The 72,089-nt window shown below is 34.1% G+C and overlaps 6 protein-coding genes and 2 non-coding genes across 8 annotated transcripts; 4 read left to right on the top strand and 4 right to left on the bottom strand.

Moving 5' to 3' along the window:
• The first annotated feature begins 1,604 nt into the window (after positions 1 to 1,604).
• Positions 1,605 to 13,694, top strand: LOC111204575 (DNA damage-binding protein 1b-like). Its single transcript, XM_022699651.2, has 17 exons — positions 1,605 to 1,644; positions 1,719 to 1,767; positions 8,010 to 8,069; positions 8,144 to 8,235; positions 8,296 to 8,350; positions 8,401 to 8,463; positions 8,535 to 8,605; positions 8,671 to 8,746; positions 8,858 to 9,064; positions 9,144 to 9,244; positions 9,338 to 9,446; positions 9,529 to 9,717; positions 9,804 to 11,677; positions 12,059 to 12,096; positions 12,177 to 12,613; positions 12,723 to 13,415; positions 13,483 to 13,694. The coding sequence occupies exons 3-13, from the start codon at positions 8,013 to 8,015 to the stop codon at positions 10,074 to 10,076; spliced, it is 1,293 nt and encodes a 430-aa protein (XP_022555372.2). The 5' UTR covers positions 1,605 to 1,644; positions 1,719 to 1,767; positions 8,010 to 8,012; the 3' UTR covers positions 10,077 to 11,677; positions 12,059 to 12,096; positions 12,177 to 12,613; positions 12,723 to 13,415; positions 13,483 to 13,694.
• A 3,889-nt stretch (positions 13,695 to 17,583) lies between these two features.
• LOC106445966 (heat stress transcription factor C-1) lies at positions 17,584 to 18,989 on the top strand. Its single transcript, XM_013887630.3, has one exon. It carries the CDS (start codon positions 17,793 to 17,795, stop codon positions 18,738 to 18,740), a length of 948 nt encoding a protein of 315 aa, XP_013743084.1. The 5' UTR covers positions 17,584 to 17,792; the 3' UTR covers positions 18,741 to 18,989.
• Positions 18,990 to 36,535: 17,546 nt separating this feature from the next.
• On the top strand, positions 36,536 to 38,824 carry LOC111203710 (proline-rich receptor-like protein kinase PERK1). Its single transcript, XM_048749558.1, has 5 exons — positions 36,536 to 36,559; positions 37,981 to 38,101; positions 38,149 to 38,366; positions 38,448 to 38,741; positions 38,807 to 38,824. The coding sequence occupies exons 1-5, from the start codon at positions 36,536 to 36,538 to the stop codon at positions 38,822 to 38,824; spliced, it is 675 nt and encodes a 224-aa protein (XP_048605515.1).
• Positions 38,825 to 45,677: 6,853 nt separating this feature from the next.
• LOC111203711 (putative F-box only protein 15) lies at positions 45,678 to 46,877 on the bottom strand. Its single transcript, XM_022697704.2, has 2 exons — positions 46,181 to 46,877; positions 45,678 to 46,136 (listed from the first exon to the last, which is right to left on the bottom strand). The coding sequence occupies exons 1-2, from the start codon at positions 46,840 to 46,842 to the stop codon at positions 45,707 to 45,709; spliced, it is 1,092 nt and encodes a 363-aa protein (XP_022553425.1). The 5' UTR covers positions 46,843 to 46,877; the 3' UTR covers positions 45,678 to 45,706.
• A 6,527-nt stretch (positions 46,878 to 53,404) lies between these two features.
• LOC111204586 (PXMP2/4 family protein 2) lies at positions 53,405 to 55,274 on the bottom strand. The gene is made up of 3 exons (XM_022699666.2): positions 54,968 to 55,274; positions 54,014 to 54,129; positions 53,405 to 53,919 (listed from the first exon to the last, which is right to left on the bottom strand). The coding sequence occupies exons 1-3, from the start codon at positions 55,124 to 55,126 to the stop codon at positions 53,505 to 53,507; spliced, it is 690 nt and encodes a 229-aa protein (XP_022555387.1). The 5' UTR covers positions 55,127 to 55,274; the 3' UTR covers positions 53,405 to 53,504.
• Positions 55,275 to 66,624: 11,350 nt separating this feature from the next.
• Positions 66,625 to 67,661, top strand: LOC111203713. The gene is made up of 2 exons (XM_022697706.1): positions 66,625 to 67,070; positions 67,181 to 67,661. Exons 1-2 carry the CDS (start codon positions 66,625 to 66,627, stop codon positions 67,659 to 67,661), a joined length of 927 nt encoding a protein of 308 aa, XP_022553427.1.
• A 1,551-nt stretch (positions 67,662 to 69,212) lies between these two features.
• LOC125584908 lies at positions 69,213 to 69,306 on the bottom strand. The gene has a single exon (XR_007321812.1). It is a non-coding gene; the product is annotated as a small nucleolar RNA snR60/Z15/Z230/Z193/J17 (small nucleolar RNA).
• Positions 69,307 to 69,505: 199 nt separating this feature from the next.
• Positions 69,506 to 69,607, bottom strand: LOC125584910. The gene has a single exon (XR_007321814.1). It is a non-coding gene; the product is annotated as a small nucleolar RNA Z43 (small nucleolar RNA).
• Between the last annotated feature and the right edge of the window lie 2,482 nt (positions 69,608 to 72,089).

The raw sequence follows: 72,089 nt of genomic DNA on the forward strand, positions 1-72,089 counted from the left end.
TGATCATCTATATTATTAAAAGAGAAGTGCCAATTTGAAAATGTTCTTACTTCATTAATTAAATTCTCTTTTTTTCTTGCTTGTCTTTTTCAGTTGCATTTATGAAATATCCTAAAACGAATAAAACTGCCTAATTTATTACTTGTCTTTTCAGTTACATTAATGAAATATGCTTAAATGAATTTAAACTTCATATTTTATTGTTTGTCTATTTCAGTTACCTTAATGAAATTTCCTTAAATAAATTTGGACATAATGTCATTTAATCAACCAAAAAAACCCATGAGTTATCCTTACGTGCATAATTTTAATAATGGAGATTTTTAAAAACGTGCATCATTAAAATGTTACCTAAAACATGCAGCACTAATATATAACATGCATCAATAAAACTAGAATTTGATTCACACAATTGTACGGATATTATTTTCAGTTGATTAAATTTAAAAATAATTATTTATTCAAACAATATTTAAGAATGGCTATGTTTTTAAAAATTATATGGTATTATTTGCTCATAACTCATTTGTCATTTGATAAATTGTTAGAAAGAAAATTTTAACATAATATAACCCAGTTGTCATTTGCTAAATTTATGGTTTTTATTTATATTTTTTATTATTTAATTATAATATTTTTCATTTTATATTTGAAAGATAAATGAATTTTCTTTCAAACAATATTTTTGTAAATGTATTTTTTTAAAAATAATCAATTAAAATTGTTATTATCATTGAATACCATTATTTTTGACATAATTTAAGTTTTCGTTTACATCAAAACTTATCATATTTTAGGATAATTTTAATTTAAAATGTAATTTTCATATTTTTCAAACAAATTCTAAAAATATTTTTTAAATATTTTGTTATAATTGTTAAAAAAAAATATTGAGTTGCATTTCAAATAAAAAGGTAAAGATATTAAAAATATTCTAATTAAAATATGTTAAATTTAATATAGTTTTAAGGAAATGGTCAAAATAAAAAAATTACACATAAAATAATCATGGTTTTTGTTAACTGGGCGGATCATTATTTATATGATATCGCACACGAAAGAAAAATTTCTGTTTTTAAAATTATCTAATTAACTCTATACTCATTTTTTTAAATTTTTTATATGATATCACACATTCGTAAAAAAATAGATAGTTTAAGATGCAAAAAAAAAAATTTACTTAATGAATATAATATGAACGAATATTACAAATACATCATTTAATAAAATAAATTATTAAAAACTGAAAATTCATATCCGCGCTGGTGCGCGGGTCAGGGTCTAGTTATGTACAAAATAGAAGCTTTAAACAATGCAAATATGCAAGATATCATTAACATGTTTTACTTAAGAGTTAACTTGTTGGTATATCAAAAGCTTGAGAATTAACGAATTATTAAACGGAATAATTCAATTTTTTAACATTTTAACACCTTTTTGTAATTTTTTTTTGCAATTATTTCATGTATAGTTACAATATACACAATTTATGTGGTTATAATAATAAAAAATATATAACATTTTCTTGAAAAAAAACCCGGGCTTTGTCCGGGGCAAGCCCTAGTTTTATTTAATCTGATAATGTGGTACTCAATTTTACTCATGTGTGGGTAACTTTACCAGCCTCAGGAACCTGGTTATTGCGTAAGTCTTGTCACTTTTTTATTATTCTTCTTTTCTTTTCTTCAGGTATATCACATGTTTATCCTTGTTTTCCGTAAGTGCAATAGGATTGAAATTCACAAGATCACCCCTCAGGGAATTGAGGTACTACGTACAACACACTAGCGATTTGAAATTGTCTTTTTGTTACAGTCCTGTTGTAAACGAAGGGTTTGAGACTGAATATTTCGTGTGTATTATTAATCATCAAAAGAGGTTCCTTATATAATGATTACAAGATAGAGATAAATGGAAAAAAATATTTATCCTAATCCTACATGAAATAGGAAATCTACTAAATACATAAAAGAAAGATAACATCTAATGGGAAAAGGAAAGATGGTTTCCTCTTCTCTCTAAGCCGCTTCTCTCTCTCCTGTAGTCGGATCTCTCTCTCTCCTCTTGGACACGGCTGTGGTTGGGCCTGGTCGTGGCCTGATAGGCTATCTCTTCTTGTCTTGGTTAATGGCAATCCACATTGTTCATAACACTCTCCCTTGGATGCCATAACCATATAGGATTTGTAGTACGCTTAATGTTGCCTCATTAAAACCTTATCAGGAAAACCCAGTGGGACAAAACCATGATGAAGGAAAAAGAGTACAACACGCACTACTCCCCCTGATGTGAACCTCGGTGTAGGTTCTACATACTACGCATCTTGATGCGTGATCTATCCTGTCTGTGTAGGAAGGGAGTAATCGGCCAGTTTCATTACTGCACTGTAATTAAGACCACTTAGACCTCTTAGATCGTTTCTCATGTCCTTTGACATTGAGTGTCCCGTTTAAAGCATGTGTGCTAAGCAATGTGAACCACATTGTCCTCGGGAATCACATGTTGGTCTTTGCAAAACGTGTTTGCATGTATTCATGATTCAGACGTGATCATCTACTTCTATACTTTTGGTTAACTATGATAACCATTCTGCCATGTTTCAATCTGGTCGATCAATGTCCAGTCCATAGACCACGTCCATACATGTCCACTTATTAATCTTATGAGTGTTAAATGATTATTGCTTTGAGGTTTTATAATCTCTTATCATGGCTCTTCGGCCGAACACACTCTCATGTATCTCTCATGTGGACATCAATTTCTTTGCTTTATGTAATGTCTTATTCCTTGCGTTCATATCTTAATGACGCCTAATGACCTTAGGTCATAGATCTCATAAGCTTTATGGGCTACAATACTTCTTTGGTATCCGTCAGATTAGATGTCTCCTTTTTAATCTTATGACAAAGCTTTATGGAGTTCATACAGCAGCAGACCATTCTGCTATGCTGGATCCTTAAGGGATCTAATGTCGGATTGCAACCTGATGGTTGATCTTTAGTTTCTATTAGCCCGTGACCAAGAAGAAGGGTCAGACGCCTTTTAGGTCTAAAAGCCGGACGTGTCTAGAAAATCTGGACGCTCTTTGCTGAAGAGCTGAACGTCCTTGGACGGACAGAGTCGGACGTCTCTAGTTTGAAGGACCGGACGCTCTCAGCCAATGTGCTGGACGCCTACAGATATGTTTTGTATCATTCTTCTAACCTCTTTTAGGTTTAGTATAAGCACAAGGAATTTCTTTATAAATTCTCATATGTATATGGACTGTTATTGGATTGTCTTTAAAGATCAATGATCATGTGTGATCAATTTCTTTTATATACTTTATGCAGCTGCTTTTGCTTCAGTCCATGAATCAGCTTAGGAACAGAGCTGTTCTCTTATCTTATCTTATCCAGTGATCCATATGCTGCTTACTACATTTAGTGTATCTATTTTCTTTCTTATGACCAGACTTGGTTTAATATCGAAAATCTGTAGCAGCAATCACCACATAGGGGTTCATCTCCTTATAATTTGTTCCTTTGATCTCTGTGAGTACCTTGTGTAAACAAGCTATGATCTAATGCTGTTAATATGAAGACATAGACACTCTAGGCCACGTGATCATGTGTCCTCTCTCACGGTTTCTTTATCTCACAAGATCCATCTATTTCACTGGTTTATCAGATGGCGTTTCTGTATATGTACATGGCCAATACGCTCATCTCTCTTTAGATACTTTGAACCTCCACGTTTATCTTTCTATTCTTTATAATCTTTATGATTCTATGATTGTATGATGAGTACTCATTCGTGGGTACATGATCCTCGCTTATGTTCAAGTGCTATTCTCTTATGTATCTTTATACAAATGTGTGTGTCGACACTTTCATGTGATCCCACTATGTTCCAGACATGATCTGATCACTTTGAGATTTCGTTATCCAGGACCTTTTTTACCTAGCAGCTTGGCGTCCCAAGACTACTTGGCTTGGTACCTTAGATGTGTAGCTGGCCAGCCTTTATCTCTATGTCTGGTATGGTTTCTCTTATCATGACTTCGGATCTGTCTATGCACCTTTTCTTTCTATCCGAGTTTCTTTACTCTTATGGAACACTTGGTCTATCTTGCATAGACTCTATAGCAACTTGATTATGTCTCTTCTAGGACTTTAAATTTCGTTTGGTGCTAAGCTGGTTAGTCATTCTTTTTCGGGTCAGTGTCTGGCATTTCGATTAGCTTCTCAATTGGCTATCTTTATATTATCTTTCTTTTGACGTCTTATATCATAATGTATAGTCCGAGGATTTTGCCAAGACAATGATGGTTAAAACCATTCTTATCATTCCTTTACTCTTTCTTTATCCAGCTTATAATCTTTCTCCTTTAATGTTTGGATAGTCGGATCCATTTGATCATGCAATCCGTACTTGGCCACTATTTTAATCACCCATGTTTTGGCTCAAGCTTTCTTTGAATTCGGGGAGAAAGTAATACTTCTATCCAACATATATTCCCAATCCTCTTCGAAGGTTCCATCTTAGACGGCACATATATGTATGTGGTGGTTTTATCTCAGAATCTCTTAAGATGGTTTGTCTGGTTTTAATGACCCATATTCATTCTTTAGATGGGAATATCTATGCTCACTTATATGGCCTGATGCTTATTATCATTCTGTACATGTATATTCATAATGTCCCCAAGCATATAGGTAATGGCCTTTCCGGCCGGTTATGGCCTTTGCGGCCAGACCGTTTGTATCATGGCCTCTCTTTGGCCGGGTAATGGCCCTTTATGGTCTAGTAATGGCGAGCCATATATCATGGTGTTTAGACCATAGTACACGAACTTGTAGTATTGATCATGGGTTTATCCTCCCCCCCCCCCTCATGACCATACTATAAGGTCATGGTGCTTTGGGATAATTAAGCCTAATGAGTTTCCCTATGTGTACATGTTTCACAACGTGAGATCTTTACGGGATAACTCTGTGCCTTTTCAATATTAATCTTTTGCATCAAGTTCTATACTAGGATGGCTAATCCTATCATGCCATATAGTGTAAAATTTCGTGGTATTTCTCAATATGGTCACCACATCTCTTGCCTCTTATCATACTGATCCTTAGCATAGTTAAATCAGTAGAGATCATCGGTATAGTCTCGACCACTTTCTTTCAAAGGTCTTAGGCGTTTTTATTCTTAAAGATCTGAAGGAACTTTGTTACCTTTCTTGCCCATTGTTTCTTATTTGGAAACCATTCATTATAACTTCAATGGACCACATTTCTTTGGGTGTATATAATGCCTTATAGGCAAATGCCTTAGCCATAGTTTTCCTACTAGGCTTTCTATACCATTCATGATTTCTTACTTGGTTTTATGCCCTTTAGGCAACTCTTTAAAACATTCATATGTTTAAGTAAGATCAGACAAGATTTAATAAACTTAAAACCAATTCCATATAAATCGTGAATGATCCTTAGGTTAAAGTAAACACGAATGCAATCATAAAGCAATAAGACTAGTCGTATCGAAATTTGGTCCTTTTGAAAATCAGATCAGTATAAGTGGCGAAGCCTTTTATTCTATACTGTTGTTACAGTATGACTTTCGACACATGGAATGTGGAATAGGACTTCTCTAGTAACTCTTCCTTGGTTACTACTTCACCACAAAGTCTCAGCATCGAGACTGTCTTAAACAAGACTGAGTTGTACTCATCCATGAATTTGTAATCCAAGAATCTTAGATTCTTCTAGTCATTTCTAGCCTTTGGAAGCAACACCGTTTTCTGGTGGTAATTTCTATGCTGTAAAGCATCCCAAAAGTCTAGTGGATTTTCTATAGTGATGTACTGATCTTTTAGACCTTCAATGAGATGATGGAATATAATGCTTATAGCCCTGTACCAATTCATTCTCATTGTTGTCCTTGGTGATTGTATCACCAAGTCCCTTTTCGATATCTGAGTCACATTGTCATTTAAAATTTAGGTTCACAATGTGATCATGTGGCCGCATGATATTTATCAAGCTCGGCCACAAACAAGTCTTACGCATCTATGAAAACAATCGATCATGGTGCCAATTAGGTCACACGGCCATGTTAGTGTGATACAACAATCCTAGAGATTGGTTCATGATACAATCCGGTTTATATATCAATCCAGATATAAGGCCATACGGCTTTGCCTTAGACTTTCATGTTTATTATGTGATACAACGATCTTAAGGATCGGATCATGATGCAGTCCGGGTCATATGACTATCCGGATGCTAGGCCACACGGCCTCTTAGATGTACACTAAGCCACACGGCTTTTAATCAATCAAGGGCACAAGGCCGCAAGTGTGTACAATGTATTAGGCCATACGGCTATATACAATAGGAGATTATTAATCTAAATGTATTTAATCCTATTGCATAGTTGCATCTCTATTAGGTTTACTAATTTCAAGGTTTGGTAATATTCAACTAGATTTTAGTATCAAGTAATCTAGCAACCGAACTCTCATTTATGCAAGCAACCTTAATCAATTGGATTTCTACTTTATAAAATATAGGGTTTTAATTTAAACTTTAGTAGAAATCTATTTAGCAAAATAAGATTAAGGTTTCAAGGCCTTTAGAATTTTAAAATCGAGATTAGGGTTTTAAAACATTCAAGTGACCGATTAAGGGTTTCAAGGCCTTAGGATCTTTAACTTCGAAATTATGGTTTTAGTTTAAACAAGATTCAGATTCAAGTTTTGAAACAATCCTAATTACAGCTCTAGGTGATCAATCAAAAACACTCAAGTTTCAAATCAAATTTTAAAACCGATTTTCTAATTAGAGTTTTAGGGGATTTCGAAAACTTTGATCTTTGATCAAGGGGATTTGAATTGAGATTCAAAAACCTTTAAGGCTCTGATTTTAATTGATCAATGGATCAATCTCTTTCTTAGGTTTAGATCGAACTTATAGAGCTTCGATTTACTCATAGAGTATTGATCTATTATCCTATGGCGTTTAGTTTTAGAGATTATCTTTTAGGGTTTCAATCTTTACAAGACAACCAGGTTCAATTCATGTTCTCAGAATTAGGATTACCTTTGTTTTGCAGATTGTAGAAACTGGACCACCAAGATGAACCTCGAACGGACGCGAGCTGGCTGCTTCGGGATCGCGAGCTGAGAGGATGCGATCGGGTTAGGTTTGTTAGGTCGCGATCGCCTTGGTTGTCTCTCGCGAACGGGTTGAGGCTGATCGTCAGATCGAGCTGAGGCAGAGACGGGAACGCGAGACGGGATTGAGTTCAAGGGTTCGTCTGAGCTGAGATCGGGATGAAGCTGAGACGGTAATGCTTGCTGGAACGGAATCAAGAACGAATTAGGGTTCTTCGGGATTAGGGTTCCAAAAGACCAAGGCGGCGCCGTCTATTGTTTCTGCGAGTGTGGGCGCGTCTGAGATCGGATTGACGAACGGTTTTCGCCGATAGATTTACCTCGTCCAGAGCTTCAATTTGATATATAGCTCGTCATCTGGTTCCTCGGGGTTTGAGAGATAGATCGATTTTAAGTTACATCTGGATTAGGGTTTATGTGTGACGGATTTTAGGTTAGGTTTTGTCTCAGGGTTTTGGAGTCTATCGTACTGATAACGTGTTGTAAACGAAGGGTTTGAGACTGAATATTTCGTGTGTATTATTAATCATTAAAAGGGGTTCCTTATATAAGGATTACAAGATATAGATAAATGGAAAGAGTACTTATCCTAATCTTACATGAAATAGGAAATCTACTAAATACATAAAATTAAAGATAACATCTAATAGGAAAAGGAAATATGGTTTTCTCTTCTCTCTAAGCTGCCTCTCTCTCTCCTGTAGTCGACTCTCTCTCTCTCTCCTCTTGGACACGGCTGTGGTTTGGCCTGGTAGTGGCCTGATAGGCCATCTCTTCTTGTCTTGGTTAATAGCAATCCACATTGTTCATAACAAATTCCTGTTTATTCAAAATGACATCCAATTTTCCTGTGCAGCTCATGAGAAATGTACCTATCAACGGGCGCATAGTTTCTCTGCATCCGTTTCGTCCTCTTGTGAGTATATCTTCTGATCACTTATTTATTTTTTAGCTAGTTTAAAATATTAAATATTTCTCCATCTTTTGCAGGACGGACTGCTGGATGTTCTGATCATCGTAACGGAAAGACACAAAGTTTGTGTCCTTCAATGGGATGTGAGCTCAAATGAGCTGATTACACGGTAATAATATAATATCTAACGATGTGTAATTGAATATATTTCACATAGTCTGATTTTCAGAAATGCTTCTATGGATATTGACGCTTGTACATCTAAACATCCGTGGGCTGATCAGGTATGGAATCTAGTATTCTTTGGTGAGTTAAGTCTTAACTGCTTGTGTAGATTTGCACAATTGATCCGGACTATAGAGTAATTGGTGTCTATATGGTTACGAGCTGGCATAAGGTATTTTTTTTTTCTGCTATAAGAAATTTCACTTATGTGATGTCACAGAACTTGTTATTTGTATGAATTAGGTGGCTAAACGGGGCTTATGTGCTTTTCCACTTGACAACTTTGGGGAGCTTGAGAAACCTTTTGTCCCAAGGTAGTGTCTTTTTCACAGTGAAAATTTTTTAGAACAGGTGTTTACATTTGGTGTCGAAATTTCAGGATGTGTAACTTGCTGGTCAAGGACGTCAAATTTCTTTATGGGTGTGACGTGCCCACAGTAGCCGTCCTTTGTCAGGTTCAACAAGTTTCTTGTCTTTTTTTTTGGGCATGTCATGCTTAACTCATCATGCTTAACTCAATTTATTTCTCTGTCGGGTCGGGGGCTAATTAATGTTTGATATCATAGGACGCCGAAGGTGCTCATGCCAAAACGTATTACGTCTCCCAAACTGGTAGTGTTCCTGTTACGGGTCCATGGACACGTGACAATATCGACCAAAGTGCTGGCCTACTGATTGCTCTACCCACACCCCTCTGTGGCGTCCTTATAGTTGGAGAAGAACTAATCGTTTACTGTAGTGCGAACACATATAAAGAAAGACCAAAACCATGTGTAAGTTAATTATTTCAGTTTTAAGATTTCTGTTAATTATTTCAGTTTTATATTAACATTTGAATAAAATTGTTTCCAGTTCACAGCAAAATCATTTGGAAGACTGGATGGGTTTAGGTTTCTTCTAGGTGATGATGAAGGACGGCTTCATCTGGTTGCTGTCTCACATGAGAATCAAAGGTTTCTTTCTATATCCTTTTAAATTCTGAAAAGTTGATGTATTTGCTGTAATGAATGATTATGTGTGTGCCCTGACTTTATTTGAATCTGAAGGGTCACTGATCTCAGAGTTGAGCTTCTGGGTGAAACATCAATTGCTTCGACCATTTCGTACCTTGGAAATTCTCTAGTTTTTGTAGGCTCAAGCTGTAGTGACTCTCAGGTATAATAACAAAATGTCTTTTTTTTCTGTGACTTTTAGTAGAAACAGAACCAATTCTAACTGTTTTCATATTAAATTGCAGCTGATAAAAATAGATCTTGATGCACAAGGATCAAGAATACAAGTGTTAAAAAAATTTGTCAACCTGGGGCCTATTCACGACTTGTGTCTAGTCGACCCCGAGAAACATGGGCAAAGTCAGGTTGTAACTTGTTCTGGAGGGTCAAAGTATGGCTCTCTACGCATAGTTAGCAAAGGGATCAACGAAAAGGTTTGAATTATGTCATGAACTCTACATGTCTTGTACAAGCATTTTTTCTAATCTGCTTTATAATGGTAAATTCGGCTGGATTGCAGGCGTCGTTAGAACTTGAAGGTATCGCAGGATTGTGGTCCTTGAAATCTTCAGTTGATGAAGCATTGGACACATTCTTCGTAGTTAGCTTCATCGGTGAAACTCGTATCTTTGCCATGAATCGTGTGGATGAACTGGAAGAAACAGAGATCAAGGGCTTCTTGTCTGAAGTGCGGACATTATTTTGCCATGATGCTGTGCACAATCAAATTGTACAGGTATTTGATAGCTGTTACTTATGTCTTTTTCATTATCCTTTTTTTGTGGAATATTAACTCACTTTTGTATAACTTTCCGATTTAGTATTTTAAATATACTCCATTTGCTTTAATATCTTAGACATTTTCCGATTTATTGATTTTAAATTATGTATAACTTTCAAAAGTTTGTAAATAAAATAATTTAAAAAATTATAAACAAACAACCCGGGCGTAGCCCGGACAAATCCCCTAGTACAACTAATTATGTAAAACACATATTTATGGATAAAAAATGAAAATAAACATTTGTAGAGGATCAAAATCTCAGTATATATATATATTCTATTAAAATCGAAGTACAAAATAATACTTACCTATTTTTAAATGATTTCTTACAATTTTTAACTAATTTTAGTTATTTCAATTATTGTTTTTATAATTAATTCGACATTATTTATTATAAGTATAAAACATAAATTTTATATTTTAAGTATTTGATTACATTTTCAGTTTTTTCTAACTATTTTATTAATTATATTTATTATATATAATTCGATATCGTCTATTTACGTGCTAACCTTAATAATTTCACAGATTTGTATAGAATTGTTTCATTCGTGACAAAATTCAAATTAGTTAACAATTTTATTTTTAATTTGTTTACGTAATTAGTTAGATATAAATATTCAAGTACCCATTCAAGTACGAATCGATTTTTTTTTGGATATCAGTTTGATTTTGGAAAATTAAACTCTATTTATATATTCAGGGTCGGCCCTAAACCATGCTAAGGGAAACATTTTCTGTAAGCCTTCGAATTTTTTGAAAAAATATATATATACAAGTCTAGAAAACAAAATTTTAAGCCTCCCAAATTTTAAAGAAAAAAAATTTACATAGACCTTGCTACAAGACTCCAAAATCTCAGGGCCGATTCTACCTATACTACAAATCTCTGGACAGAGTTTAAGTCGAATTCTTCTGGATTGGAGTCGATTCATAAGATTCTAAAAATATCCAAATAAGTATATATTAAAAGTGTTATTAAGCAATCTTATACTATAAAGAAGAGACTCTCTCCTTCTAAGGAGTGCCACGTCAGAAATTAGGTTCATTAGGCGTCGACACGTGTCTAAACACACATCCAAGCCGCGTTTCATTTAGATGTTGTTTCGTGGGTTTTATTATTTGTTGGGTCATCTTATATTTAGCTAAAGAGCTCATTATCAAAACTATGAAGCCCATCATAATTAATAATCGGTGATCATCTGAAACGCTGCAATCACTTTCTTTTCCATTTAACTTTCGGTTTACCCTGTCTCCTCATCTCCTTCTCTTTCTCAGCCTCTGATAAACGTTCATCTCTCAACCATTGCAATGAGTGATCCCTTCACATTAAACTCGCTTTACTATCAAAGCCTGAAGCATTGTATAACCGAAAAACACATGAAAACCTATAAATATATGAGGGTTGAGATTGGAATATATCATCTAATACACAGGCTTTGAGATTCTCTTACGTCTAACCCTAGATCACTCCTTTGAAAATTTCTTCCTCAGTTCTTCCGATGCAATTGTTTCTCAATCTGATACTCCCCCCCACGCCCCCCCCCCCACCGGCCACCAATTTTTACTTTGACCTGAGAATTGCTGCCATCAAAGCTTTCACAACCCAGGTACGTCGCAAGTCTCACGTTTTACAAAACTGCCAGAAAAATTAGCAATAGTTTATATCATATTAAACATATGCTTTGGTAACTATTTGTAGGAATTTTAACATTAAATCAATGTGTTCGTGTAAGTTTTTGATTCCGTTATTAGCTTTGCCTTTAGTGTTATGAGTGCCTTTAGCAGTGCACATAGTACAAAACTGGCGTTTATTAGCAATTTGGAGGGTCAATCGAAACCAATGAAGAGACGTAGCAAAATATGCTTCTCTTCTAAAGAATATACTGAGAAGCTTGAAAAGGCATTGCCTTTTGCACTTTTATTTTTGGTGCGTTTATGGTGGCAGACTGTTATTTTACTGATTTTTGGTTGCTTTATTGGTTTTGCAGGAAAACATGACACTGATAAAAGCTCTAGCACACAGAAAGTAACCATCTTTCTCTTTTATGAGTTTGATGAGCGTGGTTTTTGGTGGTGAATGTTTTTTTTTTTTTTTTGTGGTTGCAGTAAAAGTTTTGATCTTAGCGGGGTTGAGTTTCAGAAACTGAGGATCAACTTAAGGAATGTGCAGGAAAAGAATTTGCAACTTGCACAGGCAAACAGTCATACGTTGGATGTGTGTTCTCCATCTTTTTATTGTTCAGTTTTGAGATGATTAAGAGATTATTTGAAATACTATGGTCAAAGTATGGCGTCTTCGTCTTTTATTTTTCCTGGCAGGAGCTCAGTACAAACAGAGACAGGGCATGCTTTTCTGGAATTGAAGTCGCTCAAAACGAGGCTTTCCTATTTCATTATATTGCAGCTTCCATGACCAACTGACATTGTGTGTACGTTTTCAGCTCAAGCTGCAAGAATGTATTACTCGAATCCAAGAAAATGCATACTGAGGGCAATAGTGTATATCAAATCCTTCCTTGATAAATTCTGATCTTTAACTCTATGTATGTCCTTCTTGCGAATCATATTATATGCTTTCGTAACCATTTGTAGGGATTTTAACACTAAATCCATGTGTTCGTATCCATTTTAAAATAATTATACTGTTTACAGATTGAGAGGTGCGGCTACAAAGCTCTTCCCACGTGTAGAACTTGTGACACCTGGGGATTTTCATACAAACCTCTGCAAGTCAACCGATCAGATAACTTTTACTCTATTATCTTCTAAAAAATATCGTATCTTTTTTGGTCAAAGATATATTGTATCATTTTCAATTGCCTTTGTGAAGATCAAGAAGCTAACTTCCTGTTCAGAGCTCAGATCGTCAGTGGGGTCCAGCAAAATGGATGGTCTTATGTTTTTTGCACCAGTTGCAGCACGAAGTTGGAGAAATCACTGACTTCACTCCATTTCAACAAACGTGTGTCACCAAACCGGTTTTAACAGATTTTGATAATTCATACTTAATCTCAGCTATACAATATCCATATTTGATTAACAAATCCAACTTAGCACACTGCATCTCGGGTAACGTGTCGTGTTTGACACACAAGACGAAACTCACCAAGATAGAAGCAGCCTCACTGGCTCTTGAGGAGGTTTGCCTCCACAAACACACTCCATTTATCTGACGTTTCTGCTACCATTATCGCTATTGTCATTAACAAGCAAAGCTTATATGAACTTGCTGGCAAGCAATACGTCTTTTAGATTTTGGTGATGCCCTACAATTTTACTACCAACCACCGCACCTTCACAGTGTCTACATTTACTGAAGATGTGGCTGTGAAGACTCATCCAGGGGTATGCTAAGCTTTCGTCAAATACCATCTTGACCCAAAATAATAACCCACATACTTATTAGTTTCAGGTTGAAAGCATCAGCACAGTCCCACAAGCCAGAGTGACAACCACTTGCTTCTGGCAGCCAACCGTGACTGAATGTTGGAACTGTATCAGTTAAATGTTTTGTATGAAACTAAGTTTACTGAGATAGGTACATAATTCAACACAACCAAATCCTTAAACAACCATCACCTTATAAATATTTTAATTAATATCATAATATTTTTTTGGTTCCAATTTTTAAATGACGTTTTCAGATTTATATGCAGAACTTTAATGTAGTTTAATATTTTTGACTAATTTTACTCTATCCAAATTTTTGTATTGGGTGGATTAGCTTTAATTAATAATAAAATTAACAATTTATTAATGAGTGTGCAACATCAACTAAATTGAAGCAAAGGGAGTAATATGTTATTACTAAAAACCACCTTTAGCCTGTCATCAATTTAAGATAAACTCCTTTTTTCGAAAAGCATGATGAAATTTTTTATTTTGTTTAAAGGTGTCCGCCAATTGTTATTGATGATATAACGTCTCTTTGATAAAATTAATTTTTGTTAAAAAATATTTGTTTGATTTTAATTATAGATTTGCAAATAGACTTTCATGGTTTATAACTACCACGAAATTATCTCCATTAAACACATTTCAATTAGTTCGATCCTTAAAAAACATATCTGCTGAGCTATATTATCATATATTAACAACTGTAATAGTTATCAACATAAAACAGCCTTAATACCCTTAAAGCTTCGGCTAATATCCAGACATTGAAATGTTAATGAGCTATATAACCTCCTTATAAGTGTGAAAATGATTATTATTAACTTGCGTCTGACTTAACTCCGACGAACAATAAGTAGAAGAGTCCAACCTCATCCGTTGTTGCTAATATAAATGAACCCTTACAACACAGTCGAGAAAAAACAAGAAACCTAGAAAAGCAGAGCCTACTTTATCACTCACGCTATACGGAGCCAAACAAAACGGTAATGAGCAGGCTCAAACAACATCAAAAGACACACACAAGTCAAGTGGTCGTCATTTACAAGTCCTCATCGACTAAACCAAGTATAAACCTACACCTCCCTACTAATGTCCCCATCCACAACCCTCTGCATATACAAATATCTGCAACACAACAACACACGTTTAAGAACAACCTCAAATACTGGATATTCTCCTTAAATTAAGCAACAACATCTACAACCCCGCGTTAAGCAATTTATATATAAAAAAAACTAAAGAATCAAAACCAGCACGGACACATTTAGATATCGGCCCAATGATCTCAAGAAGGGAGTTCGGTCCACCGGAATCCAAATAAAAGTTTGTACTGATACATCACGAATCGGATTTTTATTCTGGTGGTGGGTGTGTGAGTGATTCGCAGTTTGGTAGACACTTACCACCACATGTACTAAACAATTAGACCACAAAGCAGACTTGTCGAATAAAAGCATTCGCACAAAACCTCCAAAGGAACCAAAAAAAAAAAGAACAAGGGAGAGAGAAGAAGAGAGAGACGCGAAAATGGCTTCGACTCCGAAGCTAACCACTACAATCTCATCTTTCCCATCTCTTCAAATCCTCTGCAGAAAACTCCCGATCGCAATCAACCTCCCATCTTCTTCAACCTCTCGTTCCCTCCCTAAAACCTTATCCCATCTCTCCTCCCTCCACCGTCCCCACATCGCCTCGGTCTCAAACCATCGTGTTAGATTCGAGTTTATTATGAGTTTCCAACTTAAAACCAAATGGTGATTAGTGGATTGGCCCTAACCCTTTATATATTACTTAATGTTCCTTAGAATTCTCGATTTGGGAATCTCGGAACTTTAAGACAGTAATAATCGACCGAGCGAGTTAATTACGACCTTTATACCCGGTCGGAAAGGGTTAAATATGACCTATAAACCCGGTCGAAAGGGTCATATTAATTAGAGGTTTAGGATATTTTAGGATCTGGGCTCTAATACCATGTTAGATTCGGGTTTATTATAGGCTTCCAACTTAAAACCAATTGGTGATTAGTGGATTGGCCTTAACCATTTATATATTAGTTAATATCCCTTAGAATTCCCGATGTGGGATATAATATCCTTAATACCCCTCCTCGAGATGATGGCTCTTATCGGCCAGAAATCTCGGAACTTTAGGACAGTTATACTTGGAGTTAATTACGACTTTTATACCCGGTCGGGAAGGATTAAGTACAACCTATAAACCCGGTCGGAAGGGTCATATTAATTAGGGGTTTAGGATATTTAGGATCTGGACTCTAATACCAGGATAAGTTAAATGTGCTTCCAACTTAAAACCAATTGGCGATTAGTGGATTGGCTCTAACCATTTATATATTAGTTAATGTCCTTAGAATTCTCGATGTAGGATATAATATCCCTACTACACCGCTACTACCACTCCTCCTCTCGCTGCTGCTTCTCCATTCGCGCGCAGAACGCTGACAATGGAGCAGACTCGGACCGCCGCTACGATTTCGATCTCTTCACCATCAGCACCGGTAGCAGCGGCGACTAGCTACGGAGCATCCGCCGCCGTCTGCGAGCTCCCCTTTTCCACCATCTCTTCTGATACCGCCGGAGGCGTTGGAGGAACGTAAGCAAGCGTCTTTTCCCCCACGTAACTTACATCTGTGTTACTATTTGATTTAGTAACTTGAATTACATATGGACACAATACATATTCTGTTAGTTGATAAATCCTTTTTTTTTGGTTTAATCGACAGGTGTGTGCTTAGACGATAGGTCCCTTGCCAAGAGATAACAACGTTGATCTAGAAACATGAACACAAGAGAACACACAACAATACACTTTTTCTTTTGGGTAGTTAAGACTACCTCTTTTTAGGCTTCATTCATATAAATAGCAAAGAGTACATGAAGCAAAGAAATAGAAAGTGGAGCATCAACTCCAAACAAACATGAATGGGAAACGTGACATGAGGATTGGCTCATATTAATCAAGGAAGACCACTTCTCTTATTAATGAAACTAGAAAATAAATAAGTCGTGAGACTCTTTCATGCGAGATACTTGCGGTTTGGTTACCGTCGTCTAGATGATCTCCTACTTTTTTTTTGAAAAAAAAAAAAAAAAAAGGATGGCTTCTAGTATCCTATCATTAGAGGATGCGTCCCAAAGAAGCTACTCGTGTATGCATCCAAATACACTCACGAGTTCGAAGACAGTCACAGCTTTGGTTGGAAGTATGACACCGAGCCTTCTCATGATTGGAGTACACTGATCGCCAACAAGAACGCTGAGCTGCAGCGCCTGACTGCTATCTATAAATGTCCATAGATGTTCCGTTGATGTCCAAAGATGGTTTGCATCCCTTTGTAAGATCAGGGGCGGCTTAGATGGGTGGGCGGGGAGTGCGACCTCCCCAGGTCCAAGGGTCCAATTTTTTTCTTACAACTTTAATAAATAAAAATGTAAAAATAAATATATTTTAACTAAATTTAGCTATATGTATTTTAAAAACTAAAATTGTCTGGAAAATTTTCATACAAAATAATACAATAGCTTAAGCAATTACATTAAATTCTTGATTTTAACTGATTTTCAAAAAATAGTTTTCCAAAATACTATATAATTTGTTTATGTCGAGGGCCCAAAATGTTTATGAGCCGGCCCTGTGTAAGATTGTAAGAACATCTTTGAAAGTTTTTGGGTGGTCTGATTTCATCAGTTGTTTCTGTTTTGTAGATATGTATGCGTCAGAGCATCCATGTCTAAAGTCGTTGTTTCCTTCCAAATATCCAAATGAGGTATTGCCAATTGCCAAGTTAGTAACATGAAGCATCTGCATGGGTCCTACACTTACCCGCGACACCGCAAAAGCGAAACACGAACTCGCCACGTTATCACAAAAGCAAAGCCACGTCACACCATCTCACTGTCAACGACACACCACCTCCTCCGTTGGAAGTTCTTTAATTAGAATCCTACCACTAAAAATAAAGAAATAAAAAAAAAATATATGAGAAAGAGTGAAATTTTTTTTTAAAACAAGTGTTTTTAGAACCACTTCTAAACTTTAACTTTCCATGTGTGTTTTAACTAGCATTTTAGAATTAAAAAAATAAAAAAAAAATTATTTATTTAATTAAAATATTAATTTTTTTAGTTTTTTAGAATCTCACCTAGTTTCTAATTTGAAAGTGATCTTACTACTATTACTATACTATTTACCGTTTCACATTGCCTATCTATTTTGATAAACCCACAAGCTGCCTCCTTAGTTTCTTTACCAGCAGCAACCATATAAAGCAGAAAGAAAAGAGGAAAAAAAGAAAAGAGAGAAAAAATGGAGGATGACAAAAATAATAACACTAGCAGCACGAACACAAACGTGATCGCACCTTTCGTTGCGAAGACATACCAGATGGTCAACGATCCTTCGACCGATTGGCTCATCACCTGGGGACCTGCCCACAACAGCTTCATCGTCGCTGACCCTCTCGACTTCTCTCAACGCATCCTCCCTGCTTATTTCAAACACAACAATTTCAGCAGCTTCGTTCGTCAACTCAACACCTACGGGTTTAGGAAAGTGGATCCGGACCGGTGGGAGTTCGCGAACGAGCATTTTCTCAGAGGGCAGAAGCACCTGCTCAAGAACATAGCGCGTAGGAAACACGCGCGTGGGATGACGGATGCGGAGGACGGTGAGATCGTGAAGGAGATCGAACGGTTGAGAGACGAGCAGAGGGAGCTTGAGCTGGAGATTCAGAGGATGAACCAAAGGATCGAGGCGACGGAGAAGAGGCCGGAGCAGATGATGGCGTTTCTCTACAAGGTCGCTGATGATCCCGACTTCCTCCCCAGGATGATGCTCGAGAAGGAGCGGACAAAGCAATTGGTCTCGGACAAGAAGAAGCGTCGTGTCACGGTGAAGTCAGAGGAAGGGGCAGAGGAGGAGGAGAGGGTCTTTGGTGTGGTTTCACCGTCGCCTTCGCCTTCGCCGGAGAATTCAATAGGATGGGTTGTTCCGATGCAGAGGCAGGGGACGTTTGGTAGTTACTACAACGAGACGGGTATGGTGACGAACTCGATGATTTCTACTTCGTCGAAGTCATCATCGTTAACGTCGACGTTGTCGTTGCTGGAAAGCGTAAACAGAGGCGGCGGAGGAGGATGTGGGAGTATTCAGGGAGAGACAAGGGACAAAGAAGCGGCGACGTTTGGAGGAGTGGTAGAGTCAAATCCACAAACACCGCCTTATCCGTTTTCTTTATTTCGAGGTGGCTTTTAGATCTATTAGCTTCACATGAAATATGATCTTTGGTTCTTCCTAATGTTACTATTTGTTATCATTTTTCTTTAATTATTTGTCATGTATAACCAACCAATAATAAATAGGACAGATCGATAGTTGTTAGTTTCGTGAGTATCAGGACAGGGAGACAGTGTCAGTAGTCATATCGTTTTATAGAAAGTTGACAGTATATATTTTGCAGATTATACTGTTAAAAAGTTCATAAGTTGACATTGTTTTTTTTTATTATTGTCTTTTAAGCGCGTTTGTAATTCACAATTTGTAATAATTAGGGGTGGGAAAAAAACTCAAACCGAACTGTTTGGTTTGAGTTGGTTTGGTTTGTTTTGGTTTCAAACCGAACCAAACCAACCGAAGTTAAACCGATCCAAACTAAACCGTGCTCTTTACATAACCCAATTGGTTCATGTTTTACTCAACCCGAATTGTTTGGTTTGGTTTGGTTTGGTTTGGTTTCAAACCAAACCGAACCAAACCAAACCGAACCAAACCAATAATCCAATATATATATGTTAACATATTGTAAATTTTAGTTAAAGTCTCGTTTTCCATTTTTTCTTAACTTCCATATATTTTAAAAAAAAATCCAAATATGATTCAAATAATCCTAATACCTAAATATTGTACTGAAAACAAAACCTAAAAACTATAAGCATCTAAATCATAGTCATCTCGTTTCGTTCATCTTCTCCAATTTTCATTCTCTAAATTATGTAACAAAGTTATTATATGATCAATAAAAACAAAAAGGTAGATGCAAATAGTCTTTTAGTTAATAGGTTTTGGAATGCTTACAAGTCTTTACGCTAATTAGATTACAAATAGTCTATTCTTTGCTTATTATGTATTTTTTCCTTTAACGTGGTTAAGAGTTTTGTCATCGAGCTTTAAATTGTTTTTTGTTTCATAGATTTTTAAAGAACCAAACTAAATCTAAACCAAACCGAACTAAACCGAACCAAACTAAACCCAAACCGAACCCAAACCAAAGCTACTTTGGTTTTAATTGGGTTGAGTTTTATAAAACCCAAATTAACCAAACCAAACCGAACCCAAACTGAACCCGAAACTAAACCGATATGCCCACCCGTAGTAATAACAACAATTTTGATCTTCAATGTCCTTTTTCAAAAAAAAAAACAATTTTGATCTTCTTGATTGATTTTGCTTTTGGAGTTTATGTATTAAAGATATTTCTCTTTCTGTAATAACAACAAAGTAGGCTCACTTTCTCGCTTTCTTAGACTTTAAATTCTTTTATGAAACTACTTTAAAGTTTTAACTAGTAACTAGCTTTTGACCCGCGCACCCGCGCAAGTGTTATATTAATATTTTTTTTATAGTTTTTGTTAGTGTGTATTTTTGACATTTATCGGTATTATATATTAATTGAATATAATATTTATACACAAAATTTGATGTTGCTTATATGGAGTAATTTTATTTATTGTATCAAATCGTTAATTGGATTAGTTGTTTATATATATTTGTTTTATGAAATTTACAATATTGGCATATAGTTATATAAAATATGCATGAAATAACAAATGTAAACAGCCATTTTTATTTAATATAATTTTCTAAATTTGACTATTTACATGGGATTGTAAAGTTTTAGTTATTATTAATAAATAAAGAGGAGTATACTATAATACTATAAAGAATATTTTGATGAACAATTATCTCCATTTGCTAAAACATGGAAAATATCCGAAAATAAAACTATGGATTTATATAATATAAGAAAATAAAATGACTTACAAGTATATGTATACAAAGTTATTTTCATTTTCTATTTGCAGAATATACAAAGTGTATGTATAAGGTTTAGAAAGTACATAATATACAATCTTATGTATAAGGTTTAGAAAAAGTGTCCAACTTATTTTCATTTCCTATTATCGATTCTATTATTAATTAATGTATGTCATAGCGTTTTTGTAGATATTGATTCTATTAGTATTGGAATATATTATATACTAGGTGGACCGCCCGCACGCATGTGCAGGCATTAACATTAAAATTAAATCAATAATTACATATTTACAACTGTATAATACTTATGTTACATGTATGTGGTTAATATGAAAGATTCGATGTTACATATTGATATTTATACTATGTTCATATGAACAAAGAATACATTAGAACGTTTAGATTAAAAATTTCAGTGTTTCGTATAAACAATATGAGTTATGGAAAATACAAAGTACCTTAAGTCCATAAAGTAGAGAAACCAGAACTTAAGACCAAGGCTTCGAGTTCTGTCTAGATTAAGGTAAAACCCACACATCATATAAGATCATATTTCCCATGTGTTGAGCGCCAGATCATCATGAAGAGTGCACTCGATTTTCTTAGCACCAACATCTTTCCAGTCTATTGAAAGCACTGTCCCATTAGATTCCACCTGTTGATTGTGCAAAACTACAAAAGAGTCAATCAAAATGCCAAAAACATTGTAATCTCCATGAGAGAAGAAAGACTAAATAGGAATATAGATAGATAGATACTCACAAATGATTTGCTCTAGCACTCCTCATATCCTCATCAGAATTCAAATATATCTCACGGAAGAACTTGTTCAAAGCAGCGTCTCCTTCAAGCTTATCATCCTTCTATTCTTCTTCACTTCATCTTCGAGCTTGTTATAGTCCTTTACTTTCTTGGAAGAACGATAAGCCGGTCTCATTGAAACCTCTGCACAATTACACAAACAAATAATAAATTTTAAAATATCAAGAGTCTGTGATTCAAACTTCTCATCAGGTGAAACTAAATAAAAAGAAAAAAAAAAGTAGAAAACATGTTTAAGAAATTCGGGTCTGGCAAAACTGCTGGTTGTTTGCCATGTTCAAGAGAGGCCCATGTGATTATCTCAGCTTTTAAAAGACTTTTCTTAATTTTGGTTGATATTACTTCATATATGCACTTCACTACTGCTATCTGAATACACACCGCAAGGAAAAAAAAGGTCAATACAATGTGTACAACTCAGAACATGGCATTGTTTGAGTTTAAAAGGACTGCTTGGTACTATCTAATAAAATGAATCATTTATATCTGATAAAGCGTACCCTTTAGATACATAACTCTTTGAACTGCTTATAGGTTAAACATGATTATTCTGTTAGTTCAAAAAGTTAGAGTTCAAAAGGTTTAAAAGGACTGATTGGTACTATCTAATAAAATGTATCCTTTAGATGTCAATTATCCAATTACATCTGTAAACCAATTACCTTTCCCAACAATCTCAGTTTGAGATGATACGCTTTCTCTCTTGGAACATCAGTCGCAATACTCAGATGCAAAATCACTAACATAATTGACACAATTTACATAGAATTGTTTATCACGGAGGTGTGTTCTGAGAATGCATTATGCTTCAAACGATCACATTTAACACTAATCTTAAAACATCAGAAAAATATAATTGAGAAAAAACAAATATTTCACGCATAAACCACATAAAAATCAGCCATAAAATATAAAAGATAGATTTGAATTACCTGAGATTTATTATCATTGGTTTCATTGTAACATCATAGATGATTTACGGTTTCCTTCTCTAAGCCTTGAGTCAGAAAAGAGGTAATTCTTATAAAAATATTTAAAGATGTAAACAATCCCCAAAAGATAACAAATTATATAATTGATAGGACAACGTCAATGAGTTTCAAAGTTTTTAAAAAGCTTTGAGATTACCTTTGGCTCTCAGACATACCGAAGAGGATCACACACAATAAATAAATTGCACTTGATTAGCATACACATCTTATATTATATTCTTGATAAGTGATTTAACTTTATAAAAAAAGAATTACCTTTTTCGAAGGGGATGATCAGTTCCTGGATAAACAGAGTCGTCTCTTTTTGTTAGTTGAAACAATACTGATAAAAATATAGATAGAGATACAACATGGAGAGGAAGAGAACTAAAATAAACGGAGAAGAAGAATCCCCCATAAAATTACCAGTAATGATGTTCTTGTCTATGAGTTACTTATTGATTATCATACACCTGCGCAAGATCACAAAAGTATACTTTAAATTAGAACGATCAAAAATATATGAAAACTTAAAAGATAGATGCGTGAAACTAATGGGGGTGGCGTGCTATTTATATAGCAAATTAGTTTAAGTTTCTAAATGACCTAGTTTTCAAGAGAAGCTATGAGATAGAATATCCTCTAATAAATTTTAATTCAGCTATGAGAAAGGATATCTTCTAATAAATTTTTAAAGATATTCTGGTTATAATATATACATAATTTTGGTAACTCAAATCTTGCTATATATATATTTAAATATTAAATGCATGATATTAGGAAAGAAGATATCTCGTCAGTTGATTGCAACTAATTTTTGATAAAACAAATCCCACTATAAGGATTTAAATAATAGATAATAAGGAAAGAATAAGAAATTTTAACGTTAAAACCCCTCAATTAAGTTTGTTTTGTTTAATTTTCTCAAACTAAGTATTTAACGAAAACCCCCTAAACTAACTTTATTTAATGAATTAAACTCTAACATGTCATAATTACCATTACTACCAGTAAATCTTTAGTTTAGGAGTTTCTACACTAAGTAAACATAGTTGAAGAATTTTACCATTAAAAATGAAAAAATGAAAAATATTGTAATAGGAGGATAAATTTTCAAAAAACATTATATAAACTAATGTATAAGCTTCTATAAATAACTTAGAACCTCTTATAATAATTTAAAACATCTGATAAGCCAATATAAATAATTTTATAAATGATTTATAAAGTATTTTATAATAATTTAAAACATTTGATAAGCCAATATAAATAATTTTATAAATGTATTTATAATTTTATAAATGATTTATAAAGTATGCATTGAATTATTAGACATTAATAGTTATTATGATACTTTATACACAAATATAATTCTTTCTATACGAAGATAAAATCATTATATCAATTCAAATAAACATTTTTGTTTATCATTTTATGTAATTTATAAATATATAAAAAAATTGATCGCATTATTACTCTTTCATAGTTTCAACAATTAATTACCATAAATAATTATTTCTAATATTATGTAGATTATTTTGAAAGTGGTAATTGAATTATCCTTTCCTTTTAGATATAATTATAATAAATAAAATTAAAAATCATCGGTCAACCAAATTATAACAATTTGAAGAGTTAATTTATGATCAACACGTAATAAAAATCACTTATTTGACTTCTCAATCAATATATAGTAGAATTTATATTTTTATAAATAATTTATAACATTATATAAATAATTTTAAAATTCTGATAAATTTATTCTGTAAGCAACGATAAATAATTTAAAAATCATATTAATAAACTTTTTTGGATTTTGTAATATTTAAAATAGTTATTATATAATTATATTCGAATACAATTCATCAAGTAGAGTATAAAACTATTGTAATTATCTTATATAAAAATTCGTTCATTATATTTTATAGTTTATAAATATTAAAAGTAATAAATAAAACATTATTAATCTTTCTATAATTTCGAGAATTAGTTGCCATAAATTGTCATTTGTAATATTCTTTAGATTATATGACAAGTGATGTTAAATGTTTTTAGACTTACCTTAAATTTTTAGATCTAATTTAAATAAATAAAAATTAAAAACAATCGACCAATCAAATTATAACAAATTTTTTGAAACTTTACCTGTGAGCGATACGTTACCAGACCTCACTAAAGTGACTTCTCTTTTAATATACAGGAGAATATATATATATTAGATTTTCTTGTGGAAGTAAGAGATTACAATCTTTTAAGGTACATCTAAATTTTAGGAATCTGAAAGTAATAGATTAACCATGTCATAAATATTAGGAACAATTTTAGGAAGGAAAGAATATTGTTTGTGATCTAATCGTTTAAGAAATATACCATTTTTGAATAGAGCAAATTAGCTCAATATCCTAAGAAGAGTGGAATAGTGTATAGAGTGCAAATAGGGGGGAAGCAGTGTGTAGGGATTACAAATTCTCTTTTGAATATCTCTTATACTAATGACATCTACGTGGTTATATTGTGCCATTTGCTATTCTAATTACTTTAGCATAGTAAAATTTATTGGTTATTTTGAATAGAAATATTCATAATTTTCTATTACTATTTATATAATTAAACCCATATGATTTTTTGTTTGTAAAGAACTCTGACTATCAGATGAAAGTGTTACAATGGGACAAAACAAAATGATGAATCCACTGATTCACGTACGATTTCTCATGTAAAAACAATTTTATTATTCATCAATATCATGATTCAGTTATTTGCCTCTGTCAAGTTCAAATTAAAAGAGAGACTTTTTCTTTCGGTCAACAATATCTAGGAAATAAAACAATATCCAGAGAAATCTAAGAATAGAAACAATAAATAAACAATCTTAAAACAATGACAATTTAAGTAGTTTTATTAGGGTAATTTAGTAATGCTTTTTAAATATGAAATTTAAAGCTAGTGGCATGTCATTGTAAATATTAGAAAAAAAATTAGGGTTAATTTCTAATTGTATTTCAGTTTTAATAGATTAGATTTAATATTTAAACTTTGTCCAAATGGCTTCCACTTTATAGTGAATACTTTTTGGTGGAGGCCTGCTTCACTTAATTTGTGGTTAATACTTGTGGGTAAAAGTGTGCTTTCATTCTTTAAAACTGGTATAAAAACCTTCATAATGCAAGCAAATATTTTAGAAACCAGATTTTAAATCATTATTTAGAAATGTGACGAACACTTGTATTTTCTTTAAAACCTTTTTCATTTTAAAAAAAAAAGTTTGTGCCTAAATTGATCAAAAAATGAAGAAGAAAGTTTGTGCCTACATTTTTTTTAAGTACGTTAGGAGACTATCATATCTGTTTTCTTATATCCTCAAAAAACTTTAGAACTAATTCAAAAGTATGAAATTGTTCCAGTTAATTACTTTACTCTTATCAGTGATTCACAATTTTTCACTTTAAGAACCACAAATACATCCAATACAAAGATGACATTCAATATTTTATTGACGAATACGTGAGCTGTGATTTCAAATAAAATAATAGTTCTTGTTTCTCTGTTAGTTTGATTTACTTAGTATTTTTTGTTTGAACAATTGTTTTCTTCGTATAAATTTTAGTTAGTATATTATCGTCTTTATTTTTTTGTCTGGCAATTTTATTATAAACCTTGCTTTTTTTTTAAGTTACTCAACATTATGTAAAAGTTATAAACGTTTGTTCAAAAAAAAAACCATTATGTAAAAGTGTCCATCACTTATGTTTTCACGTATCTTTTTAATTATGTCTTCGTGTATCTTTTAATTTTTTTTTATTAGGTTTCTTTTGTAATATTTTTTTAGTCTAATTCTAGTTTTAAATATTATAAATCATATTTAAAAAAATCTTTAATTTATGTATAAAATTTGAATTTATTAAAATAATTTGAAATATTTATGATATACAAAAGTTTTAAAGAATAAAACAATAAATGTGAAAATATTTGAAAATTATAAATGTGATGTGTAACTAATTATAAGGACCAAAATGCAAATGAAAAGATGGAATTTCAAATTTGGAGTTTTGAGTAGTGAAATTCCAAATATGAAGTTTCACTCCTTAAAACTCTAAATTTGAAGTTTTGAAGTTCTTTTTTGGAGAGCAAAATACTATATATTTGAAGTTATAGAGTTTTTTTAGAGATGCTCTTACTTATTTGACAAAATATTATTTTGGTACCAAAAAGCTATTTCTATAAAAAAAAATTTAGCTTCCAATAGCTAAAAATCCATGATTAGTTAAGACTTTTAGTCATATTTATAAATACAATTCTGTAAATACATTGTTTTGCAGAAAATTCAAAATACATGAACGGATAATTCAAAATGGAATATTATAGTCTTATACTACCCACCTGTTTAGAGCTGATTATTAAAAGCAGTAGAAACATTGCCTATGTACTTGCCGTAGTTGAGGCGACACCAATTAAGAAGTCGACGAAGCACTCACTCAGATTCAAGCCAACACGACGATCCACTTTTACTGTCACCTAAAATGATTTATGCTAATGATGCATCGTAAAATTTTCAGAAAGTGACAGGTAGCCACGGGACTTTGGTCGGGCCAAAACGTTTCCAACCCTCATTGGGTTAGAGAGAGTCTTAAAATAAGGATTGATTTAACTAGACCGGCATGGACCACCTGATGTCTCACACATGGACGCCTGTCAACACCGGATAATGGTAAGGTATTAAAATCGGGAAAATCGCATTTTAAACAAGAGTATCACGTTCTAACACTTTAAACAGTGAAGTTTTTTTACTACCACTTTAAACTTTCAAAATGACAATTTTATCACAATAAACCTCCAAAAACGTGTTCATGTTCGTAGACGACCGGTACTGTTTATTTTACCGATCAAAATGATGACGTGTCGATTTTTTTTAAAAAAAAATATATATATATAGAAAAAACGAGTGAAATTGGAAAAAAAAATGTAAAATATTCAAATTTTTTTTTAAAAAATCCAAAAATTCCAAAAACATAAAAATTAAAATTTCAAACTTAAAACTAAAATAAAATATTAAAAATTCAAAAAATTCAAAAATAAAATTTAAAATTAAAATGTCAAATTATTAAGAAATTTTTAAAAATTTTTTTAAAAAAATTCTAAAATAAGATCTAAAATTAAAACTTCAAACTTAAAAATTAAAATTTAAAAAAAAATTGAAAATGTTTAACCAAAAAAATTATATTTATTTTAAAGTTCTATCCAATTAAAGTGACTATCACTTATTATGATATCAAAACTTGCCGCCATCAAAAACAATATATCAAAACTTGCTACCATCAAATTTTTTTTTGATAATCCGAATATCTCGACACCTTACATAGCCCGATTAGCGCCTAAGCACACTTCGCAGAAAGCATCTCCGGGGGGGGGGCGCCAAATTCACCCCATGTAATTGATGGTGGCCACACGCATGGCTAATAATTCTCTTAAATAGATTATATTGAGTTTTGTCCCAAAAAGATTTTCTAAGAAAGAAAATGACCAAAAATGTTTCATTAAAGATGCAAAAGATTCTTATGCTCTAAATATATAAATACAAATAAATAACGAAAAATTTCAAATTATTTTTTTTAATATTTTAGATCTCTTTTTAGAATTTTTAAAATTTTATTTTCGTTTTTAAATTTGGCATTTTAATTTTAGATCTTATTTTTTAATTTTTAGAATTTTTAATATTTTATTTTATTTTTAAGTTTGAAATTTAAATTTTTGTGTTTTTTGATTTTTTTTTTTAATTTTTTTAAAGTTTTTTATATTTTTTTCCAATTTCATTTGAATTTTCTTGTATTTTTATATATTTTTATGTATTTTTAGGTATTTTTATTTATTTTTTATTTTTAAGAATAAAAAGAAACCGACACGTTATTATTTTAACCCGTAAAATGAATAGTACCGGTCGCTTATGAATTGAAAAACGTCGTTAGAGGTTTATTATGATAAAAATATCATTTTAAATGTTTAAAGTGCCAGTTAAAAAACATCGTGTTTAGATTGTTAGTAAGTGATTCTATTAATGTTTAAAATGCAATTTTCTCTATTAAAATCTATTTATAAGATGTGCTGGTCCCACAGCAGTTTTGTCGGCTCTACGCTACGCAAACATCAAGTACACTAGCAATTTTTGTTGTTGTTCATGATAAAAAAAAAACAAACGTTTGTAAGGATTGACATTTTGATAATTTTATTGTCTACAAATCAATTTCTATTATTGAATATTTACTTATTAGATCATTTCAGATGTTAAAAGAGATTATACGCAAAATATAAAAAAACTTGTACATACACAATTTCTTTTTGTCTTTATGTTGATGTAGTTAAAAAATAATAATAATATATATTGTCTATTCTGAAAAATTTTATTTAAACTTTTTGCCAAATATTTCTCCATCTTAACAGAAATAGTCAGCATATCAATCCACGCCTAATAATTTTCTAGTGAATTCGAATATATTAATTGTTGATGGTTTAATATCCATTAAAATTATTGTTATGGTCCTTATGGATTGGGTAACCCCATTTAGTAATCATACTAGTATTTCGTCCAAATCATATACGTCCGATTGAATATAAATGGAAATATATACCCCCAAGAAAGAAAATATTTGAAAAAGTATTTGAGGTGGTCTTAGTCTCTTATCTGGCGAATTAAGGACCATACTTTCGGAGGTAGTCCTGAGCGTAGCAAGTAAAACATCAGACTAGGGCCTCCAAATTTTTTTGAAAACATTTCATTGAAAAGACTCCAAATTTGTAAAAAAAAATTTTTTTTGTTAAAATCTTATTAAAATGTTTATGATTCCCAACATTTCAGGGACGCCTGCATACTTTGATGCTACAAATTGTTTTTTTTTTTTTTTTGACGTCAGATGCTACAAATTGTTTATTCAACCCATATACACTTTTATAATACACCTAACATGTGGTTAGCATTTTACCCACGTCCCGTTATGTTAAATCTACATAGTTTATGTAACCCCATTACTTAATTGGTAGATAGTTTTGTATTAGGAGATGTTGTCCTGTTTTGATTGGACTAAAGGTTTTAATTCTTAACCAAACAATCTTTGCCCCATGAAAGTGCTTTCCTTTTAAAAAGTTATATTTTTTTATAATAAAATATATGCTGCGACACTTAGTGCCAATTCATTTGTTTATAGTAAAATCTTATCAAGTCGACATCAAAAGGGCAAACTAGGCCGTCGACTGTTTGCAAGTTATATCTTCTTCTTTTGCTTTTAAATTATTTTCGAATAACAAGTCAAATAAAATAAAATAAAAAGATTATCAACTACATCTACGGTAAATCACACATTTAGATATGATCACAATAAGATAATACTAATATATAACAACCTAAAATCTTCACTAAGAATTTGATAGTGATCGGGAGTTTAATCAAGAGAAGATAAATGATGTAGGCAACTATATCTTTAGAACACAACGATATAATCAGTTTCTGATAGGCAAAAATGAATTTTATTGAAGAATAAGATCGAATACAATAAGTAAAAAAAGATCGAATGTTACAACGAGATCGCTTAAGAGAAAAGATCTAAAGATGGATGAAAACAAGGTCAAAATGTGGGTATAGCTCTCTCTAGGGTTTTCAACGTGTATCTTCCTTATGCGTCGACTTCTTCTTATGGCATGCTGCTCTCGTGATGTTCGCAACTGCTCCGCGATCTCAGCAATCGTTCCGCGATCTCCGGATCTTCGAAGTCTCCGTTTGGAGCTCGAGTGCTCGATGTGGGCTTTAACTCTTCGCGGTCCATTCAATTGATCGTGGCCCATTTACACATTGACCGAAGTTGGGTCCAACAACTATATGAATCATGTGATTAATATGATAACATCCATCAACTAACATGTGTTATATTGTTAACACCATAACTATATTTTTATTGTTCGAACATTGGACTGAATATTGAAATCCGGCAATCCCATATTAAAGACCGGTTGTTTCAAATTGAAAACCGTTCTAATCCAATTTAAATGATCCAATACAGTTTAACTCACATTATCTATCTATATAGATAAAATAGATTTTTCTCCCTTCTTATGACACGTGGAATGGAGGTTTGTTGACATGTGTCTTTTTTTTGTCTTTTTACATTTTAGATTATTTTTATTTTAGATTATTGCAATTTGGTTCACTATTTTCTAATTATACACTATCTAATCCTTTTCACACTAACATCATCATTTGAAGTTTGATAATTTATTTTATTGTTAAAAAATTTGCAAAACGAATAAAGAAATAAGTAAAAAAAATATAAATGTATTTTAAATATTTAATTTATTCACAACTAAAAATAACATAAACTTTCGCTATTTTTTTTTTACTATTTTCTATTATTTCATTTACAACTATATATTTATCTTAATATTAACCAAACTAAAGCAGAACACAAAATCTAAACATAAAACCTCCATAATCACAGAGAAAAAAATGCCAAAGTAACACTAACTCAATAAAGATCCAGAGCTTAAGGCGATCAAGAACGAAAACTAACTTACCCCACTTTATCATAGAGAACAATCAACAGTCAGAAAGATAATCTTGAGATAAAACAATCTCTCGAACACAAAGAAGTGTGATTAATGACCAATGCAAAGAACCAAGAAAACGAATTAGAGGAAGAATAATCAACAGAAGGCCAAAATCACCACGAAGCAGGAAGAGACATACATAATGAATGATAAGCACAACCACCAGCTAAGAGGTAGAAGCCCCTCACAAACTAAACAAGCACAAACAAGACGCCTATGTCGGTGAAGAACCACAAAGCTCTGGAAAGAATGGACCAAAGCTCCGAGAGACTAATACCGCACACTTATACTAAGGGAAGCAAGGGAAGAAAAGAACAACCTGAGTGAGGGAGAACGAAAGCCAACCCCCGAGAAACCAGAGCCCATACTTGAGACCAGAAACAATCTTCCAAATCTAATAAGTACTATTATACTCAGAGGAGAACACTATCCAAACCTGGGGTGGCAAACATGGCGAAAGGAGAGTCACAAAGACGTAAACAACGATGAAATCTTCAACGAGATCAGAGAACATAGATGGAAGGGTAGACAAAACGAAATCATCAAATCGTGGAGCCGTCCTCGAGCTATAGAAGTCAGATCTCCAAAAACCATATCTTGAAAACCCAGACGAGAAGGGACTATCGATGGTAATCCAACGACGAGGAAAACAATTTCAAAGACGACTAAACTCTGACCCAACCCAAGGAGATGTAGTTCCCAACATGAGCTGAAATCTAAGGAAGAAGAGGAAAAAAATGTGAGGAAGAACAAGAGCACATATGTGAGTCTTTTCGGTGATGGTGAGAATCACAACACACCGGAAAAGTAAACGAAATGCATAGATGGTGACGGATCAATGTAAAAATATAGGGAGAGAGCACAAAACATCTTTAAAATGTAATGTTCAGATAATTGGAAAAATATTATTTTTTACCCTGAAACTATTAGCCTTAAAACAACAAATGCCTAAATGTAAAATTATTGAAATTCAATATGCATTACATCACAAACTCACTCCACCACTAATAAATACTATTATACCCATAACAACACACTATTAAAAAAACAAACACATAATATGTTAGCATATCACCTATTACTACATAATATAATAAAAATATCAAATAATGCTCTTAGCAAATAAAGACAACCACATAATTAATTAACTATACTATCCGAAAAATAATAATTAACAACAATAAAACAATATTCCGCGCAAACATGTCTCTAGTGTCAATTTAAAATGGTTCCACTTGGTTTTGTACATGGATCAGGTTGTTTTTAATGCTGGATTACTAGATTTTGATGTCCAATCTACTATGTTGGTAACAAAAAGATATGGTTATGGTGATACATGCTATCTTTATCTTTTGAAAATATAATTGAATTTTTAATCTACAACATAGCATAAACCGGAAGCTATTTGTCTATGCAGACCACGTATGACGCTTGACTTCTTGAAGTCGTTGCCAACTTATCGGCCATCGTATTTGTTGTGCAACGAAAATGTGAGACTGTAAAAAGGTTGACTAAGGAAGTGAGAACGCATACTATTATGTTGGTTTTTACACTATCTTCTCCAGTTCTGTGCAATTCGTTTTGAAAGCCACTTTGATTTGTCTAAAAATAATCATACATACATGTCATATTAACTATATAGTTTGAGTAGCTGTTTATACACTAATATTTTTAGTGTATAATCTTTTGATGATCTATAACCAGGTTGCAAATGCAATCATTTTGCTATAAAAGAAACATCAAACGGTAAGATAGTTTTTGGGAAAATAATTGAAGTAGTTAGAAAAAGTAAAAAGTAATTGTAAAAGATGGTTGTATATAAAGTTTACAAAAAGATGGTTGTCTATAAAAAGAGAACACCATTTTAAATCAATATGTGTTATTATTTATTGTGGTTAGTAACTATAAAGATGGTATATATATATATCTATTTTAAATCAAATTTACAAACAAATACTATAAATAAATTAAATTCCAAATTAAATTTAAAATTATATTACATTAAACTTAATCTATTCTATTAAAATAGAGGTACACAATGGACATTACTTTTTATTCATGTATGATTTTTAATTAAACTCCACCGAATTATATATATATCTAAGGTCTTTATTAAAGGTATTTTAATCATTACATGTAAATTAAATCATTTGAATAGAATAAACCTTCACATTTAAGATTATTCTAGTATTAAATCCCATTAATTAATTATAGATATTTCTTTTAATACAACAAATCCTATAAAAATCTTTCAAGTTCTTACTGATATCAAGATATATCTCCTCAATCTGATATTCTTTTTTTCAATCTCTTATTCTTGCTGATGGTAGAAAATGGATGACTACCTACAATTGGCACTATTGTGTAATTGAGGATAGTCGTTGACAACAATTAGAGCCGGGAAAATGATTGATGGACTTCGTGACTTTCGTGCCACAGAAACTGTTGTTGCTACTTTTGTTGAGGGTTTAAAGAGGTTTGATATGTGGCACAAGCACTTGGGACCTCCTAATCCATTTCACATGTTTCGTTTGATGGTGATAATGTGATTCTTGGAAAACAGTGAAATTTGTCTCCAACTTAAGCAAACACATGATTGTTTTCAGTTGAGTATGAAAAATGTTATACTCCTTAAGTGAGTATAAGAGCATGTTCAAGGTTTTGAGTAACATAGAGTCGAAGAGATGTGTGAGTGATCAAGAAGTCTAATAACATAGAGGTTGGAACACCTCACCTCTACTATACTATATGATAATAGATTTTGGAGACTATGTCAGTGAGCCGTAGGGTAGATCATACTGATCAAAGCTAACTCGTATAAGTTATATACTGCTATGCGCTTCACTTTTAATTTTTTCTCAGCTTATATTTCTATTTGCTCTTCTGGCTTTCCATATTGTAAGAGTGTGTTTGTATCATGTTTTTGTTGATTCTAATAGTGACTTTAATCTTGATGCACCAGTAAAAATTCACATTTATCAAATTTAGGAAAATTCATATAGTTAGAAGGAAAGTAAAATTTTTTGAGAAGATTTTTTTTTTGTCACTAGAATTTTCTGAGAAGTATAAATATGAGTTTTAACAATGTAAATTATTCATTTATACAAGAAATAAACAAACTCTAAAATGCATATTTGCATTAAATGAATTTTCTCTCTAGTTCTTAACATGCTCCAAATTTACGCCGTACAGTTTCTCAAACATTTTTCAATTCCAGAAATCGATTATAGTAATTCTCAAACATCCATAAGTGGTATTTTAGGTAAGCTCAAAGATAATTACGGATCCAAGAATAGACGTTGAGTGTTTTGACGGATCTATGGAAGCTAGGAAACAATTTGCTAATTTCGAGATGAAATCACTATAATTTGAAATGTGAAGAAGCTTTTAGACGTTTGCTATTTTTGTTTCGGTGTCACTACGACTTGCGAACAGTCACAGAGAGAGCCGGTCCTATATATTTGAAGGCTAGAAGCCAAAATTAAAAAAAATGCCGAAGTAAAATATGTGCAGATAGAGTGTGTTGAACCCAGCACCTCCAACAACTGCCATTAATATCATGACCACTTAGCCAAAGTTTCATTTGGTAATTTTGTGGCCGCTAAAAGATTTATTACTGTGGCGGCCGGAAGCCCATGCTCCCCTGGCTTATGGCCAGGGCCAGCACTGGTCACAGATCTTAGATCGTATGTTGTTATTTGTTTTGCTATTAATCACGCGACCAGGTCATATGTCGTAAGACGCATATTGTTGTCCGTTTTGTCGTTGCACGAGTCACAAATCACATTTTTAAGTCGTTGAGAAAAGTAACGAGTAAAGAGTTTTCTCAAAAAATTGCGATAACAAAACGAACATTGGTATACGAAATGGATATTATCGATAAGGTTCAATAATTTGGGGGAAAAATTCGATTAACCAAACTCTTCATATAAATGATTGGAATCCAATTGTTTCTAATAATTTCAAAGAAATTCTAAACTATTAATATAGCTTTTGTTATACATATCTAGAAAAACATTTCACAAAAGAGAAGTAAAAAAAGAGAGAAGAAAGTAGTAAAAACTTCAGCACCAATAGATTGATCAGACAATGAAAGGTAAAAACCAAAGCTTCTCTTCCTATAAGATCTACTAAGCCATGATCCGCGCAACCGCACGGATGTTTGTTTTCATTTTTATAATTTATATATATATATATATATAAATATAAATTTATGTTATTTTTTCAATTACAATAATTTTATTGTTTACATGTTTTTTCATTAAATTAATTGTTTCAAACCGTCACATGTGTTTCAAAATGTCACATGTGTTTGTTGCTTCTTATTATATATTAATCTTATTGAATCTGTGTTTGATTATTAGAAAAACTAATATATGAAAATTTCAACAATTTCAAAAATTATTTTATATTTAAGTTATCAAAAATAAATTTTACATGTAATAAAGTAAGTTTTATTATTTAGGAAGTTTATTTGAATTTTAACACAATTTAAAAATATTCATATTCATATACATTAATCTTTAAGAATTCAGTACTCAATCTGTTTCATAATATATGAAGTTTTGGTTCTTTGCACACATATTAAGAAATTACATTTTATAAAGAAAAAAATTTTGAAATATAATTTAAAATTAATTTATTTAATTATAAACAAAAATAGTATAAACACAATTGACTACACAGTTTTTGATAAAGTTAAAGTTATCTAGATATGTAAAAACATTGTCTATTGTGAAACAACAACAATCACCTAAAACATCATCTATATTGAAACGGAAGGAGTATTACATAATAAATATGATAAAATGAACAATTGCATACCAAAAAAAGATATATATATATATATATATTCATTTTAAATATGTTAGATTTAAAGGTATCTATGTATCTAAAGATGAGTTCACTTTTTTTCTTATGCGTCAAATCATCAATTGACTAAAGAAAGATGAGACAAGTGAAAATAAGTATTAAATTTTAGGAAACATTCTATAAAAATACATCAGCTAAATTTTGTTAAGCTTTTCCATATCCAATTTTTTTTGCTATCCGGTTTAGTACCCAAACTATTTTTTTTGTCATTTTAATACACTTACTTATAATATGCTCATTTTAATATCCCGGGTATGTTCATTTTAATAATAAGTTTCAAACAAAACTTAGAAAATCTTCAAAATTTTAAATCAAATCTTAAAAATTATAAGAACAGAATTAAAAAAAAAATTGGATAACCTTAAATTTTTTACAATAAGAATTTTAGTTTTAGTTTCAAATTTAGTTTGTTTTCTGAAGTTTAAAAATAATTTATTCATTTATTCAGAATATTTATTTCCAAAATTTAAAATATTATCCAAAATATAGTTACTTTTCTTTTTAAAACTTAAAATAAGAAATTGACGTTTATAATTTTTTAAGTGTGTTTGAAACTTATTAATATTTCTGATTATAATTAGCAAAGTTTGGGTATTAAAATGAATAGATTTTTAAAAGTAGGTTATAGAGAAGAGACGGCTTACTATGGAGTAGAGTACGAGACTGAAGATTGCTCTTGCATCTGCTAAAGGACTTTCGTATCTTCATGAAGATTTTAATACTACGATCATTCACCGTGATGTCAAGGCGGCAAACAGAATAATGGATTTCAAGTTTGAAGCTAAGGTATGATCTACTATTTCCGTTCCATAAAAATATTTTTTTTTAGTATTTTCATGCATATTAAAAAAACATATTAAATTACTATAATAAATATATTGTAGTCTACTTGAATTTACGAAAAGTTTCATAGCCGCCGGAACCTTTGCTCTTAGATCCACCACAGCTTCCTCGGTGGTTTGGCTTCTGCCACCACCGGAGAAGGCTATTCCTCCTCGATCACTTCTTTCAGTGGTGTATCCTTCTTCTCTCTCTAAATTCGTCTATTCTCTCTCCGTATGGCCTCTTTTGCAGCGGTCATTGATGGTCTTCGTGTAGCTTTATGATGTTCTACATGGAGTTAGAGCAAGGAAGGTGTGTCTGGAGTGTATATGGTGGTGACAGTGGCGGATTTCCTTGCGTGATGGTTTTGGTGGTGTTGGTAGACCTTTGTTGCTGATCTTCCCAATGGTCTTTACAATTAGCTGTTGGGTAGCTTGATTCTTTTGCAATGGAATCTTGTATGGCTTGTCATGTGCGACGGTTTTAGTTATTTGTTGCCATTCATTTGTGTTTAGGCTTTGCTATGGTAGTTGGTTCGGGGTTTTTTTAAAAAGTTTCGCGTTGAGTCTTATGACTGCTTTGCTTCTCCGATTCGTTAGAGTTCGATGGTGACGCTTCTTGTGCTTGTCATCCATGTTCAGTTTGTCCGTGGTTCTTGTCAGAGGAGTTATGCCTTGCTCCCTGTTACAAGATGGTTTTCATTTAGGGTTTATTGGAGACGCAACAACACCTAGATGTATGTTGGGCTGTCATTGATCTGAATTGAAAGGGATTCATCATTTGGAGTTGGACTTTGAATCATGTTGGGTTCTTCTTAAGCCACTATTGTGGATAAAAGCAGAGCTTGCAGTACTCATGGTTTTAACTCATAAATTTTCATTAATCCCTCAAGTTCAGATTAATGCTTTGGTCTTTATCCTCCTTCCCCGTCGTCATCCTTAAGGCTAAGTCTCTCATCTGAGCTTCTACTTTCATATCTATTGGCTCAGTTCTTTATTGCGATCAGAAGCAGAGGTGGCTGTCCTGTAAGTTGATTGGATCGTGGAGTATTGATCCTCCTTCTACTGATGGCTAAGAAGACACTCATTATTTCTTCTTTTCCTTGTTGGGCTTAGTAATTGTGGCAATCAAATGATTTTTTTTTTTTTGACAAAAAAAAAATATATTGTGTTTTTGTAGTTATCAGTTTTTAATAATTTTTAACCAATAATAATTTTAAAAGTCAATTAATTTTCAATTTGTAAACTCTTTATAAAAACACAAAAAATCTATTTTTGTGAAGAATTTTTTTTTTCTAAAACATCTATTTAACGGGAGTGAGGGAGTATATGTTTGCGAAGTGTTTTGGTCTGTTTGGTTACAAAGCTATGTTCTGTGTCTTTCAGTTTGCTGACTTTGGTCTTGCGAAGATTGCTTCTGAAACAAACACTCATGTATCTACGCGTGTGATGGGAACCTTTGGGTATTTGGCTCCTGAATACGCGCAAGCGAAAAGCTTAATGAGAAGTCTGACGTTTTCTCGTTTGGTGTTGTGCTTTTGGAGCTCATAACAGGGCGACGACCTGTTGATCCAAACAATGCCTATGTTGATGACAGCTTAGTTGACTGGGCACTACCGTTGCTTAACAGAGCATCTGAGGAAGGGGAGTTTGAAGGTTTGGCTGATAAGAAGATGAATAACGAGTATGACATAGAGGACATGGTTCGCATGGTTGCTTGTGCTGCGGCTTGTGTTCGCCATTCAGCTCGCCGCAGACCTCGCATGAGTCAGGTAACTTACTTCGTTTTTAAATAGTCTGAAGAATATATATGTTATTATGTTAATAATGCTAATGGAGTGAATGGTGAGCAGATTGTGCGTGGATTAGAAGGAAATGTATCACTGTCAGATCTTAACGAAGGGATAAGACCGGGTGACAGCAATAAATACAGCTCATATGGAGGAAGCACTGATTATGACTCGAGGCAGTACAATGATGAGATGAAGAAGGTTAGGAAAATGGCACTTGGAACTCAAGGGTACAACACGACGGGGGAGTACAGTAATTCAACCAGTGACTATGGACTGTGCCCGTCTGGTTCGAGCAGTGAGGGGCAAACCACCCGTGAAATGGAGATGGGAAAAATTAAAAAAGAACCGGTCAAGGTAATAGTGGACCCTCCTTTAAACCATAGAGGATTTCTGTATATAGTTTTTAACTGTAATTGAAGTTGCCTTTTTCTAATTGAACAACAACGGTATAAGTATCATACGTTTCAAATTGTTTTTCTTTTACTTGGAACGTATGATACTTGAACCACAAGAGTCTATGTTCTCAATTTTTTATTAGCTCTTTTGAACCAGATAAAATAGTACTCTTCCAATCATATCATAGCGAGTATGACATAGACTTTTGATCCAAAAATCTGACTTTCGATAATATATATTATCAAGGAAATGATACTGGGAACATTGTTCCTAGCTCAAAGTCAGCATTTTCAAAACATCAAAACCAATTCCTAAACTATTTAATTAACTGTTAAATATCTGATTAATCCGGTAGATCACACATAGAATATGGATTTTCTTAATGCATACATACAAAAATAGTGCTCTCCATTACCCAAAATATAAAACAGAGTGGTATTAGAGCAGGAACGCAAAGCACAACTTTGCCTCTAAGCACAATTTACTTGTGTTTTCATGGAGCAAACACAGAGTGGAATTAGATAACTTGTTCCCTAGAAGTTCATTGCCTCTTTTTTTAGCTTTTCATTGATTTAAACAGAAGAGATGTAGAAGAACTCGAATCGATCTCTACTCACCGATCAAACGATCGCACTTGTGTATACTACTCTCACTGATCTAACTCTCTCGACTCTCGTTTGTTTTGTAGATCGCGACTCTACTCTCGCACGAAAGAAGAAAAGAAGAAAGGAAACGAAAGCAAAGACACAAAGCAAGTTTTAGAGTTCCCCAGACCTTGGGTACATCTCCTTCAGGATCGACACCTGGAATTCACTATCATTCTGATTCTTTGAGATTACAAGAGCTCTACCGATAACAACAATGGCGATCTTTATATCTGAAGAAGATAAGGCCGTTAGGTTGTTACGCGGGAGTGATCCTCTGCGACACAGACTTTCATTTACTCTTCCTTTTGGGCCTTTCATTCAATCACCGAGGCCCAAGTGTGATCCAAGACTGTTCAGTCTTCTTGCCAATCTCACAATTTCCATTTTGGAAAGACGACTGAACCCGTCGATCTCCGACCGAGCCACTCTCCTTTACCGATCCTGGTCTTCCTCCGGATTCTTTTGTCCTCACTTCAAATCGTCTTCTATAAGTCTTCAACGGACACCCCTTTGTCGTTGCCGTCTCTTTTGGCTTCCGAGACATAATTCGATCACCGTCGTCTTCTCAGTTCCAAAGACGACTGCTTTCTCCGTGACTTCTCAGGCTTCCAAAATACCTAGCTTGGCTAAGCATCCTTCAAACTTCTCTCCAGGTAGAGTCTTAGTTAACATATCAGCTGAGTTTACCAACGTATGTATCTTGACAACTCTGACCTCACGATCTGCTATAACTTCTCTAATGAAATTATATTTTGTCTTGATATGCTTCGTCTTCTCTCTATATACGAAATTACTCGCTAGATAGATCGCACTCTGTGAGTCACAGTGAATGTCCACCACATCATCACTAAGCTTCATTTCTTCACATCCCCTTAAGCCATAGACCTTCCCTTACTGCTTCTGAAAGAGCCATGTACTCTACTTCCGTTGTTGACAAAGCTACCACCTTTTGCAGAGACGATCTCCAGCTGACGGTGTTTCCTCCAACAGTGAAGACATAACCGGTTATGGACCTGATTTTATCCAAGTCAGAGGCATAATCTGAGTCACAATACCCTCAGACTCTCAAGTCTTCTCCTTTCCTAAAGGTTAAGTTTACTCCCAATGCTCCTTTAATGTATCTCATCACCCATTTCACAGCTAACCAATGTTATGTGCCAGGTTTGCTCATGAACCTGCAGATGAAACCTACTGCATACGCAAGGTCTGGCCTCGAACCCACCATGGCATACATCAGGCTGCCAACTGCGCTGGAGTAAGGTATGTTCTCCATATCTCTTCCTTGCTTTTCTTCATCGGCTTTAGATAGACTCTGTAGCTTGAACTATGACCCGAGCGGTGTACTGACTGCTCTGCAGTCCATCATACCAAAGGTTTTTAGAACCTTTGATAGATAGTCATTCTGAGATAAGATCAATGTCCCCTTTGATCTGTCTCTGTGAATATCCATCCCTAGTATTCTTCTTGCTGCGCCTAGATCCTTCATTTCAAATTTCTGACTTAACTAGTCCTTCAGTCTTTGCACTGTCTTCATTTCTTTCGCAGCTATTAACATGTCGTCAATGTAGAGTAACAAGTAGACCACATCTTCTATGCTTGAACCCTTCATATACACACACGGATCATATTCGCTTCTTCTGTATTTCTCCACCATAAACGTGTGAAATATATGGTTCCATTCTCTACGTGATTGTTTCAAACCGTATAACGACTTTCTGAGTAAACACACCATCTTCTCTTGTCCTTTCTTCACGTATCCTTCGTGCTACTCCATGTAGACTCGCTCCTTCAACACCCCGTGTAAGAAAGCTGTTTTCACGTCTAGCTGTTCAAGTTCTAAGTCGTGATAAACTACCGCTGACAGAAGAAGCCGAATTGATATGTGTTTCACTACTGGCGCGAAGACTTCATTGTAGTCAATGCCCTCTATATGTGCGTATCCTTTAGCCACTAACCTCCCCTTGTATCTTGGAGGCTGATCTGTGCCTGAGACTCCTGGCTTAAGCTTGAAGATCCATCTGTTTCCAATCACCTTGTGTTTCTTCGGTCTCTCAACATATTCCCATGTGTTATTCTTATCGAGAGAAATCATCTCCTCGTCTGCAGCTCCATTCCAAAGCTTCCATTCTTTACTCTTCATTGCCTCTTGAAAGCTCTTAGATTCTTCAACTTCAATGTCTTCAGAGCTTGCCAATGCATATGCTACAAAATCCCTATCTTCGAACTTTGAAGGCGATTTGATGGTTCTTCTTACTATGTCTCTTGCAAGAACGTAATCTCTTAGATCATCTGTTTGGCCCACTGTGCTTGATGTCTCGGAACCATCTTCTTCCACTGATTCGTGATCCTGTGATTCTTCTGCCTCAGTAGCTCCACCAGAATCTGAAGTTTCTCCATCACAAATATCTTCAAGAACACTCTTGAATGTAACTTTCTTCTTTGTGATACTTTCTTTATGTTCTTTCTTGGAATTTGATTTTTCTGCTTCCAAGTCCTTGAACATCTGATCTTCGTTGAACACGACGTCCTTGCTGATGACCACCTTCTGTTCATCAATCAACCAGCCCCTGGTTCCCTGATCGTAGCCTACGAAGATCCCCTTTAGCTGCTCTTGAGTTTGTCTTCTCCTTTACTTGGTGTACATACACCACACAGCCAAAGCTTTTAAAGTGACTGTAATCAGGACTGCGACCTGTCCACCTTTCTACTGGTATATCAAACTGAATTGAGGCACTCGGTGATCGGTTTATCACATATACTGCTGTTGAAGCCGCCTCTGCCCAGTAGCTCTCATCAAGACCCGTCTCATTTAACATAGATCTGACCTTGTCCATGATGGTGTGATTCATTCTCTCGGAGATTTCGTTATGTTGCGGCGTGTAGGGACACGTTTTGTGCCTCTTGACTCCAGATTCCCTGCATAATTGATCAAACTTCTGGTTGAAGAACTCCAGACCGTTGTCAGTACTAATGCACTTAATCTTCCTTCTTGTTTGATTTTCCACGAGCAAAACTCTGCAAAATAATCAAACACTTCAGTCTTACCTTTTAAGAAATATATCCATACTTTCTTTGAATAATCATCAGTAAAAGTCAAGAAATATTTAGCCCCTGAAAAGCTTGAGACTGTGTTTGGTGATCCCCACAGATCTGAATGAATGTAGTCTAGAACTCCTTCTGTTGTGTGTTTTTCCTTTGGGAACTTCTATTTGTGAGCCTTTCCCATTGCACAACCTTCGCAGAAGCCTAGCTCTCCTATCTCTTCCTTCTTTAGATAGCCTTTGCTGACTAGGTGCTTCATCGAGCGGATGTTCATTTGTGCTAGCCTTGTGTGCCATTTCTTGGTGTGATCATTGCTCTCTTTTACCGAATTTGCTCCTGGTCGTCTTATGGTCCCTTGGAGATAGTATAAGCCATTGTTGTATTTTCTAGTCAGAACCTTTATACCACCTTTGTAGAAGTGGACCATGTACCCTTTTCCAGTGTAGCTGCAACCGGATTGTTCTAGCTGACCATAGGATATCAAGTTTCTTCCCATCTCAGGCATGTAACGAACATTGCTCAGAGTAACTGATGACCCATCCTCATTGTCGATGGTGATCTTCCCCATTCCTTTTACTATGCAATGAGTGTTATTTCCCATCATAACCTTGTTTCCTTTGAACTCCACCAGTTCGGTTAACAGGTCTTTCCTCGGGGTGATGTGGATAGTACAACCTGAGTCTAAGACTCATTCCTCGTTTGAAACGGTCAGGCTTGCAGTCAATGCGATCGGACCTGGTAGGTTTGAAGCCACATTTGCGGAATTGCTTGGCGTAAATGATTGTGGTGTGTTCTTCCTCTCAGGACAGTCTCTTTTCCAGTGACTGTCACTGCCACACACCCAACAAGTCTTATCTTGTTTTCCACTACTTTTGCCTCTAGACTTTGATTTGAATCTGCCCTTAGATCTGTTGTTCCACTGTTTGTTGTTTCTTGAGTCATTCCTGGATGACGATCTTCCCCTTGACTCTGTGTAGAGACCTTCTGACTGCCTTCCTCTGGTGTTGTCTCCCTTCTGCTTTAGCTCCAATTCTTTTGACTACGCAGCCGTCATAACTTCTTTTACCGTTAAGGTGTCTTTCCCAGTTCCATATTGTAGTGTATGGACCAATGGTTCGTATGCAGAAGGTAATCCTGATAGGAGTTGTATGGCCTGGTCCTCGACTGTTATGTCAATCTTGATGCTTGCTAGGTCCGCTACTAGCTTCAAGAACTGATCAAAGCTCTCCTCCATTGGCTTATCTTCTTCCATCTTGAAGCAGGAGAATTTCATTTTCAGGTAGATTCTGTTTGGAAGAGACTTAGTTTGGTAGTCTCTTTCCAAGGTTTTCCACATGCCCAGCGCCGTGGTCTCATTCATTATCTTCCTCAGGATGACATCACTCAAGCATATGCTTTGTAGGCTTCGAACTCTCAAGTCCTTCTCTGTCTTCTTTAAGTCTTTCTTTACATCAATGTCCTCCTCTTGCTTCCCTTTATCCGTTTCTGATGATTCGGTTTCCTCCAGTACTGATAACAAGCCTTGAATCTCTAGCTGAGCTTGCATATTGAACTTCCATAGGCCAAAATCTCCTTTCCCATCGAACTTCTCGATCTCAAACTTCCCTCGTGTTGGATCCATCCCGTCCTTGGTGTGATTCTACGTTTCTTGTTACCTGCAGATAAACAAGAGCACAGCACCACAGCCAACAAGAAATATACACCTAACAATCTATGAGATCCAAGATTCAATATTCAGATTAGGATAGAATTGAACTTCCTTTTCTTATCGCGTTAATTGAGATTGATCGCGATCCGATCCTTGTTAACTCCTTCTTTAAAAGAACCAGCAGGTTCTGAGTAGATGTTTGATCCTCTCCTCCTCGATCGAGAACTCCTTGATCCTCTAACCGTGGCTCTGATAGCACTTGTAGAAGCACTCGAATCGATCTCTACTCACCGATCAAATGATCACACTTGTGTATACTACTCTCACTGATCTAATTTGTTTTGTAGATCGCGACTCTACTCTCGCATGAAAGAAGAAAAGAAGAAAGGAAACGAAAGCAAAGACACAAAGCAAGTTTTAGAGTTCCCCAGACCTTGGGTACATCTGCTTCAGGATTGGTACCTGGAATTCACTATCACTCTGATTCTATGAGGTTACAAGAGCTCTACCGATAACAACAATGGCGATCTTTATATCCGATGAAGATAAGGCCGTTAGGTTGTTACGCGGGAGTGATCCTCTGCGACGCAGACTTTCATTTACTCTTCCTTTTGGGCCTTTCATTCAATCACCGAGGCCCAAGTGTGACCCAAGACTGTTCAGTCTTCTTGCCAGTCTCACAAGAGAGAACATGAAATAAGATGTGGGATCATGGATCCCTAGCAATAAGGAAACACAAACAAACGTGAAAAGATCATGAGTTACTTTGTCCTTCTTTCTAGGGAAGAGAGTAATCTCAATTATTTGATGACTAAGAAATATTAAACTAGAGCATTGGTAGTATTGGTTTGTGTTGGTTAAACACATCATAGACTCATCAGATCTAATCAGTGACAAGTTGGAGCTTGAATGTGCTATATGTTAAAGCCATGATTCAAATTGATTGACTATGGATACTCTTCTGCTAGCCTTGAAGAACCCATGGATGATTTAAAATGGGATAACTGTTAATTAATTTGTATAGATCTCACAGGAGGTGCTTGTTGATGTCCAATTTTGGTCTTTGGTATAAATTACTTGACGAGTTCACATTTTACTTTTGTTTCATTTCCTGGTAATCTAACCGTGAGATCATCAACACTAAGAGAAAACAAATAACGTCCTATGTGAACAAGCAAGAATAACAAATACTTCAAGCAGAAAACTCATACATAGTAGTTTAAGTTACAAAAATACAAAAAGTAATTTTAAAGATGGATCATGCAAGAATAACAAATACTTCACTTGTGTTTTAAGTATGACAACATGCTGATGAAATGGATCATCCGAGAAATATAGACACGTTACTTGTGTTTAAGTATGCATCACGACCTCACATGGTCATAAATGATTTAACAAGAACCAAACCTGGCTCGAGTTTGATATTTTTTTTCGTTTTTCTGGCTAATTTAAATCAAAAAGAATTCAGAAACTACAAACTTTCCAGCTTTGTTAGGTTTAGTATTCAATAAAACATAAAGGTAGTATAACAACATGCATGAAAATCAAGCAAATAGCAACCCTCTTTTCTACCTACCTTCTTCCTCTTACTCTGGAACCGGAACCAGATTTGGAACAAATACATAACAAAGCTTGGGAACGTCACACATATCCCAACGTCTATGTCGTCCTGTCTCAACTAGTTTCTTGACCTCACCCCCACCTATTTCGTAAAGGTTGACGTAAATATTTTCATCTTGGTGATCTTCTTTCTCATACCATAACATGATCCTATTGGTCTTGTGGATGAAGTATGTTGGAAAATTGGAAGTGGATAATATCGAGAGACATGGGGAAAACACATTAAAATACTTGCTCCGAGTAACAATCTCATAAGTCACATTCAAATACTTGCTCCACGAACCAATCTCATCAGTCACCTTGTTTGTAACCCACACCTGAATCATCGTCTCATCTTTATGTTCAGATAACAAAGAAAGCCTATCTTCTCCGAAACCTGATAGGAATGGCGAATGTCAATCACCATTTACAAAGGGAACACAATATGTCTCTTTGAATACCTCTCTGGAGAAATCAAAACATTGGATGAAGTTTTCAATTCGGAGTTATCGTTGTCCCTACCAGCATACCAATACATGTTTCCATTCATAGATACGTGACAAGTATACCATGTATACCAATAATATGCACACGAATAATCAACACGTCTCCAGAGTTCAGACTTGAACTCATATATTTCAACGACTTCATATTCTAATTCCCTTTTAAACCTCAATATCTTGTAATTGTCACGCGATACATTGTCGTATCCAAAACCGTAGATACCACCAGGCGGGCCTGTGTAAGAACTCGAGAGTTCGATCCATTTGACTCGGCTCAGAAACGGAATCCAAACTACAAGATTGTTGTCTCTGTTATCAAATCGGCATAGCAATAATCCGTCGCAGTGAATCATTAAATCAATATCGTCTGGACCTTGTAGGCTTGAAAGGTCTAGGGTCTCAAGATTGATGACTTGAAACGACTTATGATCTTGGACTCGGATGAATCCTTCCCGAGAGAGATCCAAGTGTTTGTAGATGAATCTCTTGTCGATTAAAAGAGCACACCATTGTTTGCATGTGGACTTGAATCGTACCAAAGATGCCACTGGGAGTCTGTAAAGTATGTTTTCTACCAAGTCAAAAGGCAGCAACGACCAGGAAGTGTTTGACGAAGCCATGGAGAAAATCAGAAAATTAGGTTACAAAAAGGTCAAATTTTATTTTTCTTTAAAAAAAAGGTCACCTTTTATATGTTTTAAGAAGTGTTATTCAGTCATTACCTTTATATATTTTATTCTATAAATTTTACAACCTATCAAATTAAAAAAAAAAAAAAAAATTCGTGTTTGTTTAAATTATAAATGTGTACAATATATTTAGATTTTAAAGAAATACTTAAAGTCTAATTAAATAGCACCAGACCAGATTTCAGAACTCAAAATTTATGAGGCTTGATTTACAAATATGCATTAAAAAGGTATAATATTTGAATGTTAACTGAATAACAGTAGATTTTAAGATTTATGATGAATGATTTTCAAATTCAATAATATTAGATTTTGAAAACATAATTTAGAATCATTAATTGAATAACATCAAATTATTGTTGGATTGAAACATTTCTAAGATTCATCATTGAATAACACCCCTATAACATAAACTCAAATCAGATGTCAAAAAAAAAAAAAAACATAAACTCAAATCTATACTATTATTTGCGAACTGATTTTTCGCAACGGAGCCCTCACATTAAAAGTTAGAGTGGCTAACATCGTTTATACCTTTAATTAATATATATATATTATTATATAATTAAAAATGAATTTATATTAATAACATCATAAAAAGAAGATAATTTTTATATATTGTGTTGTTATTTTAATGAATTTATATATATATTTCTCTATTATATAATTAAAAAAAGAATTTTATATTAATAATATCATATTTTTTTAAAAAATAAGATAATTCTTATATATTGTGTTGTTATCCTGGAAAAATATTTTTATTATAAATTTTGAAATTAAGATATACAACAGTTTATAATCAAATATTAATCAAGTAAAAACATTTGCATAAAGATATTTTTAAAAATATTTTTAATATTTGAATGTTTTTAATGAAATTTTTTAGAGAAATGGCCGTAGATAATCGTGTACCAACTTTTTCTTTCCATTCTAAAATCACAAAAAAAATCATTTAATATGAGCATTTACCATTTTACCCATTTCTTTCTCTAATTACATTTTTTCTGAAAATTGAAATCTCGAAATTGACGACGACAGCTTGCCTCATCTCCAGCGTCGATCATCTCAGCTGTCATTATCTCCGGCATCGATCATCTCTGTCGTCATTATCTCCGACGTCAATCATCTCGTCTGTTATCATCTCTGGCGCCGCTCCTCTCCATCTTCATCACCACTTTAATCATCTCCGCCTTCACTCCGTAACCGAGCTAAGCGTGTTTGCTATTTGTGTGAAAAGTCCATTCTGAAAATGTCTCTCAAACTAGTAGACTACGAGTCCCTCAACGGAGACGTGAAGAAATGTCAGTATGCAATCAGAGGCTCTCTCTTGATCAGGAAGCTTCTTCCTTTTCTGGGTTTTCCGAAGTCAAAAGGGTGTTGTTATCTTCACAGTTCCAAGTCTATTCTCTGTAATTTTCATCATTTTCTCTCATTGTTTATATCACTGCTTTTCTCGTGAACACATGTAAGCAAATTGGTTTGGTTTGCTAGAAGGATCCTTAAAGTGGTGTTGTTAAAGTGCAGATTTTTCAATACTACACTCTCTAAACCTGTTTTGAAATTAGAAAATTTAGTAGATTCATTTTTGGGTTTATGGATATCGAAGCATATTCAGGTGAGAATTGGGTCAATGTCGGTTTCGTCCTGATTCCGGTGAGCAGGAGTTCCGATCAGTTCTTGGACCTACCGGAAACAAGTTGCAGAGGAAACTACCCGAGTTGAAACTGAAGAAGAAGAAGAAGAAGAAGAGGAAGAAGAAGAAGAAGAAGAAGAAATCAAAATATGAAAAAGAAGAAGAAGAAGAAGAACATGAAGTCATGAGAAAACAAAGAAGCTAGATACTCCGGCTTCACCAACTACAACACTTAAGCAAAGAAAAACCCAAAAAAATGAAGAAGCTTTTTGTTGCTCAGGCTTGCTCTCAAGGAATAACAGTGAGAAGAACTGTTGATGCAGGAGCTTCTTTATTGGTTAAGACATAGGGTTAATGGTAGGTAAGGGCAATGGTGATCATTAACCCCAGAAATCCGACTAGTCAGTGTCTCAGTGAAGCTAACTTAAGAGAGATATTGCGATTCTATTGTGACGAGAGATTGTTTTTTTAGAGATGAAGTGTATCAGCAGAACATATACAAAGATGAGAGACCCTCATCAGCTCTAAGAAAGTAATCATTTTCCTTTCTGATCATTATTACTCTATGAAACACATATGAGATCAATACTTTGTCTTTAAAATATTTTGATGGATATCTTAGATAACATATATGCCTTATAATAGTATCACATTAAGATTTTCTTAATAAAATTCCTGAAAATGCTTCAAGACAGCTGAAACTTCTGATACTCTCAAAACTTCATTGATGTTTCTACACTAACTTATGTAGTTTTATACATGTTTAAACTTTGCTAGATAGAAATACACTAATATATATTTCTGGAAGCCCATTCAAAAATTTACAAATGCTTTCCAACATCTATAACATTTTTTTTTTTGGTTTTGTGAAGTCATCAAGAATATGTAAAATTCTTTCTTGTAGGAGTTTGTTGTGGATAAGAACAGGACTGCATCGTTTATTAATTTAGAAGAAGATTTTCAATATGAAGATCTGCTGAAGATGGTTTCTAAAGATTTTTTTATTCAAGTGGAAGACATAATCTTGAGCTATGAGATTTCTTTGGAGTTGAAAAGCACAATTGAAGATGTTCCCCCAATCTCCATTCAAAACACTCGCCAACTAAGAAGATTCATCGGCAAGATTAGAGTATTTGAAGGAATCTGTCGGTTGTGTATAAAGGTTTGTTGCTTTATATCAACAAATATCAATAAAGCACTATTCTGGATAGCTTTTCTAATTATGTACTCAACCTTTCAAAAAAACCTTGAATCCTGCAGGTTCTTCATGATTCAGCTAGCTCTAACAAGCAAACTAGAGATACATGTGCTTCTCCAGTTCCTTTGAATTTTATTACAAATTTTGGTTCTACTGTGCAGAGAGAACAACATGTACATTGTTTCAAATCTCTTTCTGTGTTTGTACGATTTTCTTCTTTCTTATACTAATTATGATAGCCTTCCTAATCTTGTATTAATTCTTCCTAAACAACTTGAATTTTGAGAATCTTCCTTATCAAGGTATCTCTGCAGTTCCTCTTAATCCTATTCCAGATTTTATTCGTGTCCATATTGGACTTTCACCAACCACGAGAGAAGATGACGCTATTAAGGTGAATATCTATTTTAAGAGCAAGGGATAATTAATGTCGAGAATGAATAAATGGGCTTTAGAGTAGAAGTTTGAGTACAAAACTATCTATTCTAACAAGTCAAGAGTTATATTGCAGTGTGTTGGTGACAATTGCTTGTTGAGAATGTGTGTCACTAAGTTGTCTTGTCAGATTTTTTTGTGGTTAAGAAATATGTGCATGAGCATACATGTGATACAACACATAGGAATGCGAACCACAGACAAGCATCTGCAAAGGCAGATACTAGGTTGAGGTATTGGAGAGTAAAAACTGTTGCGTCTGATTTGGAGTAAAAAACTGGAATCTCAGTACTCGGTTGAGCTATTCGAGAGGCAGGTGTCTCATTCGTTGCCTCTGTTCTCATCTGCAAAACAAATATTAGGAAGGGAGTCATGAACACGTACAAAAGCTTCCAAAAATATTTGAAAACTCCAAGATTTTGAGCATGTACTTGATGCGCCTGATTTGGAGTAAAAACTGGAGTCTCAGTACTCAGTTGAGCTATTGGAGAGGCATGTGTCTCATTCGTTGCCTCTGTTCCCATCTGTAAAAAAAAATCAGGAAGTAGATCATGAATACGTACAAAAGCTTCCAAAAATTACTTGTGTATACCTTTTTATTGTTTGGCGAAATGATCATAGTCAAAGGCTCTGTAGCATCCTGGAAAAACATGTTCATAATGATATAAGTACCAATATTTTATTTTTATTGTTTGAATGTTGGTTTATTGACAATCTTTCTTTTGGCTCTGAACCAATAGGGTACTTCAGCCCATGCAGTGCTAGTTTGAGAGGTAATGAATCCCCATCTTGTTATTATCATGTGTAACCAAGCAAAAAAAAAAAAAATTCAAATTTGTTACCATCGGATTTTCGGGAAAGCTTTCCTGAAATTACACAAATCAGTCCTAAATTTTAAGAACACTACACAGTTTCACAAGCACAAGCAACAAGAGACTAACAATTTCATAAGCAAATTCACGAGCCTACCAAAGATATCAACATGCGTAAGCAGAAGAAGACACCAAGCAAAAAGTTTTTCAAATTTGTTAACATCGGATTTTCGGGAAAGCTTTCCTGAAACTACCCAAATCCTTCCTGAAATTTAAAAAAAAAAAACACTACACAGTTTCACAAGTACAAGCCAACATGCGTAAACCAAACAACTAAAAATACCACACGTCTGGTTCTCTAAAATAGCATTTAATGTAACTCAGCTGTATCTAGCAAACAACAGAGTCGAAGGTACCAAACAGTACCAAACATTACCTCAAAACCTTGTGTTCCCAAAACTAAGCAGCCTTTGATTTGAGCTCCAACAACTTCCAAGTCCCTTTCCCTCGTTGGACAACAAATGCAACAGAGCTTTCTCTTTACCAGAACAACTTCTCGGGTAATGGTGTTTCTCTTCAGCTACAAACAGTATCAAACAGTCTAATGACGCACATTACACTTGTGAATAACGAGAACAAGAAAAAGCTATAATTTTCATGTGTGTTCTTAACAAAAAAAAAAAAAACTTTTAGAGGAACAAGAGAACTAATACATCGACACACACTTGTTTGAAACGATATCATATCAAGCAATCAGACTAAAAAAAATTCGAATCTGAGAGGAAAAAATCATTGGTCAAAAAAACTAGGAACATCAAAGATTCAAAATTGCTTACCAAAAAGCAAGGTCACGAACTCATCTTCTACGGTAAGCTAAATTCCGTAAATGAAGCTTAGTGAGATTCCTTCTTTGTAATTCTGATTATGTTCTCTCTGTTGGATTTGAACAATAACACAAGCTCAAATCTATTATCTGAAGAACAACAAATCGAAACCTCTTATTTTCAATTCAAAAACACTAAGAAGAGAAATTTCTCAAATTTTCAATCAAAACCCCTTATTTCGATTTTGAAGAGAAAACATTCAGAACTTACATCTATAGATTCCTATTTTGATTGTAAAGACTTTGACCCGGTGGTTCAGCGTGATTTGTCTCCGGCGTATCGATGGCGGACATTGTAACCGTCGAGCGAGAGAGAACGTTGGCGAGCGAAAGAAAACGAGTTTTTTCCGTTTTTTTTTATTTGTTGGGTATATTATCAATTGAGAGTATTAAAGTCTTTTGAACAATTAATGAAAGCTATTTAAGTGATCTTCCATTTTAGAATATGTTTTTGAGACAAAAACTCAAAAAAAGTCTATCTAGGAAAATTGCCCATTTTTTTTATCAATATAACTAATTTTGATGTTTAATTTTCTTTTTTGAAACATAAATAATAATTTATAAGAAGATTATGTCCGTCGGGGACAACACACCTAGTTGTATATTAGTTGTATTATAAAAGCTAATTGTATGGGTGTGGCTTAGATTATACGATACGCTTAAAGTTTAGATAGCATGACGTGTCGGAGGTATATAATAGTCATGATTACATCATATAGTCATGGAAAACATGACATCTATTGATAATCAGTTTCAGACTCCCAAGCACAAAACTAAAAAAATTCTACCGGTGACGTAAATGCTCTGTAAAAGGGTAATGGTTAAGACCCCTGTTCAAAAACGCGTCCGCCTGACCGTTTATTCGCCCGATTAAATGGTGATCGGAAGGCTGCCGTGGCGAGAAGGAGGTAATCGGTGGTTCTAGGCGCTGAAACTAAAAAACCTTCAAAAATCGAAATTTTAAGAGCTAAATCGGTGTTTATCTCATGAATCTATTATAATTAGGTGAAACTCACAAGAATCAGTTGTAAAAACTATGAAATCGTGCAAAAAAAATGAAGAACAAAATATTCTCAGATCTGGAAAACGCAGAGAATAGGTTGAAGATGAGGGTAAAATCGTATTTTGTTATTCATTATACTAAAAAATCAGAAAAAGGATGCAAAACGCAGTGATAACAACTCGAACTCGCGACCATATGCTTCTTTAGATGGACCACTAGACTAAGCAATTTTAATGTTTATTCATCACATACCTAATATATGTCTAAAACTAGGCGCCGAGTACGCTCCGCTTAATCCCCGATTTTTTGATAACTCGCTAGGCCCAGGGTCACCGCCCGACTAACGCGTAGCGTAATTCCGAACAGGGGTTAAGACACTTGATTATATAAAAATGAAATGCGATCGTAGAAAGTATACTTTGGCATTAACAATGTTTCTACCGAGAATACCACTTGGAGGTGGCCTTAGCTCATTTCTATAGTTTTCTTATTTAGAACTCGAACCATTTATCTATTCACAAAGAACAAATTCTTCAAAACGAAACAATATCTGATTGAAAATCGCCAATTACACTTAGTTTTGTCATTTCATTCAAAGTTTTTATGACATGTGAGAAAAACGAAATGAATCATACTCCACCTGTGCCACCTCGTTCTTTAAGCGTTAGAAACGGAGTAGTAAACCACTGCTTCCAAGCTGCATCCTTCTGTTGATCCACCCACGAGAGAAAAGCGCTGTCTATAAGGCAAAAGATGTTGACGTAAAGCAGCTGGTACTGCACGGGAACGTATCTGAAGTTTGCGATCTGAAGAAGCGGCCATGCTCCGCCTTCAAGAGCTAGAGCTGGTAGAAAGTCTCTCTTGAGTCCTTCTTTCACTTGAGACGTGTTCTTGCCCGTGGCGTATCCCATGTACGTGAAGAACACGAGTAGATCTATGGGGCCGAAGATAAGACCGTCCATTGCAACTTTGGCTGCCACAAAACGTGTTGACTTTGGTACGTATCGAAGCTTCAGTTTTATGAATTTATCAAGGCCTTCGTACCTGTGACCCCACATATATAAACCGTGTTGCTAGATTAGGTGAGAGGCAACATGAGGATATATAGCAAAATGATAAGAAAAAGAAGGAAAGAAACCAGAAGTGGCCAACAGGACCGACAAAACCAAGTCCAAACATGCTTGTAATGGCTACTCGCTTCCAGTTGAGCTTAAATTCTGAATCTGCGTCTGCGTCTTTGTCTTTATTTGTGTCCTGTTTTTATGGAAACATAGATTAGTGCTCCACACAATATATAACCAAGACTGCAAACAATATATTAGTAAAAATAACAACAGATCTCTTGCTTAGGAAATGTGTATATATATATGTCAACCTCTTTGATTGTTTCCTGTTACATAAAACATAGGTTAGTGCTTGACCACGGTTGATCAGCATAGTCTGGATACTTAGCCAAAAGATCAGAGAAAAATATGAATATAATGTTTCCTCTAGCAAACTATATACCATCGACCTTAGAGACAAATGGGAATAGCAGGATGCGGCCGAAATCACATGGAAAAGTACCAAATGACTGGTGGTTTTATATTAAATTCTAAGGGTTGTTTTGCAGTAAAAGACGTCTCAAGCAATTTGTTGCTAATCCATGAACTATAAAGCAGGATTGAACTTATGTTAACAATAGACGAAAAAGGTGAATTGTGATGCAATGTTGACATGGAAACAGCATGAAGAGTGAAAAGAAAAGAAAAGAAAAAAAACACATATTCGTTTTGTAATTATCCTCACCATATAAGACCTCTCTACTCAACTAATAACAGAAATGATTATTAGAAAAACGCCATTAGGTAATGTTGAATCCATAGAATCTCAGCAAACAAGTAAACGCATCAACTGCGGATTCATTGCTGAATCACAAAGTCAGAGGTAACAACACTAAGCATTTTCTTGGATACAGAATAAAAAAGACTCCATCAATCTCTGAGGAATAGATTCATAAAAATCAATACGCATTCAAGAAACACCTAAATTAAAGAATCGGAGAGAATAATCTCCGTCCAATCAGAGGCAAAGGAGATCTAGAATGACTAACGGTGACACGGAGAAGAGGAGGAGGAGGTTTAGCAGTTGAATGAGTGATGTATTGAGCGGTGACGTCCCCGAATCCCCAAAGCAAGCCCGAGCTTATGACCTGAGTTTTCACCGGATGAACGCTCAGGCATCGCTGGTACCATCTCCACACCTTCAACATTATCGAATTGGTCACCGGAGAACCCCCGCGGGAGAAAGCGATTTTGGTTTTTTTGTTTGTTTAAGCTCTTCTTCTTCTTCTTCCTCCTAAACGTCTTCTTCTCTTCATTCTTCTTTTTTTCTTTGCTCGTGTCAACAACACTCAGAACCGGAACCTCTTTGTGGGCGTGAGAATAGTCATACTTACTAAATGGGCTTCGGCCCATCAATGAAAACAATGAAGGCTTACATTCTTACTTAGAGCACATAATCCTTTTTGAATTTCAGAACTATTCTCCTTGATGTGAATCAGATAACTCAAGTGGATAATTTGATCCAACAACAATACAAAATTTTCTTAAATTTTTGTATATTTTATGTTTGTCATGTATTTCTCCTTATGAATCACATCTGATGGTATATTATAGCATTTCTTAAATTTTGTATATTTTCTGTTTGTCATGTGTTTTGTCTTAAAAGAAATTCAGCAAAATACTTAATATTGATAACAGTTAATTTAAATCATAAATTATTTAGATAACCATTAAACATTACATTAAAGATATCTTTTAAGAAAGTCTAGCAATCTACTACAAAAGGGTATGACATATCTCAATTATGTATGTGAAATCAAGAAAAAGTTATCATTAAAAGAACTGCATGAGAAAAATAAAACTGTTTAAACAAATTTATACTCTATCACCAATACCCATGCCCATGAAAATAATTTAAGAACTATAAAAATCTTCGGTTGCACTAATTCTGTAAAAAAAAAAAAAATATTTCGGTGATTTTGGTGGTCTAGGCCACAAAGATTAGAGATCCCTCCATAAGTGGATTAGGATCTAGAAAGTCTTGAGGCTTGAAAGTATTGAGTTTAATTGGTAGCCTCTCCTTGAGACTAGATTTCTGTTAATTTGAAATGACTTTTGGATTTGTATTCTAAAATTTTGATGATGTATATACTCAGATGTTTTGATTGTTTCTATCAATGTATCTAAATGAGCTCTTACTTTCTTTTTTTTTGCAAGTCTAAGATGAGAAAGTTGAATTACGTTGCCACCACTCACAAGCCCACCAATGTCACCAACTCATGTGTGGGTTCCAATGATCGCACAATCTAGTGCGATTCACAATTCTTCTCCTAGATTTATAGCAGAAAACAACATAATACCTCACACCAGCGCCTACCTTGATAGATGCCAATTACTCTACAATCTGGATCAACTGTAGAAATGTACATAAGCTGGTGAGTTAAGACTTAACTACATGCCCACCACAACCAACACAAGAAAGATATAGTAATGAATACAGTCTGAGTATTAGATTCAATACCTGATCATCGAACGGTTCTTTAGATTCAAGAGCGGTAATATCAATCGAAGCAGATCTGAAAACAATGTCAGACTATGTGAGCAACATTCATGAATATTCAACGGGGTGGGTATACGGAAAAATAGACATATATTTATGACGTTGGTGAAAGATGAAACACAATAATCAGACAAACGAACATATGAGATCCATGGGTCCTAGAACGGATGTTACACAGCAGGATGGTTATGAAATTCTACCTAAAAGATAAGAGAACATATTATATTTTGACAGTTATACCATGTAATAAGCTCACAGGACTTGACATATCCCATTGAAGAACACATGTTTTGTATCTCTCAGCTAGGATGAACAAACTAACTAAGGATTACAAAGGACGATGAGAGACAGAAGATGTATACTCACACGAGCATGAAAAAGTTCCAGAGAAACGATATTCCCATCGATAGGAACATCACTTATGAGCTGCACAAGAATTTGAATATCTTTTTGAATAAATGGGACTGTCACAAGAACAATTCAAATCACTACTATGTATGTAGTACCTCAATTTCATCAGGGGTAATCTAATGAATCTCAAGTCGATTGCATTTACTGAACAAAGGATCAACATATATAAATGAGATATACCTGAAAGTTCAAAAAAGGAAGAACAATAAAGAGATAGAAGTTTCTTACGCAACAACCAGATTGGTAATACTCGATGCTAGTAAAGGAGCATCTCTAATTTAGGTTTGTCATGTGTTGGTTTTTACAAAAACAACTTCAAATACAACTTTATAAACTCTGTACAGTATAAATTCCATAATATTTAAATGTATCGATTTTATTTTTAAATATTTCTAATTATAGTGATTTATTTTTATAAATATTTCCTTCATATTTCTATATATATATTGATTTTAGTTTTAAATTTTACATTTAAAACGTATTTACATTTACAGTATGTATTTTATATTCACCAAATAGTCAAATAAGAACAATATAAACTTATATCTATAAAATTTAATTGATACATATACCGTAAAATCAAATGTTTCTTATTTCTACATTAAAATATAGTTTAAATATATATATAAGTCTAAAAAGAAAATTTTCTGCAAGTTAATAGTAGTGGTACATAATCATTTTTGAATTTCAAAACTATTCTCCTTGATGTGAATCAGATAACTCAAGTGGATAATTTGATCCAACAGCAATGCAAAATTTTCTTAAATTTCGTATATTTTCTGCTTGTCATGTGTTCGACAAAAAAAAATGGTATATTTTCTGTTTGTCATGTGTTTCTCCTTATGAATTACATCTGTTGGTATGGCCATTACAACATTTCTTGTTTTTTGTATATTTCTGTATGTCATGTGTTTGTCTTAGAAAAAACTTCAACAAAATCCTTAATATTGATAACAGTTAATTAAAATCATAAATTATTTAGATAGCCATTAAACCTTGCATTAAAGATATCTTAAAAGAAAGTCTAGCAATCAACTACAAGGGTTATGACATATCTCAATAATGTATGTGAAATCAAGAAAAAATCTTATATATTAAAACAGAAGTCACAACCTTGATTCATGTGTGATTTTTTTAAAAATTGACCTAATGGACCTATTCCTAGAAAGTCATTTAAATTTTGGGTCTACCATAAATTTTTATTGGGCTATCAATAATTGGATTTAAACAATAGATGATGCATTGGATTTATAGATAGTATAAATTAAATAGATATAATTTAATGTTGTAATACTATACCTCCATATGTTAATTATTTAAATATTTGTCGATGTTAACTTTTAAAATTATAAATATTTTCTTAAATAACAACAATCATATTATCTAACAATGATTAATCTTTAATACCTCAAACCAATGAAAACAAATTAACTATATAGTTTATTTTAAAAATTAAACAAAAACTAAATGTTTAATTATTTACTCTATAATATAAATCTATGAAGCGAAAAGTTTAATTTTTTAAAAACTTTCTAAATTTGTGAAATGTTATAATATTTTTGAATATGACAATAAAACAATATTTACTAATCTATATATATATAGTTACAATTTTAATAATGAAATAATAATATGAAAATATATATATATATAGAAGAAGATACAAATACATGTAAAAGTTTGAAATAATCTATTCAATGAAAAAATATACCGTATACTTATTATGTTTAAAAAATTGATAGACACATATATATACCAATTTAGAATTAAAAACAAAATATTTATATAAAAATAAATGAAAACAAAAACCGAGCGGTTGCGCGGATCGAGATCTAGTTATCCTTAAAAGAACTGCATGAGAAAAATAAAACTGTTTGACAAATTTATACTCTATCACGGATACTAATGCCCATGAAAATAAGTTCAGAATTATAATAATCTTCGATTGAAATAATTCTGTAAAAAAAACATTTCAGTGATTTTGGTGGTCTAAGCCACACAGATTAGAGTTCCCTCCACTATAAGTGGATTAGGAGGCTAGAAAGTATTTATGGGAATCTGATTAAGTCATTACTGGGACTTAACAAGGAAACAAAAGAGAAGATATTGAATGTCGTGAGTATCACATTGAAACAACTTTTTAAACTGTGAAGGAGCTCACAAGGCTTCATTGACCTAACTTGTTTGCAGGTAAAGCTGTCCTCTATGTCTCTTTGGTTTAGAACTCGGTTTAGGATAAGGTGAAACAAATTAGAACTCGGTCTAAATAAGGTGAAAAACAAATATTAATGGTTTTTGTGATTTGTTTATTAAGACGTGTGGGAACGTTTGTGTGTATTAGCAAGTTCACTGGTTCTTTACAGACTTGATGTTATGTCGTTGAACAACATCAGGTCCCCACTGATCCATTTTTACAGGTAACGTGTTACTACTCTGTGAACATGATGAACAAATGTTGCTGGTTTTGTTATTACAGCGAGCTTGGAGTGCCGCGAAGAATTATCTGTGGCTACCGATAACGAGATCCAAGTCAGATTTTGGGATACGAAGAGTGCTAAATCAATGGTGATGTTGTTCTAAGGGTCAATATTGTTGGATCGTTTACAAAAAGAAAGTCCTTCTGGTTTGTTACAAATTCAGCCCATTATTATTGTGATAGGTTAGAATCAATGTGAAGATTTTATTTTCGTTCGAATTTTATTGCCTTTTAAAGTTTCACTATTTTTCTTGATTACTTGATTTGATAAAGAAAGGAAAAAAGGTTAACAAATTGAAGCTTTAGCTGGTTGATAATTATATCTCTTCACTTATCCACTCCGTAGCTATTTATTTGTTCACATCTGATTCAAGTTTCAGAGTTTTCAAGAAACACAGCAGAAAACAGAGAAGGCAACCACAGTCCCTAATATTTACCATAACTGCTCTGCATTGTCCAACCGACAGTCCTCTGTTCTCTTCATAAACTTCCTCTTCATCAATCATGTAATGGCTCTCCAGCCAATATACGTCTCTCCTCCGGGAGCTTCCTTTCCACCGGTGCGGCTTGAAGAAGAGAGACGTGACTAGGTGAGGATACTGTGGAAGCTGTTGGAATGAAAAAACTTTATACACACGGAGAAAGAGAAAGTGTTCAAGTGTTTAACTGTTTGAAGATAAAGAACATTTGTGAAGAAGAAAGATTTTATAACTTAGACCATCTCCAATATATTTTGTTATTTTTACCTCTTAAATAGAAGAACTCTATAATAGAGGTTAGATATGCTCCAATGAATTATTCTAAAATAGCAATTTCTAAATGTAGAGTAAGAAAATAGAGGAATGTTATTTCTTCCTCTATAAATAGATGAAAAAATAGAGATCTCTATTATAGAGGAAGAAATAAAGGCGGGTTAGAGCAATTTCACCTCTAAATGCTATTATAGAGGTGAAAATAGCAATGAGTTGGAGATGCTCTTAGAAGATTATTTTTATTACTTGTTACAAACTTGGATTATTTCTTGGTGATACAAAATGAAGGGAAGTTGAGGTATTTATAGCCTTCATAATACAAAATATCTCAAATATTTTAATCTTAAATCTAGATAATTCTAACATAATATCTAGATTTTCTATTCTAATTATCTAGATTTTTCTATAACAATGTCTAGATTTTTTTAACTTAAGGAGGTGGAAGATTATTCTAGAATTTGGGTTAAGGTTTTGGATCAACACATGATTAGCCCAATAATGCTTATCCCAAATCAAGTTTACTTTTCAACACCCCCTCTTAAACTTGATTTGGTTACTCCGAGTAAGCTCCTCATCTTGATAAAATCTTCCCGCTTGAGTGGCTTGGTGAAGATATCAGCTACTTGATCATTTGTCTTTGTATACTCCAATTGCACATCCATCCTGGTAACACATTCTCTAATGTAGTGATAACGAGTATCGATATGCTTACTTCGATCATGAAAGACTGGATTCTTTGCCAATGCTATTGCGGACTTGTTATCCACCAAGATCTTTGTTGGCTCCTCTTGTGGTAGGTTCAGCTCCTTTAGCAAGTTTCGTAACCAAATAACATGGCAAACACATGATGTAGCTGCCACATACTCTGCTTCACAAGTAGAAAGAGTGACAATTGGTTGCTTCTTTGACATCCATGTTAAAGCGGTTTCTCCAATGAAAAACACGAAGCCACTTGTGCTTTTCCGGTCATCTACATCTCCACCCCAACCGATATCGCTATATCCAACAAGCCTGTAATCTTCAGAGATAGAGTAGTACAAGCCAAAGTTGATAGTACCTTTGATATAGCGTAGGATCCTCTTAGCTGCCTTGAAATGAGTTGTTGTTGGATGCTCCATGTATCGACTAACAACTCCAACTGCGTGTAGGATGTCGGGCCTTGTGCACGTTAGATAGCGTAAGCTTCCAACTAGACTCTTAAAGAGTGTTGGATCCACACTCTCTCCTTCTTCTTCCTTTGATAACTTGACTCCACATTCCATTGGCGTGCAAACTGGATTTGAGTCATCCATCTTGAACTTCTTAAGCACCTCTTTAGCATAACCTTCTTGAGTAATGAAGATTCCATTTTCTTCTTGCTTTACTTCAATGCCAAGGTAGTATGACATCAATCCAATGTCGGTCATCTCGAACTCCTTTGTCATCTCCATCTTGAAATCTTCAAACATAATCGGATTGTTGCCAGTGAATATCAAGTCATCAACATATAAGCATGCAATTAATATATCATTGTTTGAGTTTTAATATAAAGTGCATGCTCATATGGACACTTTATGAAGCCTTTCTCCTTGAAGTACTTATCAATCCTAGTGTTCCATACTCTTGGTGCTTGCTTTAATCCATAAAGCGCCTTCTTTAGCCTTAAGACTTTGTTTTCTTCTCCTTTGACTATGTAGCCTTGTGGTTGCTCAATGTAGACTTCTTCCTCAAGGTCTCCATTTAAAAAAGCTGAATTTACATCCATTTGATGTATCCTCCAACTCTTTGGGCTGCCAATGAAATGATTAGTCTAACTGTTTCTAAGCGAGCAACTGGAGCAAATACCTCATCATAGTCGATCCCGGCTCTTTGACTATAGCCTTTTGCCACCAATCTTGCCTTGTACCTTTCAACTTCTCCTTTAGAGTTCTTCTTTGCCTTGTACACCCACTTCACACCAGTTGCCTTGTGTCCATTTGGAAGTGAAGCTAACTCCCATGTATCATTCTTTTGAATCGACTTGATTTCCTCCTCCATTGCACTTCTCCAAGACTTCTTTTCTTGGGCTTCTTTAAAGTTCATAGGCTCGCAATCCGCAAATAGACAAAATAGAGTAAGATTGTCTTGCTTTTTGGTTACCTCGTAGATGTCTTGTAGACTTCTAAAACGCGGAGTCCTTTCACTTGAGCTTTCATCTCCTTGAGAACTTGTAGTTGGTGAAGTTGGTGGTGTAGCTGGCTCTTCTTTCGGTTGCTCCACATTCTCTTCTTTAAAGGATGGAAAGAAGTTGTAGTCTTCATTATTTGATCTCCAATCCCATTCTCCTTCTTCATCAAAGATGACATTCCGACTAATGATTGTCTTCTTTGTTTCAGGATTGTAGAGCTTGTAGCCTTTGGAGTTAGCGTCATACCCAATGAAGATGTACTTCTCACTTTTATCATCTAGTTTTCTCCGCTTCTCGTCTGGAACATGAGCGTGAGCAATGCTTCCAAAGACTCTTAGGTGTGAGACTCCAGGCTTCCTTCCGCTCCAAGCTTCTTGTGGTGTCTTTTCTAAAACACTCGTTGCTGGAGAACGGTTTGATATATAAACCGCACAAGCAACTGCTTCCGCCCACAACTCCTTTGGTAGCTTCTTACTCTTGAGCATGCTTCTTGCCATCTCAACTATTGTCCTATTCTTTCTTTCTGCTACTCCATTTTGTTGAGGGGTTCTTGGCACCGTCAACTGCCTTCGGATGCCATTATCTTCACAATACTTCAGAAACTCCTTGGACATGAATTCTCCTCCTCAATCTGATCTCATGGACTTGATCTTAAGACCACTTTCCTTCTCAACATGGGCTTTGAACTTTTTGAAATTTTCAAACACTTCTGATTTTTGTTTAAAAAGTAAACTCATGTTTTTCTTCAAAAGTCATCAATAAAGAGAAGGAAGTAGTTACTCTTACCAAATGAACTTGGTTTGATTGGGCCACATACATCTGTATGTATGAGTTCTAGTGGCTTTCTTGCTCTTGTCTCCGACTCCTTTGGAAAATTCATCTTGAATTGATTTCCAAGTAAGCAGCCTTCACACACTTGATTTGGATGATTGATGCAAGGTAATCATTTCACCATTTCTTTCTTGGAAAGTAGCTCTAAGCTTCCAAAGTTTAGATGCCCAAATCGAAGATGCCAAAGCCAAGATTCCTCCTTGTAGCACATCTTGAGACATCGTGCAATGTCATTTTGAATGTTTAGGACAAACATTCTATTGTTTGACATCGGCACCTTTGTGATGAGATTATTTGTTTTATCTCTTAAAGAAAGGCTATTATCTTTTAGTCGAATGTCATAACCTTTCTCTAAGAGTTGTCCTAGGCTCAAGATGTTGGTCTTCATGCTTGGAATGTAATAAACGTTGGAAATGAATTGATGATCTCCATTCTTCAAGCGGATGAGAATATTTTCTTTACCTTTCACTTCCATCTTCGATTCATCTCCCAAAGCTACATTGGGTTTCACCGATTCATCGAGATCCACGAACATGTTTTTATTTCCACACATGTGTTTGCTTGCACCACTATCAAGGTACCACTTGTGAACCTCATTTGGTTCATCCTTCTTGTAAGCCATCAATAGCATATCCTTTTCTTTACTCCTTTCTTCAACATAGTTGGACTTCTCTTCAATTCTATTGTTTTTTGGAGTTTTGCATTCAGTAGCATAATGTCCTAACCTCCCGCAATTATAGCATTTGATGCTTGATTTATCGTACATTGATTTTGGATTTCCTCTTCCACGACCTCTTGATGAGTTCTCTCCTCTTTGGTTGAAGTTTTCTTCATATGGTCTCCAACCTCGTCCATTTACACCATGGCCTCGTCCTCGGAAATGACCGCCACCACGTCTTGGATTGCTTCGGCCACTTTCTTCCTTGTGATCAATTCTCATCTTGAGAACTTGCTCCACAATATCTTCTTTCTTCTTCTTCTTTTCTTCATAAGCTTGTAGTGATCCAAGAAGTTTCTCCATTGTCATAGTCTCCAAGTCTTTTGTCTCCATGATTCTCACCTCATCTAACTTCTCACCATTTCTTTTTAGGTTATTAGTAACCGTCAAGACTCTTGAGAAGTAATCTGAGATGAGTTCTCCTTCTTCATTTGTAATGCTTTAAATTCTCCTCTTAGAGTTTGAAGTTGTACCTTCTTAACTTGTTCCGCTCCCTTGTAAGATGTCTGAAGCTTCTCACATGCTTCTTTGGACGTCCTTGCACCAGCAACCTTCTCAAATGTATCTTCATCTAATCCTTGAAAGATTAGACAGAGAGCCTTCTTGTCTCTCTTCCTTGAATCTCTCAAACCATCCTTTTGAGTTTGAGATAGACCACCATCATTCTTCGGTTCATTGAAGCCTTTCTCTGACTATCTCCCACACATCATGTGCTCCTAGGATAGCCATCATCCTAAGACTCCAATTTTCATAGTTGCTATTAGTGAGCAATGGAACTTAGAAGGGAACACCATTGTTTGCCATCTTTAAAAGGAACTTGTAGCTCTGATACCACTTTGTTGGAATGAAAAAACTTTATAAAGATGGAGAAAGTGTTTAAGTGTTTGAAGAGAAAGGACATTTGTGAAGAAGAAAGATTTTATAACTTAGAAGATGATTTTTATTACTTGTTACAAACTTGGATTATTTCTTGGTGATACAAAATGAAGGGAAGTGGAGGTATTTATAGTCTCCATAATACAAAATATCTCAAATATTTTAATCTTAAATCTAGATAATTCTAACATAATATCTAGATTTTTTATTCTAATTATCTAGATTTTTCTATAACAATATCTAGATTTTTTTAACTTAAAGAGGTGTAAGATTATTCTAGAATTTGGGTTAAGGTTTTGGATCAACACATGATTAGCCCAATAATGCTTATCCCAAATCAAGTTTACTTTTGCAGCTATGTTTCTTTAGTGTTGTTTTACAAGTGAATAATAATGAAAGATGGAAGTTAGAAGTAAGAAATGGTTTCCCATTCTTTCGCCCTGATTTACTTCTTCAGTTTTCTATTATATCGGAAGAAAATGCATGTTAACGATTATGTTTGACAAACATAGTTTGTGATTTTTCACTTTCTCAAAAGAAACGAGTTTTGTCTAACCCTTCCCAATAGTAAAAAGGAAAAATAATTGTCATCTACCTGAAGTATCGGGCACTACATGGCTGACCATGCAAAGTAAAGAAATGCACAATCAGCTACACGAAGTTTATGGTTTGCATGCTAGCATCCCTGAACTTTATGTAGTTATGTACCTAACATCATAATCTCAGTTTAATTAGTCAGAAAGCGTCACGTGTGCGTCGGAGACGCTAACGCCGTGTGATTAGCCGTTTGGTTAAATTAAAACCCGAGTCCGACCCAAAATAAAAAAAAACCGACCCAACCCAGTTTATGCTCAGTCCAACACAACCCTAATTTCTGTTTTCTTCCCCTGATCTTTATCGCGACAAAGGGGCAAAATCCCAAAAGCTAGGGTTCATTCGAAATCGTGAGAGAGGAAGGAAGGTGTCGAATCTGTTTATGGTTATTGATCAAAACGAAGTGATGAGTGTGCTTCAAGGTCCAAATCGCGTTAAAAAGAGGTATGGGGTTGATATTGAGTCGTTGTTGGGGCATTGTTTATGGGTTGTAGTTGTTTGTTTGATTGTTTATTGAGTGTATGATTGTTTATTATCAAGTGGTAGAGCTTATGTCGGGATGTCGGGTTATATTTTGATTTTAAATTGTTTTTTTTTTTGGAACTTTTTGCAGTAAAGAAGATTCACCATTGGTGAAAGTCAATTGTCACCATTCTGGAGTTTCCAAAAAGACAGAGCACAACCTGGAGTTTGTCGATGGAGTGCTAGTAGTTTTTGAAGTAGATTCTGGATGTGTCTTCACATTTTGATGTCAAAGCTGATTGAGAGAAGAATCGTTATTGGGAAAATGCGGTTCAAGCTCCCGTTTGAAAGTCTTGAAGATTGTAAACCTTTGTGGGGAAAAGTGGAGTTTAACAAGAAGAAGTTGGGAATCGCAGCTCGCTGGTTTAAGGAAGTTGACCTCTACATTGAAAACGAAGTTACGGGAAAGGAAACAGAACGAAGCATACCAGAAAAGGAAATAGAACCAACCGTGGATGAAGAGGCGATCATTGAAGAATGTCAGGAAGATACGATCATTGAAGAATGTCAGGAAGATGCGATCGTCGAAGAATGTCATGAAGAGGCTGAAGGTGGCGAGGTTGGAAGTTATGATGAAGGTGAAGATGCCACATATGGGGGCGAAGCATCAGAATCTAATGAGCAAAGTATAGGTTATGAGGCAGGTTTATCCGATAAATGTGAATCTGATGATGATGTTGAGGTAGTTGAGGAGGAGATAGAAGTTTTCAAAGATGTCAACTATGAAGAACAAATTCCAGATGATGATGAAGAATACCCTGCGACTGATGACTCATCAGGTGATGAAGAAGAATAAGCTGAGAGGTTGGTGAAAAGAAATATGCCTGATGGGGTTTTTAGTCTGAGGCAATTGTTCAATACTGGTGAGGAGTTTAAAGTGAATGCTATTCGATACATTCTGAAGACGAGGAGAAATGTTGTCTTCGATAGATGGGAGAAGACTAAACTCGGTGCAAAGTGTAATGAGAATGATTGTGGATGGCGCATCTATTGTTCAGTGGAGAATCCAATTGGGAAATGGATGGTGAAAACCTATGATGATGAGCATCAGTGTCATCCTGTTGGGAGGTGTAAGCAGATCAAGAGTCCGGTGATAGCTGATCTATTTCTTGAAGACATCAGAAGAGATCCTGAAATGAGTGCTCCGAAAATCAAAGATGAAATGAAGAGGAGGTACAACATCATCATCTCACCTCCACAATCACAAGTTGCTAGGAGAATGATCTTTGATAAACTCCAAGCTGAAACTAACGAGCAGTTTGAACGGTCAAGAGATTAAGAGGCTGAAACTAAGAGGTAAAAGTGTGTTCCTTTCTTTTATTTTAAATGTTCATAACATGTTCTTTACGTTGATATCTACTGTCAATACTTTTCAGGACAAATAAAAACACCACCGTCCAGATCAACACCATCAGAAGAGAGGATGGAGAAGAAATGTTCTCCCAAATCTATATTTGTTTTGACAGGCTAAAGAGGTCATGGAAACAGAACTGCAGACCCATCATTGGCTTAGATGGTACTTTCTTAAAACACTCTGTCCAGGGGATGATTCTCACAGTAATAGGAAGGGATCCAAATAATCAGATATATCCCATAGCTTGGGCAGTAGTGTCGGCTGAGAACAATGATAACTGTGAATGGTTCGTTCACATGTTGAAGCTTGACTTGGATTTGGGTGAAGGTGAAAACATTTTGATTATATCTGATATGCATAGGAGTTTGATTCATGGTGTTTCTAAGGAGTTGCCAATGGCTGAGCATCGAACATGTGCTAGACACATCTACGCCAATCTGAAGAAATTACATAAGTCTGACACTTTGAAACCCCTCTTTTGGAGAGTTGCATGCGAAAAGTAAAACTCTTGTAGAACGTTGGCTGGCTTGGATCGTGATATCCTCACGCTATATCGATGGTCGGCGATCTAGTTATTTGTTGTACTTTTTGGGAGGTATACATGTCAACATTTGAACATTTTAAATAACCATCGTTTATTTTATTTTTAAAAATACCCCTTTTATTGACGCACTTAGTTTGTCAAAGCTTTTATGTTTCCCTCTACTCAGCTTATTTTTATCTGTTCGATTTTTGTTTTTGCTGATACGGGATAACTCCTTGGTTTATAGTGAAAATTGAGAAGCAGTGCAATGTCTTCGACAGTGCCTCCATGTTAGGTGTCATCCCTCAAGTTTATGGAATTGGAAAGTCGAATGTTCGTATATGAAAAAGAAATGAAACTAGTAAAGTATTTCCTGGAGAATTCAACAATCATGGAGAAACTGACAATAAGGCTTTGTGATGACAATAGCATAAAGGGAAAGTATGTCATCCTCGAAGAAATCCTTGCTATGCCAAAGATGCTTGTGCACTTACAAGTTCTTGTTCTTTAATTCGTAGTTGAATATTCAGTGAACATTCGGAGATTAAGGACTTGTTATGACTAATTGTTAAATTGATTCATTTGAGTTAGGTTTTTAGGCAAAATAGTTGGTGGTTTAATTCGTTAGTATAGCCGTATAGGTCATAAACATAGTATCTACACTTTTATTTCAGGAGCCTATGATAAAAGATTATTTTGACAATGATGGAGAAACATGAGAACTTGTTTACTAGAACCAATCCAAACTCACAGAACACAAAAAACAAACTGGCCAAACTAAACTAATCTAAACTAAATACAAACCAAACTGAAGTTATGTAATATGTCTGATAGGTGAATTTAGTTAAAGTTATTTAGTGTGTCCAAACAAACATAGACATCACAATATACATTTCCCACAGAAAGTAATCATAAACAATGGGAATAACTTTTTTATTAGTGGGGGTGGCATAGGTGAATTTAGTTGAAGTTATTTAGTATGTCTGATGAGGTGAATTTCACTGCATTAGACAATCTAGTTCATTTCTAGAACAGAGATCTCTAAAATACGGAACATCTTTATTTTTTTTTTCTATTTTAGAAATCTTTATTATAGAAGCAGGTTGGAAATAGTCTTAGAAGAGTCACACTTCCTTCACTTCTTTAACATAAGTTCACTTGAACCAACAACATACAATATCACAAGAACATTTCTAGTATTCCTTCTCCAAATATAACCAAAAAATATATCTCGTTTAAGGCTCATTAATCCTCATCATCCATTGTGTATATATAGCTTTTATTCTCTGAATTTTAAAATGCACTAGTCAACGTCAGAATTTGGTTTTAAAGTACACATCAGATGTCAAGAATCAAGATTCCCATTTTATAGCCAACAAAAGACGACTCAACCTCTACCTGAACGAATAATATATAAAAACTGAACACAAAAGATTCCCATTCAGTGCTTTATGCGTGTGTGTATACAAGAAATCCTCAGTTTTTTTTTTCTGATTGGACTGCAAATTGGAAATTGATGTAAAACAGAGGAAAGGGTCATCAGATAGGAGCGAAAGACTATGCTGAATAGATGTAATCATGTAAGTTCATCTGAACTATGCGTTTTCAATCCTCACTTGACCCTTCCCCAAACACAACATAATAGCTCATAACAAAGCAAAACAAAATCGTTTTTGACTTTTTAGTAAATAACAAACAAATCGGCCTCATAGAGAAGATTAGATTTTTATCAACAAGGATTAATTCAGACATATGCTTGTCAAAATAATTTAAATCATCGGCCAATAATAATAACAGTTGAAAGAAGAAATTGAAAAAAATTGGGGACTCAGAATATGGGTGGTGATATAACAGAATGGTCGTCAGATAGGGTTTTTTACAGCCTATGTTACGACGAACGAGACCTAATATCAATCGTCACTGTCCAGAAACCAAGAAAAACAATAGATAGCAAAGTAATAAGAAGAGGCAAAGATCGAAAAAAAATCCTACGAAAAATTGATACTGATTGTTTTGTTAAACTTTCTTATGCATTTTATACAGACAACAATCTGGGAGCTAGGGTTTTTGAGTAACAAACAACGTGTTGTTACTAAAAGGTTTCTTTAAACTACACGCTGTTTTTTAAGTGTCTCTAATCGCACCTCCAACAATATAGTAATGGCTCCATTGGCCTTTTTATGGGCCCATTGGCGCGGTTTGGCTAATTTACCCCATTTCATTAATATCAATACAAATTATTGCATTATTTACTAATAACAATGAAACTAATTGAAGACGTCAAAAAAAAAAAAACAATGAAACTAATTGAATTTGATCATTAAATTGATTTTTCGATAATTTTTTGTAACAAAGTATAGATAACTCAAGTATAAAGTCGACGAGCTCATCATAAGTTGTCATTATTCATCGTCAAAGTTGTATGCATTGAATTTGTAACTGAAATGAATTCAAAATTTATTGGATAAAATCTGATTTTTATGTTCATCCCACCTGGTTAAACCTTATTTTTAAATTTTAGGTAATTGGAGTTAGATGGTGTTATTCAATAGGTGATTTAAAAACAAATGTCAAGTTTTGTAATCAATTAAAATTTTAAATTCAAACATAGTTTTTAAGTTAATGAATTCTAAAATCTTTGCAATATACCTTGGATTTTGATTTCAATTATTTGTTCATGAGAATCCACCACAAATGATTTGAAATCAGTTCTAAATACAAAGAATTTTTAAATCCTTTGAAGTTGAATAACACTAAAAAAATTTTTTTGATCAAACAATAACACTAAATTTTAAAATTTTGGATTTAGATCATTCATTGGATAACACCAGATTTTAAATTAGATTTATAAATATTATATCCAATAACACTAGATTTTAAAATAGAATTTAGAATCATCGTTTAAATAATGGTGGATTTTACTTAGATTTAAACTCTATTAAAATACATGATTAGATAATACTACCTTAATTTATTGGATGCACAAATCCCACTTGATTAGTACAAGAAAAAAAAAACTCTCTCCAAGTTCTTCAAATATTGTATGTATAATTCCAAAATTCATATATAAGAGAAAAACAAAATAATAAACTTATTAATCACCAAGACTAGATAAAATAAAAGAAAAAGAAGGAAGAAACTGACAACAACCCTAAAGAGAAACAACTCGACCCCAACGAAGAAGCTTTTGATCTGGTAGCATCCCAAGCGTACACCAACGCAGACCAACGATAGATTCCGTCTTCTCTAGCTTCCCATTGTTCGCCACTTTGAACATCAAACACTTGGTGATGCTTGAAATCATGTCCTTGCCATAGATGACACCAGTTATCATTGATTTCGTAAAGCCTCATGAAATATTCTTCATAACGAAGTTTGTAAAGCAAATTGTAAGCTCCTCTGGGATGCACCCTATGGTATCCCATATCTTCTTTCGCGGATTTGCAATGGACTATTAGATCCTTTTGGTTAGGCAGGGAATTTCTGATCCACACGTTTCCTGTGTCGGACAAGGCTGTGTTACTCATCATCATGATGACACTAAGGACAAAAACAAAACGGAGAAGCCATTGACGATTCATCGCGAATGCTTTTTGGTTTTTAACTAATGCTTGCCTTCTTGCCTGTGAGCTTTTTTATTTGAAACGAAGATCAGGAAGATATATGGTTAGAGGCGACTCGAAAATATGCGAAAAGAAAAGAAAATAATTGATTGAATGGTCGAAGTTGTTCTTTAGTTCGTCATAATATATAAAGGGTACAAGTCATACTCATACTAGTTATAGGAAACACCAACGTACTAACAATATTATCTTAGTTTAGGATAATTAAATTTTCCTTGTTTTTAGTAGCAAGTTTAGGATAATTAGGTGTTTCACCGACATAATAATTTTACGATACATGCATTATAAATATAAAGATCATCATCATAATTAATTATTTTTATGTTCTAATCATTTTCATTTTTCAATTTCAATTTTCTTTTTTTGTTTTCGTTTTCTTAATCATCGAAATCTATAAAACTATTAGAAGTCATCACATATCAAACATACAATAAAATAAAATAGCTAAGATAAACCTTCGTCTAAATTACTTTTGTAAACCACCAATATGAATGAAATTACAAAAAAAACTCCAAAGTACAAAACTAAAATAAAACAAAGTAACTAAAATAAAACAAAGTAAGTAAAATAAACAAAAAGAATTGATGATAACTTAAAAGAAAACGGAATTGAGATAATAATAATAATAATATATCTTTTTCTTAGTTGATAAATACATACACAAACTTATCTTACTATTTTAGTTTATTTCTTTATAAAAAGAAATACGTGATGGATCATCAGATAATAATATAATATCAAACACCATTGATAATATCAAATAAAACATCATTATCCTACGTATT

This window comes from Brassica napus, chromosome C3 (assembly GCF_020379485.1).
Source record: "Brassica napus cultivar Da-Ae chromosome C3, Da-Ae, whole genome shotgun sequence".
NCBI lineage: Eukaryota > Viridiplantae > Streptophyta > Magnoliopsida > Brassicales > Brassicaceae > Brassica > Brassica napus.

Coding starts and splice junctions, on each gene's coding strand:
- LOC111204575 (XM_022699651.2), top strand. CDS start 8,013: ATGAGAAATGTACCTATCAACGGGCGCATAGTTTCTCTGCATCCGTTT. Junction 8,351..8,400: donor AACATCCGTGGGCTGATCAG/GTATGGAATCTA, acceptor CTGCTTGTGTAG/ATTTGCACAATTGATCCGGA. Junction 9,245..9,337: donor GTCTCACATGAGAATCAAAG/GTTTCTTTCTAT, acceptor TTGAATCTGAAG/GGTCACTGATCTCAGAGTTG.
- LOC106445966 (XM_013887630.3), top strand. CDS start 17,793: ATGGAGGATGACAAAAATAATAACACTAGCAGCACGAACACAAACGTG.
- LOC111203710 (XM_048749558.1), top strand. CDS start 36,536: ATGGATTTCAAGTTTGAAGCTAAG. Junction 36,560..37,980: donor ATTTCAAGTTTGAAGCTAAG/GTATGATCTACT, acceptor TGTGTCTTTCAG/TTTGCTGACTTTGGTCTTGC. Junction 38,367..38,447: donor GCAGACCTCGCATGAGTCAG/GTAACTTACTTC, acceptor AATGGTGAGCAG/ATTGTGCGTGGATTAGAAGG.
- LOC111203711 (XM_022697704.2), bottom strand. CDS start 46,842: ATGGCTTCGTCAAACACTTCCTGGTCGTTGCTGCCTTTTGACTTGGTA. Junction 46,137..46,180: donor GTTTTGATTTCTCCAGAGAG/GTATTCAAAGAG, acceptor AAATGGTGATTG/ACATTCGCCATTCCTATCAG.
- LOC111204586 (XM_022699666.2), bottom strand. CDS start 55,126: ATGTTGAAGGTGTGGAGATGGTACCAGCGATGCCTGAGCGTTCATCCG. Junction 54,130..54,967: donor CTCCTCTTCTCCGTGTCACC/GTTAGTCATTCT, acceptor CCATAAAAACAG/GACACAAATAAAGACAAAGA. Junction 53,920..54,013: donor GGTCCTGTTGGCCACTTCTG/GTTTCTTTCCTT, acceptor GTGGGGTCACAG/GTACGAAGGCCTTGATAAAT.
- LOC111203713 (XM_022697706.1), top strand. CDS start 66,625: ATGCCTGATGGGGTTTTTAGTCTGAGGCAATTGTTCAATACTGGTGAG. Junction 67,071..67,180: donor ACTAACGAGCAGTTTGAACG/GTCAAGAGATTA, acceptor AATACTTTTCAG/GACAAATAAAAACACCACCG.